General features: G+C 44.9%; 1 protein-coding gene across 1 annotated transcript; it reads left to right on the top strand.

Moving 5' to 3' along the window:
• The first annotated feature begins 12,619 nt into the window (after window positions 1–12,619).
• On the top strand, window positions 12,620–25,010 carry FAM110C (family with sequence similarity 110 member C). The gene is made up of 2 exons (XM_082215622.1): window positions 12,620–14,066; window positions 23,343–25,010. Exon 1 carries the CDS (start codon window positions 12,957–12,959, stop codon window positions 14,040–14,042), a length of 1,086 nt encoding a protein of 361 aa, XP_082071748.1. The 5' UTR covers window positions 12,620–12,956; the 3' UTR covers window positions 14,043–14,066; window positions 23,343–25,010.
• Window positions 25,011–62,149: the final 37,139 nt, after the last annotated feature.

Consider the following 62,149-nt stretch of genomic DNA (forward strand, 5'->3'; position numbering starts at 1 on the left):
AAATGTGTGTTCAACATCTTCGGTGTTCCTTTAATTCGGTTAAGTGATAGAGTGAATTAACCTGACTGACGTCTTTTTAAATGAAAACATATCCTTAACCTACAGCAAAGTTTTCTCCTTTTTTCGCTCTGATCTTGTTCCAAACCACATCCCCTGAAGGATTAATGCTACAGAAACTTGTCACTTCAGTTGGATCTGAGAGATATGTTGAGTACATTATTATCTCAGTAGGTCATCCAAGAAAATCTGCTCTTCTTCTTCTTCTTCTTCTTCTTCTTCCTCTTCTTCTTCTTCTTCTTCTTCTTTTGCATATTGATGGAAGATCCTTTGAATCCTTTGACTTGCATAAGCTGGAGGAAAAAAATGGATTAGGGAAATGATCCACAATGTCTTATTTTCTTACGGTATGGCCAGCTGTATTTACTCAGGATACATCAAGAAATGTGGGGGAACAAAAATAAAATAGAGCTAATTTGTTCTGCGATGAGTGGCCACCACAACATGAAGCATGAAGCATTTGTTTTGAATATCTTTGTACTGTATTTCCAGGGGAGGAAATGAAGCAAAGGTGGCAATGGGACCGAGGGCAATTTTAGGCTCGTCACCTCTTGGAGTGACTTCACAGCTAAAAGCCTTATTCTGTGCATGTCTGCTCAGAAGTAAGTATAGGCAACAGTCAATTGACATGCGGTTGTGTACAGCTGCATCACGCTGAACCCAGAGGTGACTATAACAATGGCAAAAACAGCTCTAAAAGAGCCCAAAAGGGCAAAAAAGTTGCCAAAACAGCATCTAGCAATCCCAGGAGTCCTTGCACTGACTCTTGAGACCTGTGGAGATCTGGGAGTTTGAGCAAGAAGATTTGGAGGGAGCAATTGTGGCGGAGTTTGGCCTCTGGTAAGTGCTGCTGGTTGTTGTTTTTTATAGGGGTTTTCAAGGGGTCACAGAGGTTCAGAAGGCGTTCGCAGGCTTTTTCAATGGTGTTTCAAATATACACAATTCAAATATACACACAATTCAGATATACGTGTGGTGCCTTGGAAGTAACCCTCGCATCAATGGGGAGTTGCACATGTAAGAGAAGTTGATGTCCATCAGATCAATATGGGCTACGAAATATGGGACCTTGGGTTTTGAGAGGGGAAAGCTAGCTTTTACTCTCTACCCAGCCATGAAGCTCACTTGCTTGACCTTGGACAAGTCAACATCCCTCCTCTTTAGCCTGTTTGTTGCTATTTGAATAAATGAGAAACAGTTGCAAAAGTGCTTTGTGTATTGCAATGGTCCTCTGTGGGCACATTCTTAGCCTCCTAGTCTCCAGAATGCACATTTGTTATATGTTTTTATTGTTGCACTCTTTTAAAAAACAAAACAGGACACATCAATGGTTCTTGTCTGTTTAATGTATTCCCAGCTCCATACATTTTTAAAAAACACCCCTCTAGATATACCTTGCTTTTTCACCAACTACTAACATTAAAATAAGCTTAAATCATTTTTCTTTTGGGAGAAAATATCTCTCCCCTTCATGATGGCAAGGTTCTCAGTTAAAATGCTCCGTGTTTATACAGCCAGAGTGCAGTGCAAGGTCTCCCAACAGGAGGTGAATTATTTTGGAAGTTCATTATCAAATGGGACCGTATTTTGCTGCTGTGACAGCTGCCAGCTGTTCTCAGTGGGTGTGCGCACCTCGGCCATCTGCTTCCCTTATAAATGTATGAACAGCCCTGAGTGTGCCAGAATCCCACCTGGAAGGAATTAAGCAGATGACTGTAGGATATCGGGTCTACTAGTTCTCATTGGACCATGATCTGCGCAGCCACTGTTACAAAAGGGAAATTTCAGTGCAATCCTACGCAAGCGTATCTGTGGCATAGAAAGATGGGGATAGAAATAAGATCTAAGAATAAAAGGAAACCATGTTTACTCTGAAGGAAGTCCCACTGTATTGGGCTTGCTCCCAAGTAAGTGTGCGTAGGATTGTGCCCCTAGTCTATCACAGATGCTAATGAAGGATGGGTGGGAAAGGTGCAGAAGTACAAGTAATAATAATAATATTTATACCCCACCTATCTGGTGGCTTACGGCATATCTAAAAACATAATAAAAACATTAAGCATTAAAAACCTCCCAATACTGGGTGGAAAGGTGCAGAAGTACAAGTAATAATAATAATATTTATACCCCACCTATCTGGTGGCTTACGGCATATCTAAAAACATAATAAAAACATTAAGCATTAAAAACCTCCCAATACTGGGCTGCCTTCAGGTGTCTTCTAAAAGTTGTGTCATTCTTTATCTCCTTGACATTTGAAAGGAGGGCGTTTCACAGGGAGGGTGCCACTACCGAGAAGACCCTCTACCTGGTTCCCTGTAACTTCACCTCTCACAGTGAGGGAACCATCAGAAGACCCTCGGAGGAGGACCTCAGCATCCAAGCTAAGCGATGGGGGTGGAGACGCTCCTTCACGTATACTGAAGGGGTGGAAGAAAAATGCAATGGAAAAATCTCACCTTCCTCAGGTGAAGTGTTTGAAATATATTTGCATTTCACTCAGTTTGCAACATTCAAGTGAAAAGCACCCATTAAAATCTAGCAGCTATACGTGGCACCATTTTCATCAGGTAGCCGTGTTCTAGCAGTGTTTTACCACGGCAAATGTTTTGGCAGATGTGTATATTGCTAGTGGTTGATATGTTAAAATGTGCTTCTCACGCCACCCTGTTAACAGCCTTGTGGTAGATCTATCTGCCTTCACAACCCTTTCTAAGTGATGACAACGAGGAAACATGACAGAGACTGACCCCGAGCCACAAAGTCTTGGTAGTAATGTTCTGAAGTTCTCACATTTCACTTGTGGTTTACCACAAGATACGTGTGGACATCTGGCGTGAAGGATCTGCTTGTTTCAATGCAAGACCAACACACCACAAATGTGTGAAAGTGAAGCAAGGCAGGCAGGACTTGCAGCCTTGGTATGCTGTTGTGTCTCCTTTCAAAGTCAAAACAATATGCCAAGCTGATAACTCCCATGCTGCATTCACAAAGGAGAGGAGAGGTCACTTAAGCTCCTGGAAGATGATAAGCAAATGCATGCTAACATTCCTTCCATGCTCTAAGATCTAGTTAATTCTGCACCACTGTGGAGACGGATGCAAAGAATTGCTAACCTTGATTTTTTGTATTTGTACTGCTTTTCCATTGCACTGCCAGGAGCACTCAAGAAGCAACCTGAGAAGGACTCATTCTGTCGATTTCATCATGTAAGGGCTTTGCTGAAAGAGTACAGTGGTACCTCAGGTTACATACGCTTCAGCTTACAGACTCCGCTAACCCAGAAATAGTGCTTCAGGTTAAGAACTTTGCTTCAGGGTGAGAACAGAAATCATGCTCCGGCGGTGCGGAAGCAGCGAGAGGCGCCATTAGCTAAAGTGGTGCTTCAGGTTAAGAACAGTTTCAGGTTAAGTACGGGCCTTCAGAACGAATTAAGTACTTAACCCGAGGTACCACTGTATTTCCCCAGCCTCAAGCATGAACGGACACACCACGATACTTTTAGCCCCAGCAGAGTGTTTTTAACCAATTGCTCTCTGTGTGATAATGTGTGCTGAACTTCAGGGCCCCCACCAACAACTGACAACTGAGAAGGAAGGAAATCTGGGTGTTACCTGGTGCATGGTCATAAATTTTGCCAACAATCGGGGTGTAGAAAGAAATCAAATTCTGTTCTGACCCATGTTTGCAACACACAGTGCTCTTTCCATACTGCCGCAGTCTGACTTACAAAAAATAAATCAATTATGTCATTCGTCTTGCTGCCCACTGTTGATAGAATCATACATAGGTAATTATGTAATTATAGTATGTTATTCCACATCACCCATATTAATGCAAAAGCCTCACGTCAATGCAAAGGAAATGCAGTGCAAATGATGGAGGCCTCTATTATCTATTGTTTGTGGGCTGAAAACCAAGGCAGTGAATACTAATCCTATTCACTGCCAGATCAATTTCCATTCTGGACATGCTATGAATAAGCCAATGTTGTCAATTTCCTTTGCATGGACAGGTCTGGCAGACTTGAGGTTATATTATGAAGCGTCATGTCTTTGTTGGTTGAAAGAATGGATGAAGTTAGAAAATAATGAATTATTGGATTTAGAAAGTTATGATAATAGATTCGGTTGGCACGCGTATTTATGGTATGATAAAAAAAGAATACATAAAGGGTTTGAGAACCACATCTTTAGAGGATCTTTGATTGGAGTTTGGAATACTTTGCTTTAGCTTCACTTCCTTCCCCCACCTGGCCTGATCTCCTTGGCAACGCTTCCCCCAGGTGGGATTGGACAGCTGACTGAGGTAGGCGAAGACCTCCAGGTATTTGGTACTTGGCAAAGCCAAGCCTATGCTGATGGAGCCGCTCCAGATCCAGGGGCTGTGCGCGTCCATGCAAAGGGTCCTCTTCTTTCAGTTGTTCTGTCATGGCACGCTCCTGTTTTGGTTCCTGAGTGGGCTCCATATAGTTTCCCACTACCTGTTCAAAGGTTCTGGCCGCATTAGTCATAAAATCCGTCTTCTGATTTAACTGATCCAATAGGGCATTTATTTTACAGAAAGCACCCAACAGTGCTTCTGAAGGCATTGTCCTACAAGGTCACAAATCCTTTTCCACTGTTGTAATCAGTAACAGCTGCAAGTTCCCAGGATTTAGTTACAATTTCACAGTTCCCCTCTAGGGGGAAAAACTTCTGGTTGTTCTTTTTCTTGAAAACAATAGCAACAAAGTTTCTTTTTAAAGATATTTTGTCCATATTTGTTCTTTTAAAAGACGAAAGGAAACAATGGAGTCACAATGTTTCTCTTCTTTTAACTATCTGTCAAAGACATTTGTTTCTGGTCAATGAGCTTCAAACATCAATTCTGACACCCCGCTCCAGGGTCAGGACGGTGGAAAATTACTTTGCTTTAGCTTCACTTCTACAGGTTTAAACTGCTCAGGAAAAAATCCCTCTTCTTCTCCTGCTACCGAAGGGGGGTTCAGCGATTTTAAATGATGAAAGTCGATCCTTTAAAAGTGATTTTTAAGGCTCCAATTTGCGTTGTCTTTGCTTTGTTCTGACTACAAGGAAACGGAAGAGTGAGTTCCTGTTTAAACCTTCCCGTTTCAGTACCAAATTAGGGTTAATTTTAAAGTCCAAATTCCTTTTTATTTCACCAGTTCTTATTTGAAGTCCAAATATTTAATGTTCCAGTACTCACGGTTTGTTATTTTAGATGCCAAATTGTCCCAGGAAAAAGGCAGCGCTCTCCGGCAACGGCTATGCGGCTTCGCTCCACAGAAAAAGCAATTAACTCACAGCACCACGCCACTTCCCCCTCTTCACTTCGGAGCCCGATTATGGGTTCCTTTGTGGGTTGGGGGGGCGCTAAGGGTGCCCGCCGAGTCCCACGGTCACAGGCTTCATCCGCCTGTGATTTCCAGAAGGGTCCCCGCTACGCCGCAGCGGAAAAGACCCGTTTCATGCGGAGCTGGTCCCTCCAGTTCAGAGGGAGTCCGCCATTGCCGGTGGCGCCACTGCAAGAGAATGGCAGCCATTTTGGTTGCTGTGATCTCAGCAACTCTGGTTCTCCAAAGTAAAGCGCAACAACTTTGGCACTCCCAAAATTTCCCATCCCAAAAAAGTGGGAGTTCCTGCGCCTCTTTTTCTATAAAAAGCACTGCTCACGCAGCACCTCAAAACACATGTTTTCAGGAGCCATGACTTTAAAAAGCTCTTGGGGGGGCATGAAAGTGCAGCATGAAAGCACACAACATCACAGCAACAAAATGGCTGCTGTGCTCTCATGATAAAAAATGGGAAGATGGAGTAAAGGAAGATGGCACCCCAGATTTTGGCTTCCTCGTGTTGCGAGGGTATGCAGACATTTCATCTTCACCACATAAACAAGAGTGCTTGCTCAGGAGTGATGGCTAGTGAGTGCTTGCACACTCACATATCAGGAAGAAGCATGTCAGAAGTGCAGTGTTTACCGAGGCTACTACGATTGATTTTATTGATTGGCAGTTTTCAAGCCTTCCACTAAACTACCATATTCTTCACTTATGCAATCACCATGCAGGGCAAATAAGAGAATCACAGAACTGTAGAGTCAGAAGGGACTTCAAGTGTCATCTAGTCCAATCTCAGCTAGATCATCCATGACAGATGACCATCCAACCTCTGCTTATAAACCCCCAAGGAAAGAGAGACTACTACCTCTGGTGGGAGTCTGCTCCACTGTCAAACAACAGAATCGTAGGATCATGGAGACAAACCCCCTCAGCTCTGAAGTCAATGCATTTTAACAGTGCAGTCCTATGCATGTTTACTCAGAGGTAAGTCCCGCTACATTTGATGGGGCTGGCTTATTCCCCGGTAAATGTTGTTTTGGATTACATTTTAAACCTGTAATATTTACATCGGGGTAATGAGGAAAAACACTTGTGCGGATGAAAGGCCTAAGACAGCTCCTTGTAATGTAACCCGTTCGGAAAGTCATTCATTCACTCTAGATTTGGAATGCTTTGGTCTTTGAGGTGACTTTGCTCCTGCTTGGCAAGTCTGGGCAAATGTCAAGTGAGTCACAGAAGGCTCAGCAAATGCCAGCATAACTGAAAATCAGAGGAGAAAAGAGGTTTTGGTGTCAGCACCTTAGGGGGAAATAGGCTTAATGATCTACTGTGAAATCACTGAACCTTACAAGAACTTAGCGAACAGAATCGGCACTTCTGGAGCTCATACGGCTTAGCAGCAGCTGTCCATAAAGCCCAGACCTGGCCTTACAGGACTCAAGAATCCATGCTTCACAAGATTGTTGTCAAAAGTGTACTCTTCCTTGATCCCTCATATCAGATAACTTAAGAGCAGCTACGCTTGCTACAAGGATGTTGCTGAATAGAACATTCTCGTGTTGAGTTTATTATTATTATTATTAATTGAGTTCATATACTTTCCTATACCCGGAGGTCTCAGGGCGATTCACAGAAAAGATCACAACAATAACACCCCTCCGGAAAAGAGCTACATTTTAAAAGGGTCTATAGGATGTCAAACAGATCAACCAAAGGCCTGGTTAAAAAGGAACGCTTTTGCCTGGCGCCAAAAGGTGTGTAAGGAAGGCGCCAGGTGAACTTCCCTGGGGAGAGCATTCCACAGACGGGGAGCCACTGCAGAGAAGGCCTGTTCTCGTGTTGCCACCCTCCGCACCTCTCGAGGAGAAGGCACACAAAGGAGAGCCTCAGAAGATGATCTCAGGCTCCAGGTAGGTTCATATGGAAAGAGGTGGTCCTTGAGGTATTTTGTCTCACACAAGGCATACTCCACTGGCTGCCACAAGTTGTGCTGGGGCAACACCATTCGTTGTGGTGAAGGGCTCCTCCCTCCAAATAATGGGGATTATTGATTATTTATCCTCCTCCACCTCCTCTCTACCTATTTTATCCTCACTACCATCTGGTGAGGTAGATTCGGTTCAAAGAGTGTGTCAAGGTGGCACGCGAGCTGGTGGGGTTCCTCTCTAGGTAAACCACCTCCAAGAGGAAGATGGTGAGAAGGGAAGAAAAGGAAAGGCCTTCTTTCCTGCCTTGCTATTTGCATGTCGAGGTCCCCAAGCCACCCCATATAAATTCACACTTCACACCATAATTTTTGTTTAAGGTTTCTGGCATAATTTCGGCCACAAGTTTATTAAAATACAAACAATGTGAGTGGTTGCTTAGGCATTGGTTACGACTATCTGTCCCCACCCAGGGACAGAACTGACATTCGCATGCCTGCAAAGTCAGTAAGGGAAAACATTTTATGGGGAGTAGATGGAGCTGGGTACCAGACCCTCACCTCTCCCCAAATGCTCCCAGGGGCTCTTGCGTGGCCCTATCCCCTTTGACAGGGGTGCGGACAAAAGCATGGTGAGTCCCTGGATTTCTTTAACGGAATACCCTTGCAGCAACAGCATTGGAGGGGCAGGCACAGCCAATCCATACCCCTCCACCAACCATTTTTTTCTAAAACCAATGCCTAACCGCAACCTTACAAGTTGTGACGATTTGCTACGCAGTAGGCAAAAACCAAATGGCACCAGCCAATCAGCCAAATGGACAAAATTCCTACCAGACCCCTGCCCCAAAAGCAGACGACCCCATGACAGGCATAGCAAGGTCAAACGCAACAAACACCCTAAAATTAGGGAGGGTGGATGGGTGGGTGATCCGATGCGCACAGCGAAAAGAGGAAGCTCAACGCTGCGCACAGGGAATATATTTAACCCAGGCTGTCACTCAAAATTCGCAACATCAAACTCTCCTCAGCAACCCGAGGAGTCCAATCACATTTTGGGCCAACCAACCAACTTGCCCAGCAACAGGGGGTGTCTGATTAACCCCACTGCAACCCGTGCTCTCCATGAAGGAGAACACGCTTTCTACCACACAACTGGTTAACTAAGGCAGACAGGAGAGTGTAAGGCTAGAGGGTGGGGAGGGAACAGGATCTAATTTAACATAAGGACTTTTTGAACTGGTCTGAAGAACTCAGCCCCACATCTGATACACAAGGAGGATGAAATGTCTTAAAAGGCCTGCCCGTCAAATGCAGCACGGCAGTTTAGTCACGATGCTGTGCTGGGCTATTTTTGTTCCTAGCTGCCCGTGGGCAATCGCTTTCAGTAATCAGGCATCCTTATAGATCCATTGTCTGTGAAAGAGAGAGAGCGGGGTTAGATAATATCACAGTAGGCTGGACAGGATATAACAAGCAAAGGGGGAAGAATCCATTGCCTGCAAAAAACAGCAAGAGAGGGACTGGAAAGATAAGAATCAAAGGGAAGCTAACAGCGCATGAAATTTCCAAGGGTTGGGTTTTTAAAAAATAAATAAATAAACAAATAAGATTTTATTGAATACAAAATGTACAGGACAAACAAAAATATCTTTTTTAAGTTGCCTTATACAGTTCAGACTGTTTGTCTATTCCAGGATTGTCACCACACTGCACATTTAAAGCACATGGCTTTTCTAAAGGAATCCTGGGAGATATTGGTTTGTTAAGGGTCCTGAGAATTATAGTTCTGTGAGGGGAAAACTGCAATCCCCACTGCCCACCTGTCAAAATTGCCTGAGAGGCAGATCCTGATAAGGATCTGGCTCGGGAAGCCATAAAGGTCCCCCACCCCCCCACCCACGTCCTCGTCCATCGAAAGGGGGCAAAGTCCATTTCCAAAGATGCCAGGAAAGTCACCAGGAGGCCTGGACACCTCTTCCCTCTCCTCTTCCTGCTCTACCACCCTGAGCCAGGTGAACAGCTCCTGCTCTTTTAAATGACTATACAGTGGTACCTCTGGATGTGAACAGGATCCGTTTCGGAGCCCCGTTCGCATCCAGAAGTGAACACAACCCGTGTCTGCGCATGCGCGGGTCGCGATTCACCGCTTCCACGCATGCGCATGACGTCATTTTGAGCACATGCGGAGCGCAACCCAAAAGCATTCATCCCGAAGCTACTTCAACTCGAGGTATGACTGTACCAGTTCCCCCTTGTTAGTGCAAAATAAATTGCACCAATTCTCCCCTTGTTACAATTAGTATAAAATAGATAGCTCGGTCGGTAGAGCATGAGACTCTTAATCTCAAGGTCATGGGTTCGAGCAAAAGATTCCTGCATTGCAGGGGGTTGGACTAGATGACCCTTAGGGTCCCTTCCAGCTCTTAAATTCTATGATTCCATTATTCCCTGTCCATGGAATTAACCCCCTGAACATGGACATGGTGCTATCTCTCTTCCAAACCTGGTTTTCAGTGTGTCCTTTGCCTTAATCATCATTCTCCCTTGTAGTCAACCATATGATAGGGTTGCCATATTTTGACGCAAAAGTTGTTGACTTAAAGCGCATCCAATGTACATTTTATGCAAATGACTCCGTCTCACAGACCCAGCACCCTTAACAAACTATAGTTCCCAGTATTATTTAGGGGAAGTCACGGGCTTTAAATGTACGGTGCAGTGACGATACTAGGAGAGACAGACGTGTGTTGCAAGTATTATATGGATCTGCTCTTCCTTTCAACTCACTGTCAGGCTTTCTTCAGCAGATTCTCAGTCCTACCACCTGCGAGCTTTTCCCAGATAGCATCTCCAGGCCTCCCTCTCAGTCCCAACATCATTTCTCTCTCAGCCTTCCTTTTTCTGAAATGAGGTCATAAGCACTCACCTATCCCAAACCCTTTGAAGTCAATGGTAGGCCTTTCCTTGATCAAGACTGGCGTTAAGAAAGAGCAGAGGCCACCTTGGCTGGTTCACAAGCGTGTGATTAGGCGGAAGTTCACTGACAGAGGAATTCTGGAGACAAGCAAAGAGCAAACTGTTAACATTGCTCAGATTGGCAGCTCGGCCCTCCCCAGGCAGTTAGCAACTGGTGCCTCTTTCTCAATCAAGGAAATGAAAATTGTATGCCAAGCCTTACAGTTTAACTGTTTGACCAGGGATTATATGCAGACAGCTCCAAGCCTGTCTGGGTTGCACTTTGGGTGAACTTTGATAATCCTTTGCCGATTCTTTCCCCTCCCTCTCTAGTCCATGCTTCACAATGGGGGAGGCAGGCGGGCGGGGGGGGGGAGCAGCCCAGTTGGATTGCTTTGCGTATCAATTGACACAACTTAGAGCGGCCTCTTCTTATCCTTTTGTCGGTGGTCTGAACATCTCTCCAGTGACATCAGCTGTTTGCAAAAGCAGAAATATCCTAACAGATTCCTGATGCAGAAATGACCTCATAAGGACGGTGTGTGTATGTGTGTGTGTTTGAATGGAACTCAGACCATAAGTTTTATGAACATCACACTCTCTCCAGCAAGAAACACTGGGCTCTTGTCCGGAACATTTGCATGCACTGTAATCACTGATCGCATGTGTGATTCCGCTCCGTGCAAAGTAAACCTAATGAACCTTGAATGCTGGGATTTAAGCTCATTTGTTTCTTACAGCTTTGGAATTGATATAATTATAGTGAAGAGCTGAGCCATTTTACCCTTGTTATCCACAACATTACTTAATCTCGAGAGTTAATTCAATTAGGAGAAGCTTGTTATCACGTGCAGGTTGAAGCCTCTCAGTGCAGAAGAAGGCCCAAGAAGTGGGCTAGCAGAAACAGGGCGTCCTGCCTACATTCAGAGCTTGCCTTGTGTAAACGTGGATAATATCTGTCATGAAGCATCTGATCTACTGAAGACACCTGGGACTGGGGTTGGTGTGGCGGAAAATTGTGTCTGAACAGGATGTCACAGCCAAGATGGAGGTAATGAGCAGAAGTAAGAACTTAAGTTGCAACCAGTCATGCTGGGAAGACTGGAACAAAGTAATAAATAGAAAATACATATTTCATTTGAAAACTGAACAGAGGTGGGAAGCCTGTTATCTGAAGGGCCACAATCCCTCATAGTGTGGGGAGGACTTTCCAGGGACTGCATGGCAGCGGTGGGTGTGGTATCTGCTTCTAAAGAAGTGTTTGCCATACTTGGGTCTCCGACTGTTTTTGGACTACAATTCCCATCATCCCTGACCACTGGTCCTGATAGCTAGGGATGATGGGAGTTGTAGTCCAAAAGCAGCTAGAGACCCAAGTTTGGCTAACACTGATCTAAGGCCTGCTACAACAAAACAACAACATGGAGGCTGCACTTACCCAATATGTTTTTTTCTTGACTTCTTACAGATCTTGGCCATATTGGACTAAAGTCAAATGATAGGTGGCCCATTGACAGTATTTGACCAGTCAGTTTCCAAATGTCACAACTGTTTCTTCCAGTCAAATGCCTTAATAACTTGCGTAAGGATGAGTCCCTAAGCACCTGACATATATTAATGAACCAAGCTTGACAGCACCTCTGACTTCAAGGTAGGAAATCTCCAGATAGCAATCGCTTTACATATCCCCAGGGCAAGCCACAGCAGCTGTTGAGCTGCCTGGTGGCTTTTTAAAGCAAAGAATGAAGGGTATTCATTGGGTGAAGGAAGGACTGCAATTCAGTGATAGAGCAAATGATGTGCTTGCGAAAGGTCGCTGGGTTTTAAACTCTGGTTTAAAAAGAAAATGCACCCTTGGCTTCTTCTATCTCACTTTCCCTAATGGTTCTCTGATATTTCTAGCAGCTTTGAGTCAATGACTTATGAGCTCCTTGTTGTGTCTGTTGTTGCCCCAGAAGATATTTAAAAGGCTGGTTCTGGAGCTGCTGCAGGAAATTTCCAAAATAACAAAAGGGGTAACAGAAGCAATCCCATGCCCTTTTTAAACCTAGTTCCTCTCTAGGAGGAGGCAGCAGCGCATTTGCAAAGTTTCTCTCCCAGGCACCTCTGTCCCTCAGCCTTTTGCTGCAGGAGGACTCCTCCGGTATTTTCATTCACAGAGAGAGACTTCCCTGGCTGCTGTAGGAGGAGGCAGCTGAAAGCATATGCTAAACAAACACTTTCATTAGGGCTTGTCCTTGCTAGAGGCAAATGGAGTGTTGATGGTCTGAGCCACTCCTCTAACGTCAATGAGCCATCTCCTTCTCTGGGTGATGTCAGAGAGGCCTCGGCGCTCAGACAGGATTGGCTGTGTCTGGCTCGCAGGGGTTGGCTCAGCCGAAAGGTGAATGTGCAAGGAAGCAGCTGTGTGGAGGTGCGTGCAGTCAGAGTGTCTGCAGCAAGCGCAGACAGTTGGGCTGTTTCTAAGGCAGAGAGGAGTTTTCTTCTTTCAAAGATAGATAATAGTAATAAAAACAGAGCAAGCTAGCAGCAGGGGCTGGCTGTTTTGGGGAAGGATCCCTGAATTTGTTATCCATGAAGGCTTGGGACTTAAGGGAGGAGACAGGGATTGTGAAATCGGCTGTTCTTTTTCCTGAACTGTGAGTGAGCTCGTGGGACACCTGAGAACTGCCTGCTATGCCAACAGAAATCTCTCACGCGGTGAGAATGCATGCCATCTCTGGCTTCCATTCCTCGCTGACAGTGCGACTGCTCAACAAGGGCCCGGAATACCTTCGCAAGCAGATGGAGGCGGGCAACCCAGGCCGGAAAAGCGCTGTGGAAAGACTGGCAGCAGACAAGGCCAAGTATGTCAAAAGCCAGCAGGTAATCAACACTAAGCAGGAGCCGGTCACCGCACTCAGCTCAGCTTCCGAGAGCAGCAGCAGCGAGAGCACCTCTGTGGAGAGCAAGAAAGCCAACAATCACCTGGCTGAGGAGAAGCGAGCCCCATCCAACGTGAACAACACCATGGATCCCAGCACCCTTCCGCTTGAGCGTGGTGACCTTCCGATCGTGAGGCGCAGCAGTGCCAAGAGGCAGATCAGGCCGGACTCTTTGGTGATCTATCGCCAGAAGTGTGAGTTTGTGAGAGGTCAAAGCCACGAGAGCGCTCGTGGGAGTCTGGTCCGAAGGCTGTTCCCAAGTCCTTTCAAGGAAAAACCGTCGCCTTCTGAGGCAGCCAAGGCCATTCTGAAGGAAGATATCGCTGACCCTGAAACAGAACGGTCCATTTTGGTCAAAGGCGCAAGCCAAAACTCTGATCTGGCAGGACTCAATGCGCCCCCAAACACAGGCCCAGCAGCCATCCTCACCAGCAGATGTGAAAATGCCTCAAATTTGATGGTAGCCCCTCATGAAATCAAGGAGGTGAGGCGGAAAGGTCTGCACCGGTCCCAGTCGGACATTAGTTCTCGGTATTCGAAATCTTTCTCCGAGTTTGACACGTTCTTCAAGTACTGTGGCCTGGACACTGAGGTAATAGAGGACCTTGGCCAAGAGAACTTTTCGGTGGCTTCTGACAACTTCTCCTTCCGTATCCGCAGCATCAGTGTGGCAACGTCGGAAAGCGACTTCACGAGGCACAGCGGCGATGATGGGCTCCTGGAAGAAGAGCTCACAGAACAGGTCCCTACTGGCACGTCAGTAATTGAACGCAATGCTCGGATAATCAAATGGCTGTACACATGTAAGAAAGCCAAGGAGGCTAAGACCATGCTATAGTACCTCCGAAAACATCATTGCCAGGTAAGGGTAATGGGTATGCAAAAACTAACAATGCCCATCTTATATTATCTTATGTATCTTTGGCTGTACTGGAGTGTTTCTTTACACAGTGACCTCCTCCCTTCACCTCTTGCATGGGGGGAACCATACTAAGGGGCATAAAGAACGGAGGACCTAATCTACAAAGACAGGGAGGAAAGATGTAGATGATGTGCCAACTGGGCACAATGGCTGCATTTGGAGTTTCAAATTCTATGCAGATCAATGTCGTCAGTATGTACACCTGATCTGCTTTTCAGAAATGTTGTTGTTGTTTTTCTCTTCTTCGCATGACATAGAATCATAGGGCTTTTAAGGTGACTTTTATTTAAAAGTCGTGTTACTTTGCTAGAGTGGGATCAAACCCTCAGGAGGAAGTCGAAAGTCACACCTGCAGTCTGCTGCCTGGCAAATAGCTTGTTTACCAAAGTTCCTGCTATGTTAACAGGAAATCTAGAAATTCACCCAGGACTTAATTATATCTAATCAAGATAAGCAAACTGGACCCCTTGCTGTTTGGGAGCTGTCCGTTTTGGTCCCCTGCCTCATTTCCCTGACTCTGCTCTCTCTGCACATGCAACCAAACCATGCTAAATTAAATTTTTGCCAGTCTCCCTTCCTCTTCTTCATTTCACCTGGTTTGCTGAGTGACACGACTCCTCTCATATCCCCGTAATAGCTTGTACCACCTGTCTCCTGGCACCCCCATTTTCTGATGTGCTGAGAAGTGGAATTTGTCTTGCTGCTTGATTTCATTTAAATCATTTTGCTCAAAGTGATAGCAGCTTGGAAATATGGCTGCAGCTGCATAGAAAGGAAATTTTGAGCATTAGGCTTGCAATCCTCCGTACTACGATTTTATCCCACTAAACCTGGTGGGACTCACTTCCCACTAAACATGGATGGGATGGTGACGTTCGCTTGTGAATCTAGCCATGCTTTCTTGCAAGTAGATTCCTTTGCAAACAATGTGCTTATGGCGAGGGTATACTCACGGGAGAGATTAAAATAGAAACCCCTTTAACATGCAAAAGCCCTGTAGTTGTGGAAAGTTCCACACAGACTTGGGCCTTGCTTGTGTTGATTTTACAGAAGGCTGGATCGCACTAGACCTTTTCTTCTCTGTCTGTGCAAATGTGATCTATCCTTGTGAGAAAACATTTGTATGCACAGCTAATGACAGTGATTCCAGTAATCCCAGTGGCAAGTAAAATGCGGAATACTGTACAGAGAATACAGAAATTGTTGCCATCTCTATCTGTGTGTTGCACCACTGTTTCCATATGTGATTTTGGATGTGCTAATGGGACACTGAGCGTGAATACTGACCCTGTGTCTAGCAAGTGCTATATCAAGACAGGATGTCCCTGACTTATGACAGGCTGCTATGGCTCCATGTCCTTCCATAACAAGGGGCAAAGTCCAGTATCCAGGTAAGTATGCTACAAGTCCTGCTGGAATGAACAGAGATTAAGCACTCAGTGGTATCATATTACACCCCTTTGCTCCAGTTCATCCATTCTAGAGTGTTCACAGGGGCACCACTGCACAGGAGGAGCTTTGCAAGGACTAGCAACTGCTTTGCTCTCTTCTAAGCAGGAATGTGCTGGGAGCAAGCAGCGCTTCCTGTTTCCAGAAACAGCTGGCTGTGCAGAGTGCTCTTTGGTGTCCCACGTGACAACCACAAAACGACGTCCTTCCCTATCCGGAGCAAGGTTTCAAGTTAAACAAACAAACACTGGAAACCCGTTTGATAAATAAACCGGCCAGGTGTTCTTGTGCATAGGTATGTCTGCAAGCATCCTAAGGCTGGGACACAGCAGCCTTGAGTATGCTGGAATAGTCAATTGCTAAACAAAGCCACCACCGTCTGTCCAGAAGCTGACCATAATCTACAAACACTTCCTTGGTGCCTGTTGTGCTCAGCTGGCAGAATGCTTGCATGTTGTTGTTTTTAGGGACCTCTTGCACTTTTCCAGATTTAATGAGGCCCACGTGTCTGTGTTATGTTGCGGTCATTGTATGGAGGAATTCCCAGCTGAAGAATTTGCAATGTTTGGGGGGGGGGTTAAACTTATTTTTTAGTTGCTAAAAATACATATAACAAACAATCCCCATATACTTGGCTTTCAAGACATAGGTTGCATGCACGCCACACATTTGTAGCACATTTAAAGGACATTAAGAATCCTAGAAACTGTACTTTATCCCTCACAGAGCTACAGTTCCCAACAGCATTCACAAACTCGTTCTCAGGATTCTTTGGAGGAATTAATGTGCTTAAAGCACCCTCAACAAATTACAGTTCCCAAATTATTTTTCTGGAGACAGTCACATGCATCAAATACGTTTTTAAAACTATAGTGTGTGCACAGCCACAGAGAGAGACATAGGGGCAGCTCATATGGACCTGGCAGGGAAGGTATACAGTTGAAGTCTCCTTTTTCTATCATACCCACTGCACCTACACCTTGCGAATTACAGGGTTTCTCTACTTGTAGCATCTGGATTAAAAAGGTGCATTTAAAAGAACCACAGTCAAGCACAGAACCACGATTAAGTGTAGCGTCAATTGTTTAATTACAGCCTGATTCTCACAAAACAGAGTTCAGCACGTTTAGAAAAGCGCTGACCAGCCAGCACCTAGCAGCTCCCATTCAAATTAAGAACGTCCCAAGGGCCCAGTCCTTATCTGTTGGCATTTCCTTCCTTCCTTCCTTTCTTCCTTCCTTCCTGTCTTCTACTATCACAGACAGCTTTTGCAACTATCTATGTCTGCTGACGTTAATTTTCAAAATGTGCAATCTGCAATTGAAATGTGTGGATTTAATCCCCCTGAGGTAATTTGAATGGAAAGCAGTTGAGATCCATTCGGTCTTGAGGATCCAAATGCTAAGGAATTCCCCTGATCAGCAGAGGGGAAACTGAGTCTCTCTCCATATTCTTTCTCAACGCAGTCAGTTAAGGTTATGGCCATGACTGCACACTAGGATGTGACTCTTGATCAGGGCTGGATTTCGGTTTGATGAGGCCCTAAGCTACTGAAGGTAATGGGGCCCTGTATATGCCCAGCTGTCCTTTGTCAACAACAAATTGTCACTGTTTTTTGTGTTGAATATATGCTATATGATAATTTATGGACCTAATAGGTATCTAAAGCACATAACAAAATAAGTATTTTATCAAAGTAATTGTTGAACTGAAATACAATCAAGAAGAAGTATATTAATAGTGAAATACAATAAAGAAGAAGAATATGGGGGGGGGCAAGAGAGTGGGGCCCTAAGCTATAGCTTGTTTAGCTTATACATAAATCCGGCACTGCTACTGATATTCCAATGCAGAGGATTCCCACAGTGTTAACTTTGGGTAGGGTGGGGTTCCAAGCAGAAAACACTTGATAGCTTCTGTACAGAATGCTAAACAGTTAAACATTGGTTGGATTTTTTTTTTCTTTAAGGTAGCAGAACCGAAATGCCTGAGGTCAGATTCCCATTAAGGTTTTATTTTAAGCATAGCAAAAACAACAAATCTCTTTATCTCCATTCCTGGGGAAAATGAATAACTGTAATAATAGCTTTTTCTCTCATAAATCTAATACAAGTTTTTACGAGAGGTGGGGAAGCCTCACCACAAATGCCTCACATGTATATCCTAATCATTTCTGCACGCAGCTGAAGATTTCTCCATGATTAACTACGGTCAACTAAGGTCATTTTAAAACACAACACCTGGCCCCCTCCTGTATCTATACTGATGCAATACCAGACCACTACCAGGTGCAAAATAGGTGTGATTTACTATGAATTAATTTTTCTCCTACGAAATTATGTTAAGTAATTTGTCCCTCCACTGTCAGAGGCAATATACCAGTGGCCCAGAATCACAAGTGGGGAGAACGTGCTTGCTCTCAAATCCTGCCTGTGAGTTTTCCATAGGCTGCTAGATGTGCCTTTGACCTGACCCAGAAGGGGGTTTTCCATGTGCTCTTATGAAAGCCCTTCTTCATGTCAATAAACAGAAAGTTCTGTAATTACATACTGGTCTTGTCTGTGTTGCAGAAAATATCATGGTCCAGTCCTGATCCTTAGCATTGCTGCCCAAAAGTAAGTCCCACTGAATTTAGTTGGACTTAACTTGCAAGTGAGACAGATAAAGATGCCTAAGGAGGGTAGATAGAACAGATACCTTGAGAATTTGGGTTGGCCCAGCCATGCACCAGGGAGAAGCAGCCTAATTCAAGTATCAATGAAGGCAGGAATCAGTGCGTGAATGATGGAGTAAGAGTTGTTTAAAATAAACAGAGGATGTGGGTTCTACTTCAGATGGCAAAATGTCTTCCACTGGTACTGTAGATCCCTGTGGGGCAAGCAAGCAGAATGGGATTGGCTATTCACCCGAGAATGCTACAGTACATAACAGAGTCTATGCTTCTTAAATTCCCCTTAGTCTAGAACATATGACCATCCTGCTTCTGTCCTGGTATTCTCTACAGTTCCTTGTTATTTGGTACATGACGGCTGTTCTGGTATCATCCATTTAAACTGCTGGTACTTGCTACTTCAGAAATTTGGGACACCAGTTTGCATAAAATGCGTGCATACTAATATATAACTATAGATGCAAATTTAGGCAGGATTTCAGAGGGTGGGGGTGGAGGGGAAACCAAACTCTGGCTCTTGTTGTCATGGCTTACTCAGAGCCGTGAGCCACCAACAGGATTTTCAGGATCCAGTACAATGAATGTAGATTGGGGCCTCCATCCCACCCGCAATCTGTTGGCACGAATTGCTGCTTATGTGCATATTAAGACATATAACTCGACCTCTCTCTCTCTCTCTCTCTCTCTCTCTCTCTCACACACACACACACACAAACACCCCTATTTCATACCCTTACAAGTCACCTGTCGCTCATCAATACCATCCACCTGTGGTATCCAGAAATCACAGATAAAAAACAATTTGTGCCGCAACTGGGAAGCAGCCAACTGTGCAGAGCAGACTCTTCAAAATATTTAATCAGGCATCATATGCGCCACATCATCAAGGCACTGAGCCTGTAGAAGACTTTTGAGACAACATGTTCCCATCTCTAAAATGGGTGGACAATCCAAAAACTTGCTTTTTTTTGTTTAAAAAAAAGCCTAAGAGATTATAACACAAACAGCCTTCTCCCTTCCTGCATCTGAAATGGTGGGGACAAGCTCCAGGGCAATGCTGTTATCCCAATGTCCCACTTGTAAACTTCCAAGAGACATCAATTTTATTAGCATTTTTATATCCTGCCCACTCCTCAAAGTGTTCAGGGCAGTGTTTGTGCTTTCCCCATTTTATTCGCCTCACAAGGATCCTCTGAGGTGGACTGACCAGGTTTGTGGTCACCCAATGAGCTGCTTCAACACCCACTGTAATGGGCACCACTAATTACTAATTTTCAAGCACTTATAAAGGCTCTGAAGGGGGATCATAGTAAAGACCATCTGAGAGCCAGGACGTACAATGTTCAAATAAGGCTCTCTGCTGGACATTCTTGGCAACTAATTGCACATTTTGTGCTCGCATAAATGTGGTAAAATATACGGTCATGTGCCTGCAAGAGGCTTGTTTTTCTGTGATACTCGCTAACACAGACAAGCTTTCATTAAACTAAAAGCATTCAAGTGTTGCATTTTAAGAGCACGCAGGCAACACACACGCTGCCTTTTAGACCAGGTAATCTCTGTTAATCTAAACTACAAAATGCCCAGATATAATTCATCATCACGTTATTTACACAATTGATTAGCCAGAGGATGAGCCGTTTGAGAGTCGTACACCTGCGGCTCTGTAATCCAGGCCTAGTTTTGCAAGGCTGGGAACTTCCTGCCATGAAACAACACATCCTTGACTTCCTGCAAATATTGGCCCTTGTCCAGAGAGCAAACAGAGATGCCTGTACCTGTGAGCAGTTTTATCAGGCCCTGCACTTCTAAAGAAAGGCAGCTAGCAGACAGGATCGTAACTGTGGAACAGAGTTCATATTTTTTAAAAACACCCTGGGGCAGAAGGATACCCTACTTACAGTCTAGATGGCAAAGCCTGCACGTTGAGTTTGTCCTTGTGCCTTCATGCCCAGTAATGTCTGTGGAACTGCTTAAGGCTTGTAGAGTTAAGCACCCGTGGCTCTTTGCAAACTTTGTGCTGGATGTGCACTGTAATTAGTTTGCTAAGATTTCCAGCAGCCCAACTGGTAGGAGCCATATAATTTATTTTTTTTAATTAACAGATCAAAGCCCTAAAATGAGGTGATTGCTTTTAAGTGCTCTGATAAACCAGGCACACCTTTATATAGAGAATGAGGAGAGCACCACCCTCTGAAGCACAGGCAAAATGCACAGTGGGTGGCAGAGGAGAAAAAGCCATAGGTCAGTGGCAGAGCTGGTAGTCTACCTGCAGGAGCTTCTAGGTTTGATACCAGATATCCGCAGGTAGGGCTAGGAATGGCCCCTGACTGAAATCCTGCAGAACTTTAGCTTTCAACCAGAGTTGGAACTGGCTTGCAATACAGCTAATGCCAGTCCCTAGTTACTGTTATCCACAGTTAGTGCTGTTCCACGAATGCTAAGGTAAAAAGGCAAAGGACCCCTGGACAGTTAAGTCCAGTAAAAGATGACTATGGGGTTGCGGTGCTCATCTTGCTTTCAGACCGAGGGAGCCGGCGTTTGTCCACAGACAGCTTTCTGGGTCATGTGGCCAGCATGACTAAACCGTTTCTGGCACAACGGAACACCATGACGGAAAACAGAGCAGCACACGGAAACATTGTTTACCTTCCCACCGCAGCAGTACCTACTTATCTACTTGCACTATGTGCTTTTGAACCGCTAGGTTGGCAGGAGCTGGGACAGAGCAACAGGAGCTCACCCTGTCACACAGATTCGAACCGCCAACCTTCTGATCGACAAGCCCAAATGGCTCAGTGGTTTAGACCACAGCGCCACACGCTCTCCCCAAGCTCCTCCACTCCATGGCGACCACACTATCAGTAATGCTGCCAAAGGAAGAGAGGGAGGGAGTTGCTGCCTGCTACCAATCTTTTAACCACGTTTAAGATCTCTCTAACATGATGTCTGCACAAACAGTCTTTGAAGCTGCCCTGTACAAAAATACAACCAGTGTTTTTTTCTTTCCCTGGGGGTACTCAAGAGTACGCAGTTCCAGCACCTTTTTTTTTCTAGAAGAAAGGGCAGTGGTTAAAAGTTTGGCACTTGCACATAATTTCACCAGGTGGTGAGGAGAATTTTACTGTCCTGCTTCCCATAATTTCTGATTCAGTTCCTGATATATGAAAAATAGTTTCCACTTGAAAAATACATCTCACAGCTTACCATGTAAATATATCCGCATCACAGTAAAATACCACTGGGTGAAGTAGTTATCCAGTAAATCTCGCTGGATTTGCCACCTTTCCCCCTCTACACAGCCTGTTAAATTCTTGCCCATTCTCTTAACTGCCCAGGAGTCTTGCCAGGCAGGAATAGGAAGAATGATTTTCACAACAAAATCAGAATCGTTCTAGTAACCTGAGAAACACAGCACATATTGGCATGAGTTTAACGTTAACGATAAAACATTCAGGTCTTCGAGCGAAGTGCTGGTGATTTAAACCAAGGGAGGTTGCCTTGCTGCACCTGCTGAGAATGCAACCCATAATTGCTGAAAATCCAGGCACATCCCACCCACGCGGATGCTAAGCCTCTATTTGCAAGAGAACAAATAGCTAGCAGTTAGGGGAGCTTTTCTATCAGGGCCTATAAGGCTGAGTTCTGGCTGACAGCAATTATCCCCAGACGATTGCTAGGAAGTGCCTACGGAGTTTTACTTGGTTCCTGCTGCTTTGTCAGAGCTGTGCTTAACCGGGCTTTGCCGCGTTTGTCGTCTAAACGTTTGCTTTAAAAAAATAAAGATAAAACTGAGGGCTAACGCAGGGGCAAAAGGAGGCAAAGCAAATGGGCCCCTCTTCAGCTTTGGGGGCAGGAGTGTTTTGTAGGCCGTGAAGCTCAGTGGCCAAGAGTCAGGAAGCGTTGACTGGTGAGCTGCTTACATGGCCACCAACAAATGTCACTGTCCCTCAGCGGACAAAGAAAAGAGAGGAGCAATTGAACAGGGCATGCATGTAGTTACTCGACTGTATGCTAAGGTGCCCCAAGAGAACTGCTTTTGCACAAAGCTCTGAGCTTTTAATGGGTCAGGAGCGTAAGCCATGAATCTTTTATATCCCCAGCTTAATTTTTCATGGGGTTCTAGTATGACTTGTAAAACACGGCATGAATAAATAAAGCAGACCTGTGTGCAGTGCAGGAAATCTAATTTAGCTTGAGTTGCTAGTTAAGGAGCCATTTCTATCATTTAAGCCTTTAGGTATGTGCCGTCGTTTTTAAAGGAGGCATGTTTTGTTACAACAGGCAGTGCCATCCAGTGAAATAATGCAGGAGTGGGGAGTCTAGAGCCCGAGGAGCCAAATGCGGCCATCCAGGCCTCTATCTGGCCCTTGGCACTCCACTCGCCAGCCTCGCTTCATGCCCTCAAGCAGTTTTTTGCCTTCAGTATCAGTGGCAGTATGTGCCTGAATAACAATTGCTTGGAATTACCGGTACAAGTGAGGAGACTGCTGTTGCACTCAGAACCTATGTGGGGGTTTTTCCATAGGCATCTGGTGAGGTAAGAATGCTAGACAAGAGAAGCTCTTGGTATGATCCAGCAGAGATCTTTTTATATAGTAAACCACCAATGCAGTCAAGCTTTAAAATACTACTCCAGTACAGTGGCGTAGCGTGGGTTCTCAGCACCCGGGGCAAGGCAAGTAATTTGCGCCCCCTAACCCGTGGATTTTAGCACTCGAGTCTCTTCCGCGTGCCCCCCAGATGTTGCGCCAGGTGTGGCAGGCCCCCTGCACCCCCCACGCTACGCCACTGCTCCCACCGCAAGTCTTCAGGACAGCCATCCGAAGGCTGGCGCGGGGAGAAGGTCTCTCCGCCCCACCACCAGCCTTCGGAGGAGGTCCGAGGACAGTGGGGTTCCTGCTTCCTCGAGGAGGGCCGGCCAAACGTGCCCCCCCAAATGTTGCGCCCGGTGCGGCCGGCACCCCTGGCACCCCCCACGCTACGCCACTGCTCCAGTACTCATTATACAGCTGGATTTAAAAAAATGTATTAGCTCAATGGCAGCGTGAAGTGTTTCATAGTATTTCAATAACACTTTCCCCTTCTTTTCTTAGAACGGAGGAATTCCCCTGAGATGGAGGCTGGGAACATGGACTTGTAGCAAAATGGTGGAATACGGACTTGTGGCAACCATTTCTATCATGGTTCCTCACCTGCACAAGTGAGTCCCATGAGACGACTGAACCGCAAATTAAAATGGGAATCAATACCAGCGCCTAGAAAAGAAGGAACAGCCATAGCTAAATGGTGAAGAATCAGAAGTCGTTGCCCCATAATACCAACTTACTGTAGGGGAGCAGAGATGCTGGTCTGAACACAGAATTTATCTGAAGGCTCAATCTTCTAGCGAAGCAGAAACCGAGAGTTGGTAACCTCTGAGTGTCTTCTCACAGAAGGCAATGTCCTAGATGAGTATCACTTCTGTTACAGCAAATTGCATGTGTGCTGTTAGGTGTGAGGAACATAATGCCATGTGTGTCATGTGTTCATGCTGTGGGAAACTGCACTGAACGGTGGTTTCCTAACGAATAAACACATCATGCGCACATCTGGCAAAATAGGCATATGTGCAGCTGCCCAATGTTCCTGTTGATTTTCTACATGGGAATGACCTTTGGCGTGAAATTTCCCTGAAGTTGGGATTCTGGTGACAAAACCTCCACCTTCATTTGTAACAGGAAACTGCTTTCCTAAACAATGTCTCTCAAGTGTATATGCTTTATCCATTCTTTCTTCACATGAGGGATCTCCCACATACTGCTTGTTTTTCATGCAACACCTGGAATCCAGTGCTCATAGGTGTGTGTGTGTGTTTTAAGAGTTTTCTCCAGGAAAACTTAATCTGGGTACCAGAAAAATGCAGTGGACAGGGTTGCATTAGAAGTTGCCTTACACTGAGTCAAACCACTGGTCCCCTTAGCTCAACAGCTTCTCAAGGTTTCAGGCAAGAACCATTCCCAACTCTGCCTAGAGATAATGTGGTCTGAAGGAGACCTTCTGCAGAGAAAGTTTGTGCTTTCCCTACTGACCCTACAAGCCAGGTTCTCTCTTTTCCCAGCCTCTCTTTTAACTATGGTTTGCTCACGTCCCCTGTCCCAATGTAGCCAGACAAACAAATCAACAGCTCCACCACCACTACCCACCCTTCCTTGTGTGTATGGTAGCACTTTCCACTTGTGTACAGTATCGAGCCATATTACGGTATGTTACCAAACAGTACATGGAACTGTGCTCCTTGCTAGGGAATGACATTGCTTTTTTTATTTAAAAAAAAACAAACTTGGCTAGACTGCAAGGTAAAATGGATGATCTAGACAGGCCTGGAGGCACATCACTGTCTAAGGTGCTTGCCACATCTGTGAGAAGATCACTTTTGAGTGGTTTTCCAAACAGGGTTTGCTCCTTTGCCACTTGGGAATGGCTGTCGTTTCTGCAATAACAAGCAGGTGCAAACATGCCTTCCCCTTTTACCGTATTTTTCTGTCTATAAAACGCGCCCATGTATAAGACGCCCCCTATTTTGGGGGACTCCAATTTAAGAAAATGAGGGGAGATGTATCCATGTATAAGACGCCCCCAAATTTTTGACATTATTTTTAGGGGGGAAAACCTAGTCTTATACATGGAAAAATATGGTATTTCACTCATTCTCTCTCTCTCTCTCTCTCTCTCTCTCTCTCTCTCTCTCTCACACACACACACACACACACACACACACACTCTGATGTGCCATAAAGTTTCAGGTTAGCTTTATTAACAAATAAAGGAGGAAATGTTTGAACATTCCTCAGATTGTGCCCACCAGTCATTCCAAGGCTGGCATGGTCAAACTAGAAGTACAGAGAGCAGTTCCTGTTATGAGATCGATATACATTGTTATGCCTGGATAACTTTACCCATAATTCTACCATTTTAGTAAAAGGGTGCGGCTGCAATTCTCTACTCGAGAACTTGAGAGCAAGTACTGTTGTTTCTCAGTATACTTAGCCTGAGAAAGTAGGAGTGGGCTCGCCGTTGGCCTTGGGGTTTCTAATTCTTGTCAGCGAGGTACACTATTGAGGCCACTTAGGAATAGGGTTCTGAGATCCAACCATCATTTTATTTAGGAACTGGGGTGGCAAACCTATAGTCCTCCATATGTTGTTGGGACTCCAAACTCCCAGCAGCCCCAACCTGCATGGCCAATGGTCACAGGTGGTCACAATGGGAGCTGTAGTTCTACAGCCCTGATTTAGATGCCTAAATATCACGGATGCCCAAATATCTCAGCTTCATAAAATATGACGGTGTCCCTTGTTCCCAAGAGGCCCTAAATGGTGATGGCTATATGCTACCTCCAGGATCAGAGGTAACAAGGAACTAGTTGCTAGGGGGAACAACAGGAGGAGAGGACTATTGCTTTCAGGTCGTTCTTTGGGGCTTCCCGGAGAGGTATTTGGTTGTCCACTCTGGGGAACAGATGTGCAAGGTAGGCCTTTGGTTTGACCCTATAGGGCTCGTCCTCTGTTTAAAAATTAATTATTATTGGGGATTATTTTAAAACATATATATTATTCCAGCACCTGTGCTTCTGCATGCTTCAGTCACTTTTCTTTAATCAGAGATTCCCTTGTGAATTCTTCACCTAATGAAGAAACATCTGATTGGCGAGATTCAATGAAGTTGTCCCTAGCTCAGCTGAACTGTCCTGCCCCCTCCATTGCGTAGCCCCTAAATCTGCTCTGGAGGGTTGAGAGGAAACACAGAAACAAGTTTAGTGGGTGCATAGGGAGAGGAAAGCGAGGGGAGTCCGGTTGCAGAAGTAAGCTTCATCTGCATACATATTCCCAAATTAGTTCAATGCTGAATTCCACCCAGTATTGCTCCCAATAATGAGGCAGCCCAGTGTCACATGTCCCTGTGACATCACACGCACGGTGTGCAATTTGTTGGGAGGAGGCTGAGCCCAGAGCCCAGGACCGTGCGGCTTCAATAGCTGGTGGCTCCTCCTCTCTTGCGCTCAGGAGGAGCCAGCCACTGATGCTTCACTGTGCTCATCTCCATGCTTGGCCTCCTCTGCTCCCTCAACATTGGGGGGGACGGGGACTCAGCTCGCCGCCAACAAATATTGAGGGGGGCGAGGACAACCTGCCCCTAGGAATTGGCACCTATGATTCCACCCTGCTTTCTCTTGTTGTTGTTGTTGTTTAGTCGTTTAGTCATGTCCGACTCTTCGTGACCCCATGGACCAGAGCGCGCCAAGCACTCCTGTCTTCCACTGCCTCCCACAGTTTGGTCAAACTCATGTTGGTAGCTTCGAGAACAACCATCTCATCCTCTGCTGTCCCCTTCTCCTTGTGCCCTCCATCTTTCCCAACATCAGGGTCTTTTCCAGGGAGTCTTCTCATGAGGTGTTATTGGAGCCTCAGCTTCAGGATCTGTCCTTCCAGTGAGCACTCAGAGCTGATTTCCTTAAGAATGGATAGGTCTGATCTTCTTGCAGTCCATGGGACTCTCAAGAGTCTCCTCCAGCACCATAATTCAAAAGCATCAATTCTCTTACATCCATGTTAATATGCAGTGTTTGGTATAATGGAGGGTAGGGCCCTTGTTGAAAGCTGAAAAACTTAGTCACGTGTTGTTGTTTGTTGTTGTTGTCATCGTCTTTGTTTTGTTCTGGTTTTTATAGCACTAGTTCTCGGGCAGGTACTCCAAGAAATGGAGTAAAGTGAAATTTCTTTTGCTTCTCTACTTGAGTCCATCAAGCAAATAAGCTCTTCCAAATGCTTGCCATATTGCACCAAAGAAAAGCTAACCTTGTTACAGAAAGTGAAATAAGCACCTAGTGAGCAATTTTGTGTGTCTTCTGTCGTTAGTCCTTGAAAATGCAGGCACTTCAGAGAGAAGGGTCATCAGAGGCACTGGGCAAGGGGCTTTCTTTTAATGATTCACCCCACTGCCTCAAGTCTTTGATCTGGTCTTAATGCAGAAGTTCCTATCTGGTCCACATACATTTCAATGGAGGGAACTGCTCTGTACATAAATTAGTTTATGTACACAGATCCTCTCCTGCCATTGAAATGATTGGGAATCTTGTTAAATAGGAAGTCTGTATGTGTAAATATGTCTGCATGGGGGCAAGGATGAAATGTATCTTGCTGTAATTTATTCCAGTGCTGGGAAACTAAGCTAGCACTTTAATTTCTAATTTAAAAATGTATGTAAGTAATAGTATGTATCTAAGGAAAATGTACTTATGAGTCACTATGTAGAGATATTCTGACTTCAATATCTGAAGTCTTCCCCCCATCCTTTAGATGTTCTGATAATATCATCTGTCTCATTGGGCTGTTTTGTTTGTTGTGGTTGTATATAATGTATATAATGAATTTGGAAAATATGCATTTCTTTCAAATCTCCTCAGTGCTTAGGGGAAACCTTAAAAGGTGTGTGTTGTTGTTTTACTTTTTGCTTAGTGCCTAAAGGTCTTTGTGAAACAAATATATTTTTCCATTATAAAAAGTTGCATCGTCACTTCATTGACATCAGGATTGGTTCCTGACCCACACAAAAGGCTGCTAACATGGCAAGAGGTCATTAAACAAGGATAAAAGCTATACTGATAAGGCTGCTAATCCACAAATGTAATCCACTTCACAGTGTGTTGTGCAGTTCTTTACAGTGGTGCCTCCCAAGATGAAAAGAATCCGTTCTGTGATTCTCTTCGTCTAGCGGTTTTTTCGTCTTGCGAAGCAAGCCCATTGACGGATTAGCGGATTAACGCTATTAGCGCTACTAGCGGCTTTTAGTGGCTTATCTGCTGATCGGATCAGCTGATAAGTGGCTTAGCGGCTTAGAAAAGGGGGGGGGAGGAAAAAACCCAGCAGGAACTCGCAAGACATTGTAGTCCTGCGAGGCAAGCCCATAGCACTTCCAAAACGGAAAACTCTTTCGTCTAGCGAGTTTTCCGTCTTGCGAGGCATTCGTCTTGCGGGGCACCACTGTATTTATGTGACAAGCTAATGATGGAGTGGGCTTCCTTCCTCTTTAAACTCTATGAGAATATGGGCAGCCTTACACAGTATGTTTTTTCTGCCTACATGCATGGGAGACGTTTTCTGTGTACATGTAAAAATGTAAGTAGGCAATTTGACACAAAATCCATGTATGGAGAACACAAATATCATCCAGGCATATTCACTGGGGAGATGTAATTGATCACAGCTTCCTACGTAGCTCATACTCCACGATAAACTCCATTTAATTCCTTAAACCACATTGCACAGCCATTCGCCAAAATAGTTTGCAGAATAAATGTATGGGGTGGAACCATAGGTCTGTGGGGCACGTGCCTGGCATGCACAAGGTCTCAATTCAACACCTGTTATCTCCAGGTAGGTATGGAATGATTTCTATCTGAAGCTTGGAGAACTGCAGCCAATCAGCATAGACAATACTGAGTAAGACAGACCAATGACCTAATGCTATATAATGCCGCTTCCTATGTCCCAAGCCCCTGCTCCCAACTAGGTGCATTGAACAGACTTGGTGATTTTTAACAGATCATAAGTGCATGCAGTGCTTTTTTTCAGCCAGGGTGTACCAGAGCGCAGTTCCGGCACCTCTCAGGTGGGTGCTATTGCGGGCTGGCGCTCCCCCTGCCTGATTCTTGCCTTTACATACTTCCTAGAAGCCCAAAACGAACATTTCAAGTCAAAATGGAAGCTGGTCAGCATGTGCGAATCTACACTTGTCTTCAGATCGATGACTCCACCTAGCTCCTGGCTGCGATTGGTCACACTACATGGCAAGGCCAATTCGTATATTCTTTTTTTCAGTCCCTCTCCCTTGTAGTGAGAGCCAGTGTGGTGTAGTGGTTAAGAGTGGTAGTCTCGTAATCTGAGGAACCGGGTTTGCGTCTCCGCTCCTCCACATGCAGCTGCTGGGTGACCTTGGGCCAGTCACACTTCTCTGAAGTCTCTCAGCCCCACTCACCTCACAGTGTTTGCTGTGGGGGAGGAAGGGAAAGGAGAATGTTAGCCACTTTGAGACTCCTTAAAGGGAGTGAAAGGCGGGATATCAAATCCAAACTCTTCTTCTTCTTCTAGTGGCCACGGACTTTAAGCTTTCCAACCTGGCTCCGACTGTTGCACACACAAACACACACACGTTGTGCAAGGGCCCTTCCGAGCTGTTCTAGCAATCCACCTGAATCTTAAGAGAATGAGGGAGCCAAGGGTGCATTTATTTGGCCTGCACCAGAACCCCAAACCAGCTAGGGACCTTGCCATAGTTTTTAGCACCTCCACAGGCAGTGAACACAGCTGTCGTCAAAGAAGAAGAAGAAGAAGAAGAAGAGTTTGGATTTGATATCCCGCCTTTCACTCCCCTTCAGGAGTCTCAAAGCGGCTAACATTCTCCTTTCCCTTCCTCCCCCACAACAAACACTCTGTGAGGTGAGTGGGGCTGAGAGACTTCACAGAAGTGTGACTGGCCCAAGGTCACCCAGCAGCTGCATGTGGAGGAGCGGAGACACGAACCCGGTTTCCCAGATTACGTGACTACCGCTCTTAACCACTACACCAAACCGGCCTCTGTTCAGGGCTGCCCTGAGTCGCCCGGCAACTTACCGTAACAACCTCATGGTGAGTTCCAGCATGTATACTCCTGACAGCGCATGCCTTCAAGATCCACTGCATGAAGCAAAGAGACAACATTTCTATCTGCACTCGTAATCTCCTAAGCAGCTTTGATAGCAAACAAGGATGAGTAAGGGATAAAAAGGTGTCAGGAGAAGCTACAAGTTGGTAGAGAATAGTAAATTTCATGGAGGATTACAAAGGAGCTGGGAGAGTGTGCAGACAAGGTTTGCAGAGGGATGTCAGTGGGAAGGTTTGAGATAAGAGCAAACAGACTAATTGGCAAAGCTCCTTCGCTAACATTTATCATGTAAACTGTAGCCCTGAACTGTTGACTCACCTCCCTTCTCATGGCATCCTCATTTGTTGTGAAGCTTATTCCTCATTTTGGTTAGTTAGTGCAGAGGTGACAAATCCACAGTGCATGCATTTTGCAAGTAATTCCCTCCTATTTATGCTCTAGGGGATAAGAAGATGAGAAGAGGTCAGAGTATGAAGTCCCTGTTTTCTTATGGGGATTTTGCTTGGTATAGTTTGACTGGTGTAGTGGTTAGAACATTGAACTAGGACCTCGGTGAATCTCAACTCAGCCATGACGTTCGCTGGGCAGCCTTGGGCCAGTCACCATGTCTGGGTCGGCTCTACTGTATGGGAAGGACACGGGTGGCGCTGTAGTCAAAACCACTGAGCCTCTTGGGCTTGCTGATCAGAAGGTCGGTGGTTCAAATCCCCACGACAGGGTGAGCTCCTGTTGCTCTGTTCCAGCTCCTGCCAGCCTAGCAGTTTGAAAGCACACCAGTCCAAGTAGATAAATAGGTACCACTACGACAGGAAGGTAAACGGCATTTCTGTGCACTCTGGTTTTAAGTCACGATGTTCTCTTGCACCAGAAGCGGTTTAGTCATGCTGGCCACATGACCCAGAAAGCTGTCTATGGACAAACACCAGCTCCCTCGACCTGAAGCGAGATGAGGGTTGTTGTAAGGATAAAATGGGGAAAGGGACAGCCATGTACATCACCTTGATGAAAGATGGGATAAAAATGTAATACTAAAAATGTAATACTAACATTTATCTGTAGGGCACAGGTCTTCTCAAAGGCTTGAAAACTAAAAAATGAAAGATGAGGCTGCAAGGTCACAAACTTTCCTCTTACTTTTTACTGAATGGAATAATGGAAGACAATCAGCTTAGATTCATGACAGTTGCACACATTTTTATTATAGCTGCCATATATTTATCCACAACTAGTTCCTTCACTGTGAAAAAGGTTGAGTGCACATGGATGTAATTTTATCAGGGAGTAAGTACAAAGTCCAGCTTTATGACTACATGCTGGCATTTGCCATGAAAGTGCTGGGTGAAAATTAATGACCCATACAGTATAATGCAAACAGGCATTACAGGAACCCAGATGTGAAGATGTGAATATTGGCTACTAAAGGCTTGTACAAATTTCTCTGGGAAGAAAAAGGAATATGGTTCTGACTGGTATTTATGTTCATATGTTGTTGTGTTGTTATTATTTTAAAATTCTGCATATATTATTTGTAAGCTTTATGCATACACACACACACACACACACACAGAACCAAATTTGGGTTTTTTTTGGGGGGCAGGAACTGTGTTTATACTGTCGCTATGAGTGGGTGCGTGCTCATGTGTACATTTGTGTGTACATTGTCATTAGGGTTGCGAGATTAACATGAACGACCTGAAGTCTCCTCGTTAGCCTGCACCCAACCCAGGCAGCAGGGAGAGGGATTAAATCTCCAGGTGGGCAAGAGTGCATTAAAAAAAATAAATTGAGAAAACCATGCACACAACTTGCAAGCTTCCGCCCAGCAGGAGCTGGCTGCAGATTATTGCATAGACTCTCACGGGGTGTTTGCTCCAGGTGAAGCCATGTCTTCCTTCATTATGCAGATCCTATGAAGGGCTTAGGGTTTGAAACAAAGGAGGAGTCCTATTGGATTAGACCAAAATTAAACGTGGTCTAGTATCCCACTTCAAAGAATGGTCATCCAGATGTTTCTCAGAAACCCACAAGCAGAGCATGAAGGCAACAGCTGTTGCATCCAATAGTTTCTGTTTGACAGAACAGAAGCAGCTTCCATTTGTAATAACAAGCCACATAATGCATTTCAGTCTTTATTCTGTCGGCAATGTGAAACGGGTCGTCGTTATCTGTCTGGGGTTGACCTGGGACCAAGATCAAAAGCACCGGCGTTTATCAATTGCATATTTCCTGAAGGTCAGTCCTTGGTGTTACATGGACTGGTAAGGTCAACTAAAATGACTTCAAGCTAATGCATCTCAAGTTAAAAATGAAGGAAGGTCAGTGTAAATGTTAGGGAATAAAATACTCTGTTAGTACTATATTCTGTTATGAACCTATGGCTGCTGCTGGAGACCGAATGCAGGACTTGGTGAATGATTAATCCATTCCATTGAAGTTGTTTTAATGCTCTGACATGGAGTTATTAATCTGGAAGTAAACGTCAGGGAGTGGCTGGTAGTTTAAACAGTGAGTTAACTATATACCCATGCGGTGAGATACTTGGGAGGCTGAGGGAAATGGTGCCACCTAATTTTGTCCATTCAGCCTCATTTTATTCTGTGATTATTTGTTGCCAACCTATTGGGTTACAGACATGCATCACCTTCTCCTTGCCATCACCCACCATATCAGAGTTACTCATAAGTTTTCATTACGCAACAGTGCTTACAAGCTAATTCAAGCAAAGCAGTTACTCATTTCAAGTCACATGTACGTGGCTGAAATGTTTGTGAATGTCATTCTTCGAAAGGTTAATAATAATAATAATTTATTATTTATATCCCGCCCATCTAGCTGGGTTTCCCCAGCCACTCTGGGCGGCTCCCAACAGAATATTAAAAACACGATAAAACATCAAACATTTAAAACTTCCCTAAACAGGGCTGCCTTCAGATGTCTTCTAAAAGTCAGATAGTTGTTTATTTCCTTGACATCTGATGGGAGGGCGTTCCACAGGGTGGGCGCCACTACCGAGAAGGGCCTCTGTCTGGTTCCCTGTACCCTCACTTCTCTTAGTGAGGGAACCACCAGAAGGCCCTCGGAGCTGGACCTAAGTGTCTGGGCTGAACAGTGGGGTGGAGACGCTCCTTCAGGTATACTGGGCCAAGGCCATTTAGGGCTTTAAAGGTCAGCACCAACACTTTGAATTGCGCTCAGAAATGCACTGGTTCATAAACATCTATTCCTTAATCTCAAGGATCCAGTCGGGTTGTGATTGTAATGTTTTAAGCTGGTTTTAATGCTGTGTTTTATATTGCTGTAACCCACACTGGGACTTTCCAGTAAAGGACAGGTAATAAATATAACCACCACTAACACCTGGACTTATCACTGAGTGTACACTTTCCCAGAGAGCTGCAGCAGCCAATCTGATGAATGAACACAAATATATCATCTTTACAATACATTTTAAGGTGTACTCTAAAAACTATAAAGTGTGATGTAGCCTTTCAGAGTGTTCCAACCTATGAAATTAAAACTAAAATTGCACTGCGGCTAACCAGGTATATCAACAAGGAGGGTGATCTAACATAGTGTGTCAGGCCATTGGATCCACCCGCCCATCAACATTCTCCACTCATCGATGTCATCAACGTTGACTGGCAGTGACTCCACCTGGTGATACCCCTCGGCTATCTTTAGTATGCCAAGAGGAATAACGGTTGAGGGAGCACGTTGGTGGTTGAGTCATTGCATGCACCTTGTCTGTTTCATCAGGCCAAATCAACTGAAACTGATCCCACAATTTTGCAACAGACAATGTGCTGGAAAACCTGCTGGAATGTGGAAGTGGCATTAAGGGTGCTATGGAGGCAATGAAGAAAATGTTAACTGACCTCAGACAATCATGGAATGAGTATACATGCTATAAGCAACAATGGCTTGCGACCATCAGCTCTTAAAAGAACTTAAAAGAATCTGTTTCTCTTCTCTGCCCGACCTTCTTCTGGAAGGCTTTAGGATTTAAATTGCTCTTGTTCAGTGTAGCCAACCCATCGAATAGCCATTGGTATTCTTGGTCCCTGTGTAATTGTCTGAGGCATTTGACTGAATCCAGCTTTTATTTTTTAAAGTTTAAATGCTGCTGCAGAGAACATTATTCATTCCTCCACCAATGTCTCAGCTCAAGCCTGAGACTTTCTTTATAATGAATTTATGAACAGAATGGAGGGGAAATCGTTCTTTTGAACTCATTTCATCCTCTTTCCATCAGAGAAGAAGAAAAAGAGGTTAATCATTTCCCACTGAGCAGGATACACACAGGGGCTGCACGCACTGTCCAAATTACTCAGAAGTAATTACAAAAGGACTTGAAACATAATCCAGATCTGTCATCCAGAGGAAAACAAATGTAGTTCCCACTGGGAATTGCAGCCACTTATTGCAGGACTAAATATGGCTGTTTCTTAAAATAACACATTGTTTCTTTTACTGGGCTGGCTTATCCCATCTGGCGTGCAATCATGGCTCGTGAATAAAAGGAACGCATTTCGGGACCCAAAATTCTTGTATTTTGCATACTAATTGCATACCCCAGGATATCGCAGAGGAAAATAGCTACACTCGTGACATTTTTACAAGTTATGCAAACTAAATCCATTTTTGTATTACAGTACATCTGTAAACTGAATTTTTAAAAGCTATTAAAAATACATGTGTGTGTGTGTGTGTGTGTGTGTGTGTGTGTGTGTCTTTATCTACACTGGATTTCTCATTAGTAACTTTCACAAAAGATGCACGTCCCCGTATGGTTTTGCCTTTCCCAAACATACCTTGGTCAGTGATGGGGTGGCCAAGATAGTTCCATAGTGGTACTAAAGTATTGCATTTTAGATTCCAGTTGCTGCTGCAAGCCTTCAAATAGCTAAGGCTGTCAGGAACCATGGGGACTACTTTCCCCATGGTTCCCAGTATTCTAGAGAATGCCCATGGCAGCATCAGTTCCAAATAAGCTGAAAAGCATGTGGGATATAGTTCCCATAGCTTTTACTGTGCCTGGATGCTGCGCACGTGCTTGGGGCTGCATGTAGGAAGCTGTGCTGTGGGTTCTACCACAAACTCTCGCCACTCCTACTGTGCCCCAATAGGTAAGGGGAAAGGGGGCAGAGATAAGGGCCCTCATTGGGGGCACCATTATAAGAGCTCAATCCATTCCTTCCTAAATGGAAAACCTTCCTCTGTACCTTTCTGTGTTGTGAATTTCTATTTTAAAATGTGTTCGATGTGCATTTTGCGCCAGGCATAGACAAACTCGGCCTTCCAGATGTTTTGAGACTACAATTCCCATCATCCCTGACCACTGGTCCTGTTAGCTAGGCATGGTGGGAGTTGTAGTCCTAAAACATCTGGAGGGCTGAGTTTGCCCATCAGTTGGCAAATTCCTCTGTTAATTTAGCACACATTTTTCTTTAATGCTACTTCTCTAAAAGCTATGAAAGGAAGCAGAAGGTGCAGCTCTTGATAATTTTGCTTGCTCATAGGATGTTCCACTGCAACCATGGCCAATGGGGTGATTTCTTTCCCCATTCTATTATTCTTGTTATTCTTATTACTATCTACTCCTTATCCCCCCCACAACCTTTTAACAATTAACTGTCTTTTTACCGCACACTGCAACACCTCCGCCCGCCCTCAGTTCAGTCATGATACCTATTGGAGCCGACATATTTACAAAACAGCACTTGAGGAATTGTAATATTATTGTCAGATCTCTCTGTTTGGGAGGTCTGGAGTCTTCACATCAATACCCATCTTCTGACTAAAAAAATGTTTCATTCTCTTATCCAAATCTCTGTGCTATTTTCCTAACACTTAAAATTATTGATACTGAACACGGCTCACCCTTTGGAAATGTAAGCATACACAGAAAGAAAATATATGATTGTACACAATTATTTGTCTTATTTATTAGGATAATTTATATTTGACATTGCCACAAACTCCCAATTTGAGCAATTAACAGCCTAACCCAGACACTGAGGATATTTGGATTTACGGTAAATCATCAAAATTTCTGGAGTACCACAATTTCCCAGAAAGTATGGTCCCACCCCAGAACCTTGACTGATGGAGCAAATAGGAGCACAGAATGCTGGGAGGCAGTATTAACTGGGATTTCCTACCTTTGTAGGAAGGATAACTGTCCAAAGTTTGGGGAATAGATTGAAAGCATACATAGTATTGAGCCTGGAGTGTTAAACTGTATGACAGGCACCTCTAATCCCTGGACCAGCAAGTGTGAAAATCTAATCAAGCCTTCTATTCCCGGAAATAGCCAAACTGGCTTCCTGGTGAGGTGATGGGGGATTAACGGGTATGGCAAATGGGCCCCTCCCTCAACAGACAAAGCCAGAGTTTGGAGTAGAGTTTTGCAGTGATGTGACCTAGAAGTTAAAGCAGTGAGCTGGAGAGTCAGAACAATGTTTGACAGCTACAGTGGTGCCCCGCAAGACGAATGCCTCGCAAGACGGAAAACCCGCTAGACGAAAGGGTTTTCCGTTTTTGAGCTGCTTCGCAAGACGATTTTCCCTACGGGGTTGCTTTGCAAGACGAAAATGTCTTGCGAGTGTTCTGATTTTTCCCCGCTCCCCCCCCTTTTCTAAGCCGCTAATAGCCTTTTAGCCACTAATCCGCTAAGCCTTTAATAGCCGCTAAGCCTTTAACAGCCGCTAAACCGCTAATAGCGCTAATCCGCTAAGCCGCTAATAGGGTTGCTTCGCAAGACGAAAAAACCGCTAGACGAAGAGACTCGCAGAACAGATTAATTTCATCTTGCAAGGCACCACTGTATGTTTGAGTTGTGTTTGAATACAAGGCTTTGGCTATGGGAGAAGCAAGACCATTTTAGGGTGCTAAGACTGTGAACCCTACCATGATAGGCTCAGGTTGCATCTATGTGTTAATAAGCCATAACCTTCACTGTCCCTCATTCCAAGGAAACCAAACCCAGGGTGAGAAAATCCTGGAATCTCTCACAGCCCAGATACTGGGGTGGTGTGCAACAATATATATTTTTCTGAGCATAGGTGTAAAAGATGCATTCAATTGAAGCTATAATCTCAGTGGAGCAGGAGGTCATTTTAGACTTAACATTCTCTTGGAGGGGTGTCTTTAAATGGTAATCAGTATTATTTTGCTGACATCAAATGATCTTACATGCCCCCATCTCTTGAGATGGTAATATGTATTACTTCAGTTCCTTCAAAATGTGGCAATCCAACTAGGTTGTATATACAGTGGTGCCCCGCAAGACGAATGCCTCGCAAGACAAAAAACTCGCTAGACGAAAGGGTTTTGTGTTTTTTGAGCTGCTTCGAAAGACAAATTTCCCTATGGGCTTGCTTTGCAAGACGAAAACATCTTGCAAGTTTGTTTCCTTTTTCTTAACACCGTTAATACAGTTGCGACTTGACTTCGAAGAGCAACTCATAGAGCGCGGTGTGGTAGCCTTTTTTGAGTTTTTTGAAGACTTTGGTGATTTTTGAAGCTTTTCCAAAACTTTCCCGACACCGTGCTTCGCAAGACGAAAAATTCAAATTAATTTCGTCTTGCGAGGCACCACTGTAGTAGTAATAATAATAATAATAAAATTTTATTTATACCCCGCTCTTCCCGGTTCAGAAAACCGGGCTCAGGGCAGCTAACAACAAATTTAAAACACTTAATTGATGCAACAAAAACAGCATAAAATACAGTATAAAACGTGAATAACAATAAATTCAGAATTCAAAAATCAATTTAGGGGGAAATCCATCCAATAAACATTAGATGATCACCAGGGCTAGCTGGCTAAATTACTCCTATTTGGGCCAGCGAGGAGACCAGGGGAGAATTAGCTGTGGGATCCCAGAGCGGGTAATCTTCATAAAAAGCGGAGGGGGAGGGAAGGAAGGGGAATAAAAGATCAGGCTAAGTTCAATTTGAAAGCCAGGTGGAATAGCTCTGTCTTACAGGCCCTGCGGAAGGAAGTTAAATCCTGCAGGGCCCTGGTGTCATGGGACAGAGCATTCCACCAGGACGGAGCCATCACTGAGAAGGCCCTGGCCCTGGTGGAGGATAATCTAATATCATGGGCTTCTGTTCATTCTGATGAAAAATAACCTGGACTTTGGCTCCAACATCCCACTTGCATAACACCGCTGCACTGTGTACTTTAGTTACTGTAAGTTTGGTAAAGATGAATTTAGAGGTTTCGCTGAAAACAGATGAGTTGCCATATTGCATTTTAAAATGCTTCTGTTTGCTGTGAGTAGCACAGAGGACATTGCAAAGCGGACGGGAATTTATGAGCATTTATTGAGTCAGATTTACTAATAGTGAGATCATAAAAAGAGACAAATAACAGTCCCTGAGTTTCATCAGGGAAGGAAGTCAAAAGACAGAGTGGAATGTAATCTCCCGAGACAACGCTGCAGAGAGTCTGATAAATAGAAACAGGACATCTTCAAAGGCATATGAATGGATCCCAAGGGTGAGGTCTGTGCAACACAGCAACAAATCTTTCAGGAGGGGGGAAAAAGGACTATGGCAGCATAAAATGGAGGAAGTGGGAAATCTAATTACATCAAGACATTTAAAAAAATACACACCAAAAGAATGAGAACAAGATTAATCTGCATTTTTTTAAAAAAATTAACGTCTAATTATTTATAGCATTTTTGTCCTACTCTTCAGCAAAAAAAAAAAAAAAAAAAGGCCTCCCAGAGCAGGTTACAAAGATCTGTAGCAAGACATCCCCTTTGCTTAGTTTTAGGAATATGCATTGGCATAAAGGTAAAGGTAAAGGGACCCCTGACTATTAGGTCCAGTTGTGTCCGACTCTGGGGTTGCGGCGCTCATCTCGCTTTATTGGCTGAGAGAGCCGGCGTACAGCTTCCGGGTCATGTGGCCAGCATGACTAAGCCACTTCTGGCGAACCAGAGCAGCGCACGGAAATGCCATTTACCTTCCCACCGGAGCGATACCTATTTATCTACTTGCACTTTGACGTGCTTTTGAACTGCTAGGTTGGCAGGAGCAGGGACCGAGCAATGGGAGCTCACCCCGTCGCGGGGATTCGAACTGCCGACCTTCTGATCGACAAGTCCTAGGCTCTGTGGTTTAACCCACAGCGCCACCCGCGTCCCATGCATTGGCACACCCTCCAACATTTCTCCGATGAAAACAGGGACATCCTAAAGAAAAGCGGGACATTCTGGGACTTCCCACTAAAGCACAGCCTGGTAGAAATAAACTGAGCTATGGAATATTAATCACCCTCTGAAGAATGTAGTTTCCTGGAATATCTCTTTCTTCTCTTATGAGCAGTGACTTTTTGAGGCCAAGCATTGTAAGCAGTATATTCAGTTTTTGAATACCGCTTTCTTGAGGCATGCTGGCGGCTCCATCCTTACAAGGAAACATCAGATAAGACGCGTTCTGCATAAAGTTTTAAAAAGCTGTAGATGAGCTGACTTAATGAAACAAATGCTTTGATGATTTAATGACTCAAAAACCTCCTTCATTTGAGGTTTTTAAGCAGGGATGGAATAGCCACCAGTCAAGGATGTTTTAGTTAAGATTCCTGTATGCAGGGGGTTGGACTAGATGACTCCCAAGGTTTGGTCCAACTCTGCAAATCTATGATTGTATGAAAGCATCAAAAGAAAGAGGGAGGCTTTCCCCCAACAAACTCAGCGGGGGAATCCAAAGAGTTTCTTCATGGCTGCGAGTTAACTCATCATGACTTCCTTGCAAGCCCTGATGAAGGCCTTTGGCAAAGACAGCATCCTGGTGTCACTAGCAGAAATGTTTATAAATGCTTCAGGCTCTGGTCAAGAGATTCAATAAGCCATTTAGCAAGAACTCTTTCCAACATTTTGCAGGAGCAAATCTGGTTTTGCTAAAAGAGAGCTGCAGCTCTTTATATTTCTGTGATACAGGCGTATTCTCATAAACATCTGTTTTTCACAAATGTGCTTCAGAATGTTTGCTGTAGATGCCCAGGCACCACAATATTGGTAAGCTGGGACGTGTGCAGAGGAGGGTAGCCAAGATGACCAAGGGTCTGGAAACCAAGTGTGGCGTTTGCCCTCCTAGGTGTGTGACATCATACTGGGTTCATAAGGAAAGGGTTAACTAATTGTAAAATGACTAACCAATGGGAACCCAAGGGGAGTAGTTAGAGTTAGGGTGGTTGAGAAGTCAGTCTGGAGTTAGAGAAGAGACAGAGAGGATAAGTCTGTGGGTTGGGCTAGATATGAAAGAGTGAGAGAATCTGTTAAGAGGAGTCATCAAACAGTTGATATAATCAGTCAGAAGGTATAGGCCGGTAAAGAAACTAAAGTTAAGAAACTGACAGGAATATTATCTGAGAAACCATAAACTTGTTAATGCTTATAAAATAAACTTGTTTATTTGGTTCAATTTTAACAACTGTCTGGACTCAGTGTTTTACCCGAGAGTAACGGGTTGGTGGCAGCGGGGAAGCAAGCACAGTGGTGGCACAGGGATCAATAGACCATTAAACATCCAGGGACCCTGTGTGATCGCCACACCAAGCCTTATGAGGAATGGTTGAGGGAATTGGCTATGTTTAGCCTGATAAAGAGGAGAGTGAGAGGAGATATGATAGCCATCTTCAAATATCTCAAGGGCTGTCACATGGAGGATGGAGCAAGGTTGTTTTCTCCTGCTCCAGAGGGTAGGACCCATACCAATGGCCTCAAGTTACAAGAAAGGAAATTCTGATGAAACATCAGAAAGAACTTTCTGACAGTAAGAACAGTTTGACAGTGGAACAGTGTCCCTCAGGAGATTGTGGACTCTCCTTCCTTGGAGGTTTTTAAGCAGAAGTTGGATGGTCATCTATCATGTATGATCTAGTTGAGGTTCCTGTCCTGCAGCAGATTGGACAAGATAATCATTAAATAATATTTATTGATTATCTCGTCCAATGTGCTGCAGGAGATAATCTTCCCATGCTGCAATGCTGTCACTCTATGATTCTATGTAAAATACTTTAAGCTTATGCTAATAATAATAATAATAATAATAAACTATTTATACCCCACCCTCCCCAGCCAAGACCAGGCTCAGGGCAGCTAACACTGAATAGAAATACAGTAAAAACATTTAAAAAAAACCAAAACCAAACAAACAGTTGATTAAAATATGTTAGAATACAGCTTAAAATGCAGCTTAAAATGCAGCCTCATTTTAGTGGTAGCCCATAAATCAAAGCCACAAGGGGAGAAAATGTCTAATATTCACTGGGGCCAACTATCCATGCTGGGCCAGCAAAAAGAGCCGAAGAAAAATTTATATACAAAATCCCATATAAGGGGATGCAATGTGTGAAGTGGCCATAAAACAGTCCTGTTAGTTCATCAGATGAGGCAAACCCTATTCTAGGATGAGCACTGTCTTCTGCTTAGAAGACTTCTTCTTTGTCTTCTGCAAAGGCCTGTCTGGTCCAAGTCGAGTTTAAAAATAAAGAACCATCAGAAGGAAGATCAAGAGTCTTGAAGTTGCCCGCCAACAGTTAGCTGCACCTCAATAACTGAAATCTGAAATCAAACCTTTATTAGGCATTGTACAGATAAAACCATAAAAGAAAAAGTAACATATAAGTGACTTGAAGTATATGTAAGAAGGCAGCGGTTGGCTACAAACATATATATATATACACATATAGAGTCAGTGATTTTCCTTGTTAACCTGCTCCTTGGAGGGCTGCTACCAAAAACTCAGCTACCCCCGCCGTTACCCTTTGGTCAACGTCGGCTAGGCAGAATCCCACACATTCACCTTGTTGGGGTTCCAGGCCACCCAGAAGAGGGGACAGCACGCGTTGACGGAGCGTACTGTACAATGGACAATGAAAGAGAATATGCTCTACAGTGTCCGGGACATTCATAGAGCATCTGCAGAGTCTCTTGTTTCTAGGGATGTTTTGATATCTTCCCCTGACAAAAGCTGAGGGAAAAACATTCAACCGGGCCAGCATAAAAGCCCTACGTTGGGCTGGGATTGTTAATTTAGTGACGTAGTTGGCTCTGCTATCTAAGATATTTAAATCATAGAATACGGGGGAGCAAATTTTGTTTACTGCTGCCATAATATTTTGTCTCTCAACATCCTTTAATCTAGTTAGGATATTATGGAAAATGTATTGCTCATTAGAATTGTATAGGGGCTCCAGCTCGATGCCTAAAGATTCAATCTTTTTTTCAAGGTACTGGTACCATCTTGATTTATAAGAGTCTTGAAGCAAATCAGCGAGCAATGTGTGAAACAATGTGTGCAGAAATAGGCACCTCAATAACAGACCAAGCAGGCACAGTCTCTGGACAAATACACTGTCTTTCTGTTTAAAGTATAGCAGTAATTTCTAGATTTGCATCAACACATATAAATCAGTGCATGCAAATCTTATGCCAATATGCCCCCTCTTTTTGGATGGTGCACAAATCGTAACCTTACAAATGAGGCAGTTATGCTAGAGATATGGACAATCAAGTCTCCAGCAAAGCACACACATAAGATCTAGCCAAAAAGGACTCAAATTTGTGTGAATTGCAAATAGAGGAATCAGCAATCATCCACCAAGACTCCTGGGAGAGAATTTTCTTGGCCATCTAATGCAAAAGTCTCCTGCCACCTCAAATGTCTTTAATTGTTTCAAACACTGAGGCCCAGAGGAAGTGAGCAGATTGAGAAAGTGACCTATAAATAGTTTAAAATGATGACTGGGTTATCGCAAGACCAAAGCACAACTGCTTATTTAATTTCTGGAGCCAAGGTGATGACATGTAAAATATAAGCAAGAAATATAAATTAGCCCAAGGCTATAATTTTAATGAAACCAGTGCTCTTTTGCTGACATTTCCAAAACCCACATGCACATTACAATTGGGAAAAGGATGAAAATTTTGCCCCTGAAGTGCTAAACTGTATTTTTGACATAAGATAGCTATCTGCTGTGACTATCAAATAGTCCAATTCCTGTTGCATGAAACAAACACAGTCATGTGGCATAGGTTGGCACTAAAGTAAGTATACCAGTGATCTTGCCAAGTTCTATGATTCTACTATCAGTTAAATCTGTAGTGTCAGTGCCTTCACTTAAATTCAACGTACATTTCAGATTATTCAGTGTGTTATTTCAGCACTTTTTCCAATAGCAAAGTGGATTGATTCTTTGTGATAAAATAAAAACGTACAAAATGTGCCACAAGTTAAAATAAGATGCGTGTGAATTGGTAATCACGACTCCTCCTATTCATCTCGACTCACCAAAAGTCTAGAAATGCTGATATTCTCTGCTAGACAGCTCCATCCCGCAAGTGCAAAGCATTATTTAGGAAGCACATCTATGTCTAATCTACTTGCTTGTGTATGCATACAATAAAGAACAGCAAGTGGTATAACTTCCCAGTCATTAAAAAAATAATAATCACATATTCTACCAGTGGTTTAGCTTGTACAGACTAGACTCTTCCAGTCAATAGGAGGCATTTTGTATTAAGTAATTCAAAATAATTGGCAGAACATTTCAAAAGAATTACGGTGTGCCTCGGGTCGCGTTGCTGTGGGTTGCTTATTCTTTCTCTCTCAACCCACCTGAAAAGTGCAATCACATTTCAGAAATGTCTTCCTAGGTTGCCAGCAGCTGTGGAGACATTAAAACGGTAGCCTTGCTTATGCCTTGAGCAACTGATAAAAAGATATAAACTCACAAAGCCAAGTTCCTTGTTTGAAACTCATAACAAGATGCCTTCTTTGAGATATCTAAGTTTCCTTAGGTGCACCTGCCTGGGACATTGGCAGGTCTGGAAACCTCCCTCACACTATATCAAATGCCCACGAGTCGTATGTTGTCTTCTGTTGTTTCTCGGAAGCCCTGCCCAAGCCCTGCACCTGGGAGGTGGTGTGGTAGCTCCAGTCTACACACAGAGTTCACCTGCGTTGATGAGAAAGCTTGATGTTCCTATTTGGGGCAGGGCTGGCCGTAGCTCAAGGGTGAAGAATCTGCTGTGCCTGCAGATTGTCCCAAATCCTATCTCAAGTATCTCTAGATCATTCTGGGAAAGATCTCCTTCTGAAACCTAACTGCAAATTAGCGTGGACAATTTAGGGGGGACTGCAGCAGATTGTTTACCTTTAAACAGAAATCCTCTCTACGTAGACTTGCACGGAAGGAGGGATATTCTGCAACTCCTAGACTGGCTGATGGGGGAAGGAAAGGCCCAAAGGGTACCTGTTGAGGGTTGGCATTCTCTTCCCCACAACTGCCTCCTTCAACTTGAATAGAAGGTAAACAAAAACATGTGAGCACAACAGGGAAGATTTTAAGTCAGTAGTTTTCTACCAGTGTGCCATGGCACTGTGGGGTACCTTGAATGATGGTCAGGGGTGCCATGGGCAACACTGGTCACTGCCCCTCTTTCCTTCCCTCTCTCCTCTGATGCCCTCTCATGTCTCTGCCTCCCAAAGATGTGTACAGCTGTTTGTTGCAGCAGCCCTGGCTACATGCTCCCCAGGTGAATTGTATGTCTGGGGCTAGTCAGGGAATACAGTGGTACCTCAGGTTAAGAACAGTTTCAGGTTAAGAACGGACCTTCAGAATGAATTAAGTTCTTAACCAGAGGTACCACTGTACTGGTTGCCAGGAGCTGAGGCAGTCTTGGAGTAAGCAAACCAACCAACCAGTCTACCAGCCCTTGCTGTTGAGGGTGGACAGACAAGTCCTAGGCCCGTGTGGGGCAGTGTGAGGAGGCACCTCTCTTTGAGGCGGGGGAGGCAGCTTAGAGACCAGGGGCAGCAGCAGCCACTGCCCAGAGGACTCCCAAGGAGAGGGGAGAGGAGAGGAAGCTGAGAGTGTACACCACAAGAGAGGGTGTTCAAAAAGGATGAGAGACTGTCAGCTCTGCAAGCAAGGGGTGACATAACTGGGCTCCTGAGCCCCACAGGGGTGCCGCAGAAAGAATGTAGTTGGTCAAGGGAGCCGTGGACTAAAAAAGGTTGAAAACCTCTGCTTTAAGTGGTTTTTCAAATGCCCCATTAGCATCCCAAATCAATACTGATCGTGTGACCCAGGGAAGGCTTTGAATGAGTGGCTGGAGATATCTGTGAAGTGAAAGACTGCAGGCCTGATACCAGGGACAAAACAATCTGGGGCAGGGAAGAAAGCCTCGCCACCCAAGACCCCCTACATTGCAAGGGGTTGGGCTGGATGACCCTCAGGGTAAAGTTACCAGATGTCCCCGTTTCCTGGGGACAGTCCCCGGATTTACAAATCAGTCCCCTGACAAAATCCGTTGAAGTTGAAAAGTGTTCCCAGATTCGTTGAAAAAAAATTGGTAACCTTACCTCAGGATCCCTTCCAAGACTACAACTACCTTATATGAGTCAATGAAACAGGAAGCCCACAGTGCCACCATCGCCAAAGACCCTTGTTGGGGTGGGCATTTCCCTTCACCCACCCAGTTTCAAGGCTGCAGACTTTTTTTCTTTCCTATGCACATCAACGGACACAGGCCCTTATTTCACTTGCAGAGAGGTCAACAGCTGCTACTCTCGAAATGAATGCTATTCATAAGGCATTATTCAAAATCCTCGCTATACTGTAACTGGTGAGGTTTTGGATGCCATTTAAAGCGTAATAAAAAGGTAAAGGAACCCCTGACCATTAGGTCTAGTTGTGACCAACTCTGGGGTTGCGGCGCTCATCTCGCTTTATTGGCCGAGGGAGCCAGCGTACAGCTTCCGGCTCATGTGGCCAGCATGACGAAGCTGCTTCTGGCAAACCAGAGCAGCGCACGGAAATGCCGTTTACCTTCCCACCAGAGTGGTACCTATTTATCTACTTACACTTTGATGTGCTTTCGAACTGCTAGGTTGGCAGGAGTTGGGACCGAGCAACGGGAGCTCACCCCGTCACGGGGATTCGAACCACCGACCTTCTGATCGGCAAGTCCTAGGCTCTGTGGTTTAGCCCACAGTGCCACCCGCGTCCCTTTAAAGCATAATACGTGTTGGCTATCTCCTCACCTCTGCTCTCTTCTCCCAATATGCTTCAGTTATAACCCTTAGTGTGTTTAGTGTTTTCAACGTGCTTGCTGATAAGCAGAGTATTTGCGGGGGGGGGGCAGGCCTTTCCCCTGCTGTTTCAATTAAATAAAAAAGGACTGTAGCACCTTTACTCATTCACTCCCCCCCCCCCGCTTTTTAATACATTGTGAAGGTCAAAACATTAAAGCGTTGTTCTGTCAGTGGTTTGATAGTGCTAAGTTTCTCCTTTAAATCCTCATCACTGCCAAAGTTTGATCAAACATTGCTGGAATTAGCATGTTCCTTGCGCTTCTTTTAGAAGTCAAAAACTTGGGGAGATAAAAAGGAAAGCACCCTCATCCATTTTAATGCTGCAATTTAAATAGGTCATTGCTACACCTGAGGCGGCCCGGTGGGTCTCTTGGTGGAGCGAGGAGATTGGTGCACAAAATGTATTGTGTCACACACACACACACACACACACACACACACACACACACACTATCGGAAGCCAGTCTATCCTGTCAAGAAAAAAGATTTCATACAGTTTGTGTTTTCCATCCTGCCAGAACCAATCCGGATCATAAAGTAGGATTCACACCAACACTGTAATGCTTTCTTGCTGGATTTCTTTCTACTTAGATGACTCTATGTCATGGATAGGCAAACTAAGGCCTGGGAGCCAGATCCGGCCCAATCGCCTTCTCAATCTGGCCCACGGATGGTCCAGGAATCAGCGTGTTTTTACTTGAGTAGAATGTGTCCTTTATTTTAACATGCATCTCTGGGTTATTTGTGGGGCAAAGGAATTGGTTCATTTTTTCCCCTTCAAAATATAGTCTGGCCCCCCACAAGGTCTGAGGGACAGTGGACTGGCCCCCTGCTGAAAAGGTTTGCTGACCCCTGCTCTATGTCCTCTTCTGCCTCACACAACCAATAGCAGAGTAGAGGGGTGAGACAGGCATGGCAACCATGAGCAAAACCAAAGGGGAAGCCACAAGGGAAGGAAATTGCAAATTTCTGTGCCTGGTATTCAATTATCTTCAACTTTCAGACAGATTGCTCTCATTCCCTTCATTTTGACTTAGTCCATCAAGTGAATACCCAGGCAGACAATTAGGGGTGTCATAAAAGTGCAGCAAATTCTTAATTATTGTGGTGGTGGTGGTATCACTGCCAGAGAGGTATAGCATTTCCTTTCTCAGGTGCCAGAAGAACTTCACTGACTTTGGGTACTACACACCTTGACTTGGAACCGCCTACCAGACAAATATGTGTCACGTCCCCCACTGTGTGTATGAGTGTATATAATCTCCCATAAAATGCCCCAAATCTGTCCATTTAACCCTTCCGCCCCATCTGTCCTTTTTTAAAAAAAGACACAATAGTTTGTAATATATAAAACAGAATATATGCCTAGGACCCTCATACCTACGGGACTGCCTCTCCTGGTATGCCCCACAGAGGACCTTACGGTCCACAAATAATAACATTTTGGAGGTCCTGAGCCTCAAGGAGATTAGACTCGCCTCAACCAGGGCCAGGGCCTCTTCGGCCATGGCCCCAGCCTGGTGGAGCACTGTCTCAAAAGAGACCAGGGCCCTGTGGAATCTGACATCTTTCCGCAGGGCCTGCAAGACGGAGCTGTTCCGCCAGGCCTTTGGTTGGGATTCAGTCTGACTCCCTCTCCCCTTTCATAAGAACTTGCATGAAAGTGGCCTCCCAATTTTTCTCGCAGGCTCATTTAAGTTCAGCACAAACAGTTGGGCTTGGTGAGCATTTAAGGTCCCCAGCCCTAATCTGCGGGTTGCCATCTGATTGGATTTTATTCTGATCCTGATCTGATTTTAGGATGTATTTTAATTGATTGCCAGATTTTATGTTAATGTGTTATACATTTGATGTTAGCCGCTCTGAGCCTGGTTTTGGCCGGGGAGGGCGGGGTATTAATAATAATAATAATAATAATAAGAAGAAGAAGAAGAAGAAGAATAAGAAGAAGAAGAAGAAGAAGAAGAAGAAGAAGAAGAAGAAGAAGAAGAAAGATACAAACACACTGGCAGATGCATTGGTTTGTCTCCACTGGTGCATTGGTATAGTGCTGAATTCCTGCTGCCTTTTGCATTGGGGAAAGGACTGCAGAGTGATTTCATTTCACAAGAAATGATACAGCCTTATAAGGGTATTATATGGTGGAGAAAGGTTATTCCCTTCTCTCTCTCTCTCTCTCTCTCTCTCTCTCTCTGCTTAAATGAAGGTCATGTGTGTAGGTTTCCAAACTCCCTTCCCAGACTGGGAACTGGGAACATAGCCTGGCTTAACCACTTTTGTTCCAGACGTATTTTAATCCACACTGTCAGCCTGGAGATAAGTGCCACGCGCTTGTAGGCTAGTCCTGTGCAATGGGGCTGCAGGAAACGGATTGTGAGGTTGCAGTAGTAAGGAGTTCTTATCTAGGCAGAAGGAGGGCTAGCTCCCTCAATAATAGGCAATGCCCCAGAGTAGAAATATTCAACGGTACAAAAGTCAATGGCATCTCCTGTTTGGTTAATGGGTGGCAATCCTCAATGCAAAGTTTCCTAAAAGGAAATGGCAATGTGCCATGCATGCTTATTACACAGCTACTTAGTTCAGCTCCCCACAGTTCACTGATAAACAGCGCATCTTGGGTAGCTGCAGGCATTAGTGCCATTTAGGGAGGGCGAAAAAGCATTTACCAGCCTCACACAGTGTTTCAAACTACCTGCTTATTCCTGAGGAGTATTTGCATTACTGGCCAACAATGTGAGTCACTATTGTTCTAAACAATTAAATGGAACTATTGTTTTAAACTAGTTAAATAGAACACTGGCTGCCGGGCAGTCATGCTTAAGGTTTTAGTGAAGGTCTATAAATCTCTTAGAAACTCAGGGCAAGAGTACCTGAGAATTGTCTTATTCCTCCCACTCCATATAGGTAAAATGTAAGGTAAAGGACCCCTGGACGGTTAAGACCAGTCGAAGGTGACTATAGGGTGCGGCGCTCACCTCACTTTCAGGCCGAGGGAGCCGACGCTTGACCACAGACAGCTTTCTGGGTCATGTGGCCAGCATGACTAAACCGCTTCTGGCACAACAGGACACAGAGATGAGTGTCGGGGTGCACAGAAACGCCGTTTACCTTCCTGCCAAAGGATATGTCATATCCCAGTGCAGCAGTCACAGTGGTCTCTGAGGAAATGCATCTTGTAGTCGTCATCTTGTAGTCGCCCTTGAGGACCCTGGTAAAGCCTTTAATCTAAGAGAATCTCTCTCTCTCTCTCTCTCTCTCTCTCTCTCTCTCTCTCACACACACACACACACACACACACACACACACACACAATGGAGAGAGGATGGCATTCAATTTCTTGCTATGGCAAATGTTCCATGTGCACAAGCATTGCAGCTCGCCACATGGAACTACAGTGGTACCTTGGGTTACATACGCTTCAGGTTACAGACTCCGCTAACCAAGAACTATTGCTTCAGGTTAAGAACTTTGCTTCAGGACGACAACAGAAATTGTGCTCCAGTGACACAGCAGCAGCAGGAGGCCCCATTAGCTAAAATAGTTCTTCAGGTTAAGAACAGTTTCAGGTTAAGTACGGACCTCCGAAACGAATTAAGTATTTAACCCGAGGTACCACTGTACTTACCATTTCCTCTCCCTGTGTGCTGTTTGTGGGTTCTCTCTTAACTGCACCACAAGAGCCGGTTGTGGGGAGGGGGTAAAGCCCCATTGCCCAAGTGGAAGTCCTCACACAAGGCTTCTGCTGATGGGTCTCATTCGCTGAACCCCTCCCACAGCCCTAAACTGAGGTTAAGAATATGTGTCTGAAAGAAGATCACACCATCATGTTTATGAATCCCTTTTATGCATCAGTTAGATGGAGAGACTACATTTCAGTGGTGCGAGTGGAATTAAAGCAAATGACGGGCTGAGAAAACAAAAGTGCAAACCAGCAAAGCTCAGCAAGAAGCAAGGGACCTGTCAGTGTTATCACTCCCCACAAAGATAGAGAGGGAGAGGATTGGAATGTAAAGGATCACAGAGGTCCTTTTCTTGCCATGCCCCACAATACTGTGGGATCTCAAAGAGGTTACACTTTTAACTCCAGCTTCTGTAATCCTAAAACAAGCAAGGAAAACAAACGCAAAATAGCCACCATGTTGCAGCAAAATGAAACATGATAGTTGCAGAGTGTTCTAAGGTGAGTGAGGTTACCAAGTGTCAAAACTCCCCCCCCCCAAAAAAAATAATAATACACAACTCTCAAACAAGATGTCTTGAAGAAGAAGAATTTGGCCGAAAACAACTTGTGTGGCATTGCATCTTGAGTCTGAGAGGCTGCAATGACTTTGCTTTTAATTGCTGCACCCAAACTATACAATGACAGATATTTTATTAATAATTGCATTTTATCCACCGGCAGCCTAGACTCAGGGACACGCTTAAGGTACCTTTCTTGACAAGTTAAGCATTGAACCCCTGTTACAACCTTGAAACAAATGGTTTAAAGACATGCTGGGATAGACTCCTATGGACCGTACCTTTAAAAGAAGAATGCACAAACTGACATGCTGGATTTAGGTTGCAAATTCCTCAGATCAGAGAGGACCTGCCTTTATTTGCTTAGAGTAATCTGCAAACATATAAATATCTAATGTTTATAATCCTAATCAGGAGCAGGAGCTCTCTAAACAAATGTCCCTTCGCTTGAATGTGGAGAGTTAAGGCAAAGCTCCATTACTGTAATTGCAAACCTTGAGGTTTGCCACACAAAACTTTGGCACAGCTTTGGCGAGGATCTAACAAAGAACTCTAATTGAGTTCTAAGCATTAGCAGTCAGCAGGGTGAGGAGGGGCAGCACTCACATGACCATGTTGCTGCTTCTTACTAGGATGTAAAAAGGGGAGGTGTGGTGAAAATGCCCTGGCAGAGCCAACTTGGTGCCCATCCCTCTCCCCAGCAATATGTAGAAAATAATAATAATAATAATAATAATAATAATAATAATAATAATAATAATAAGAAGCAGGTGAACTTTGCACCCTACTATTCAGAAGCTACTTTTTAGATCTAGATAAGTATTGAAGGTTTAGCTTTTTCAAATGCTGCTTTTATAAATCTAGCATGGGCACACAGTCCCCCTGAAGTCATAATTGGGTTTCCAGGCTTCAAAGCCTAAAGAGGCCCCACACTCCACAGAATAAAGTATATAAGTGGTTGCAGCCCCAGGCTGGCGATGTGATAGGTGCCTTATTTATTTCATTCACATGGGAACTCACACCTTGCATTCTTCTACTACCAAAATTAAAATGAAAGGTGATCCAGGGTAAACAGTGACTAATTAAAGAATCTGACGGGTATTCTGGGATCTCCCACAGTTACAGGTTACACTCCCTCTCCTGCCTGCAAATGGGCATGCGAAGGCAGCGACACAAAATGGATTCTGGCTCTGTGCAATACTAAACTTATCCCTTGCTAAGTGTGAAACAGAATTGCAGTTGCCGCAATTGTTCGGCTCAGTGAAGGCAGACAATATGTTAGAAGTAGTTGCGGAGGATCCTTCCCTCAGAGGGATTCTGGCTTCATAACTCGCCATGCAGAAATGGGGACGGCATCACAAAACCAGTGTTTCTGACACGAAACTGCACAAAACTAGCATATTCTTTTTGTGTGTAAATTTGGAAGTGATATGATAATGTTGGATTCTGGGAGTTTGCTAGGGCCTCTTCGTGACCCCATGGACCAGGGCACGCCAGGCACTCCTGTCTTCCACCGCCTCCTGCAGTTTGGTCAGGCTCATGCTGGTAGCTTCAAGAACACTGTCCAGCCATCTTGTCCTCTGTCGTCTCCTTCTCCTTGTGCCCTCCATCTTGCACACCCTTGAGCTTGTGGCGCAGGACTCACACAATACTTTGGCACAGGTTTGGAGGGGTAAAATAAAGTTGGGAGAGTTGGACAGAGGGAGCCGAGAGCTAACCTTGATTTGATGCATCAGTAAACGTTTGTGGGTGGTGGCATAAAATGCAGAGTTTGTGATGCAAAACAACACAATACTTGAAGGGATGACAGATTTGGCTGAACGTAGCCAGTCAGATCACAGGTGGCTGGCAAGAAGGAGCCATGCATGGAGGGCCCCAATGTTCTGTTGCTTTGGGGAAATTAGTGTTATGTTAAACAATCACACTGTTCAGTCTGAGCATGTGTCTGTTTCCCTCCTGCTCAACTGTATACCTGCAAACAAATAGATATTGCAAAATTATTGTTAGCCTGTGAGAGGCTTCACTGAAACCACACACACTGCTGTTTAGGTTGTTTGGGGGATTTCAGATTATGTGCCGTGCACAGTGCTGTATACAATGGCTCAAGGTCTTTATGAATTCAAGGAGCTCAGGGTTGTTTTGTTGTTGTTGTTTAGTCATGTCCGACTCTTCGTGACCCCATGGACCAGGGCACGCCAGGCACTCCTGTCTTCCACCGCCTCCTGCAGTTTGGTCAGGCTCATGCTGGTAGCTTCAAGAACACTGTCCAGCCATCTTGTCCTCTGCCGTCCCCTTCTCCTTGTGCCCTCCATCTTCCCCAACATCAGGGTCTTTCCCAGGGAGTTTTTTCTTCTCATGAAGTGGCCAAAGTACTGGTGCCTCAGCTTCAGGACCTGTCCTCCCAGAGCTCAGGGTATTAAGCCCCAAATGCTAAAACTTTGGAATTACCAGTTCCAGGCGTGTAAGAATGCAGGAGCCCGGTGAATAAGGCCAATGTCCCATCTAGTCCAGCATCCTATTTTCCCAACAGTCAACCAGATGCCTGTGGAAAGCACACAAGCAGGACCTCAAACATGGATTTTTGTGCTGTGTAGCACTGGCATTAGTGGAGACAGACTAGGTAGCCAGTTTCTTTCACCCGCGTTGCCAGTTCTGTACAGTGTCTCTAATCACAGAACACACACTGCACGGCCCATATCAAGGGCGATTGCTCACTGCTCTATGGACACCCATTAGTTCTCCAAGGAGCAATGCATCCCATTTTTATAGTTTGGTAATGGTTTTCTGATTCTGTCAGGCACTGTCATATGCAACTCAGACCAAGAAACTGCAACAAATCACAAGTGGAAACGGTTACAGAAACCTCCGACCTTCCCTTTCTCATTTGATCCATTTGTAACTGCCAGGCATAAGCCTTGACTGAAAATCAATGCCAGGATGTGTCCATAAGGACCAGAGTTGTGGACATCATTGACTTTGGGATAAGACTTTCCTTCAGTCAGGTTGCAAGCAGCCAGTTGTTTAAGTCTTTGCATGAAAACTCACCGGTTCTTAAAACATGAATGGGTTTTTCAAAAGCCTCTGTGTCAACAAAAGAATACGCAGTACAGTGGTACCTCGGGTTACATACGCTTCAGGTTACATACGCTTCAGGTTACAGACTCTGCTAACCCAGAAATAGTACCTCGGGTTAAGAACTTTGCTTCAGGATGAGAACAGAAATCGCACGGCAGGAGGCCCCATTAGCTAAAGTGGTACCTCAGGTTAAGAACAGTTTCAGGTTAAGAACGAACCTCTGGAACAAATTAAGTTCTTAACCCAAGGTACCACTGTAGACTGCTTTTACTGCTTCACAGATCTTTTGGTTCCTTCACCCGACTCCTTTCCTCCTTGCTGTTGGAGAAAAATACACTACGGCTTACTATAGATGGCAGGAAGACAGATTGGTCAAAGGCGGCAAAGTGCAAGTAGATAAATACCGTATTTTTCGCTCTATAGGATGCACCTGAACATAGGATGCACCTTGTTTTAGAGGGGGAGAACAAGAAAAAAAAATCTCCCCCTCTCTGCACAGCGCCCTTTCATCGAAACGGCAGGAGAAACAGCGCCCCTTCCATTTCTCCTCCCGCTTAGCTGAAGGGGCACTGCGCCTTAGCTGAAGGGGCACCTACCCTTCTGCGAAAGGAACCTGAAGCCTCCGGAGCACAGCGGGAGCTCCCGCTGAGCTCCAGAGGCTTCAGGCAGCTATATTTGAAGCCTGGAGAGCGAGAGGGGTCGGTGCGCACTGACCCCTCTTGCTCTCCGGGCTTCAGCTGAGCTTCCCTCACCGCCAGCCGCGGGGAGCAGCGGGAAGGCTGCACCGCAGCCTTCCTACTGCTCCCAGAGCTTGTCGTGGCTGGCTAGGGAAGCCCGGGTTCCCCCCACCCAGCCCCAGGGACCACACATTCGCTCCATGAGACGCACAGACATTTCCGCTTAGATTTTAAGAGGGAAAAGGTGCGTCTTATGGAACAAAAAATACGGTAGGTACTGGTCCGGCGGGAAGGTAAACGGCCTTTCTGTGCACTGCTCTGGTTCGCCAGAAGCGGCTTATTCATGCTGGCCACATGACCCGGAAGCTGTATGCCGGCTCCCTCAGCCAATAAAGTGAGATGAGCGCCGCAACCCCAGAGTCGGATCTGGATCTAATGGTCAGGGGTCCCTTTACCTTTACCTTTATCACATTGTAAGAGGAAACTAGTGTTTGAGGGGAAAGGCTACTGAGCTCTCCCTGCCCCCCGCCTCCTGCTTGCAATCTGTTAGTTTGTTTTATATGTAAGGTTCAGGGCTGGGCCAAAGACATTTTGGCACCTGAGGCGAACCACAAAATGGTGCCCCTTCCCCTCCAGGGAAGAAGTGGGAAGCGAAGAGCGACACCAGGAACAAATGGGGAATAAAGATCTCCACCATGATCTGCAGCTCCTGAGTTCCTGCTGCCTGAGGCAATTGTCTCATTTTGTCTCATGGGTGCCTTAGTAAGGTTTTGCTTTTGTTTTGCTTTTGTATGGAGGAGAATTTACCTGCAGTCTGGAGTTGTATTGCCCACACGCTGGTTTATCACCTGAGGGGAGGCCTATGTGGCAAAAAGTTCTAGCACGTTCCAAAATGGCAGGCTGCCTCCTTTGCATGCCTCCATAATCTGAAGTAAACTAGCTCCGGGCTGTAATAAAAGACATATTGGGTTTTGGCTTCCCTTTAATTTAACATAATCACAAAGCTACAGTTGACTAATTTCAATGGCTTGACTCAACTGCCGCCCTTTTGCCATGCACTTAGGCTTTGCTATTGGAAAAAGAATAACCAGCTGCTGTAACTGCTTTATAAGCACACACACAAATGGCAGTCCTAGCAGCTTGTGCTGGCATGACCCACCAAAGTCGATTCATCTCCGTCAGCACAGGTGTGCTTTGGATCGAGGCAAATATATACTGTGAAAGGCAAAATCAAACAATTGAGCATTGTTCCTACTTGGCAATGGGATAGTGGATGTTTTTATAAGGAATGGAAGGGGACAATGCTTCCCCCCTTCTCTAAAGAGGTTAATTATGGGCCTGGGTACTTTCAACAGGCTCCCCTGTTAGACTATTTAAATTGCTCCATCTGGTAGCTCAAAACTAGTGCTCCTGACACAGAGAAAAACAAGAAAACTGCACCATAGTAGCCAACTAGGAAGGAGAAAGAGGACTCAGCAGCTTAACACAACAGTTAATTGTCATATTCCTCTGATTTGTGAACAACACAATACGATACAATGGTTCAAGGGCATTTCTCCAAGTGGATACAGCACTGCAGCTTAACATCTTCCTGATTTTCAGCCTTCTGAAGGGTAGTCAAGGCTTGGCAGCAAGGACATTTGAATGTGTGTGTGTGTGTGTGTGTGTGTGTGTGACTGTGTGTAGAGATCATCACAGGAAACAGTAGCTTACCTGACTGAAATCAACACCCCCTGAACTAGGAAAGTGATGTTAACTTACTGGAAACTGGGAAGGGGTTTTGTTGGTGTCACAACTGACTGTGGTTTGGGTTAGCAAACAAAAACAAAAAAGCCAACTGTTGAAGAAAATATTCCCCTTTTTAAAACTTTCAGGAGGAACCACATGTCCCTCTGTTACAATATTAACTGGCTTAGATTTAAGATGTATCCAGTTTAACATTCCCTACAAGACCCAAGTCTTAGAGAACCTTTTTCAGTTTGAGAGCCGGTGCTATTTTTCTAGAAAAAGGAGGTACCAGAATTCACCATGAAGGCCTCCCTTGTTCTCTTAGAATGGCAATGGTGCCCACCTGTGAGGTGCTGGAACTAAGTTCTGGTGAGTTCTGGCTGAAAAAAAAGCCATGCTCTTTTCTCGGCAACCTTCTGAGGACTACACACCAATGGTGGGTTGGGCCAGAGGCAAAAGTAGCCTGAGCAACAAATACGAATCTTACCTTTGTACAGTAGGTTACTTTCTTCACATTCACACCAAAAGCACGGTCAGCGCTCGGGGGACACATTCAAGCCAGGCAAAAAAGCACGAGGAGGATGCAATGCAGAGGTGGTAAGAGCTGTGGTTTGGGGTGCTGTGGCCTAGAGCAGGCACCCCCAAACTCGGCCCTCCAGATGTTTCGGGACTACAACTCCCATCATCCCTAGCTAACAGGACCAGTGGTCGGGGTGATGGGAGTGGTAGTCCCAAAACATCTGGAGGGCCGAGTTTGGGGATGCCTGGCCTAGAGAGAGTCCTAAGAGCCAGGTGGAGCAGCCCAGGTCTGAATCTACCCATCCCTGTTAGAGATGGTTTTAGGGTGGCACTGGGTGCACCACTGTAGGGGGTGCCATAACAATGCTGCAGAGGTGGGGCGGTCCTGAATTTTAGCGTTTCACAGGGCACCATTTAAATTTATGAGCCCAAATTCAACCACTGTCTCGCAGAGATATTATTTTGTTTTACTGTTTTTATATGTGGGGTTATTTTTAAACACTTCTATTGTTTTTTCATATATTTGTGGATACATTTCTAATGGTTTTATAAATGCAAATACGTTCAATTGCATTACACTTATTTTATGCTATTTGTTTCATAATTGTATATTTTAATGTTGTAACGCACCCTGGAGCCTTGTGGTGAAGGACGGGTAAGAAATCTCAATAATCATCATTTTAATAGTAATAATAATTTTATTATTTCTACCCCGCCCATCTGGCTGCATTTCCCCAGCCACTCTGTGTGGCTTGCAGCATATATAAAAACTTTGTAAAACATGTCATTGCATTATTAAAATAAATAAATGAACCTGTTCCTCACAGCTAAATACCATGAATGAATATTTCAGCACAAAGTGGATTTCTTCTGCACTTAAGCCAGCCTGTCGCTACCAATGAGCCCTGCTTTGTTTTCAAATTCTATTAATTCTTTACATCACCCAAATGGTGCATGGTAGCCACCGTTCTCCATTCATGGTTTTGACCTCAATATTGTATGCCAAAAATAAAAGGCTGGATCCAGACACTGCGAAGGCTCCTGTTGCTATAAGAGTTTCCTAAAAGGGAACATTTACCTGATTTATAAGTGTGAAAGGGCTTCAGTGACTGATAAACTGCATGTGGCAGAATGTTTACATCTATGCAATTCTCTGCACAGCGACCCTTGGAAATAATGTCATTGATTATAACCAATCTGATTTACCTGTTAACCGTCTACTTTTCAACTGTACAGAGATACTCAATTTGGCCAGATGATGGGAGTGCAAATCCAGCTATTTTAAGCATCTCACTTTCAAAGGAATCTTTTTTAAAAACTTGTTTGCAGTGTAAAAGCTAATTATGTGAATAACAGAAATGTTGCTGATGGCAATACTGTAGCAGGATATATTGATTCACCAAGTGCTAGCAGACAGACTGGAGGTGTCGTACCAGGCTCCTCTAGGGAGTTAATCCAATGATTCGTTCAGGAATTTCCAGATGTAATGCTATTTCTGGCTTTCTTCATGCAACCTCCGGGGTGATAGGAAGTGAGGGAGAAACAGCTTGTTATCAGAACCATTTAAGCCCTTGCTGCAGCCTGAGTGGGGAGCTGTATTTTGCTGAAGTCCAACAAACAGGGCAATTAATTCAGCAGATATTCCTATCGGGGGTGGGCAGGGAACTCTCTCCCTCTTGCTAGAATTCCTCTTTTCAGACGAAGGGCTTTTCTAAATGAGATAAGGGTATCAGTTCAATAGGCTTGTCTTCCTGTTGCGCTGCTGATATGCCTCCAACATAATGGCGCTGCTGGCCTTTTTAAAGCTACATTTTCTCACTTTCCTAGCGGACAAGGTATTCACTTGCAAAGGTCAGCCGGCCTCAAATTAAGCAGCATTGTCACTGAGTCATTGCCTTACTGATGTAAGGATTTTTTAAAAAGGATAGCGGGTTAAGGGGCACAAGATGAACTTTTTTTCCCTAGTAGAGGAGTATGCTAACAATTTGTCAGAAGGTTTCCCGGCTGCTTTGAAGGCTCAGCGTTTCTTTCTGCTAAACGTCGCTGCCGGTTTTGGCATGGAAAAGAGCTCCTGGCTTCTCAGGATAATTTCTTGGGAGGAAAGAAGCATTTCAGCAGAGGGAGCTTCTCCTATCACCGCAACTCCACACCTCCCGTGAAGGTGTTACAAAATTCAGGGGCGTCTCCAAGAGAAGGAAAGAAATTGGCAGGTTAATATACTGCCTAAGGCTATGATCCTAAACTCGCTTACCTAGGAACAAGTCCCTTTGAACCCGAAGGGACTCAGGCTTATGTCTGAATTGACTCATGCAGAAGAATATAAGAGCATACCGCCTCTGATATTGGAGGCAGTGTACATAAGCCATCATAGCTAGTAGAATCATAGAGTTGGAAGGGACCTTGAGAGCCATCTAGTCCAACCCCCTGCAATGCTATCTCATACAGGAATTGAACCTGCGACCTTGACATTATCAGCACCACACTCAAACCGACTGAGCTATCCAGGCTGAGTAGAGTTGCAGCTGAATCTTTCAAGTGGGAAACCCTTTCTCTGACTTCAGTCAGCCACCGATTTAAAAGCAGAGGAAACAGAAAGAGAATTTCCCCCCCCCCTCTCCCTTCCTCTCTTGTGATTCTAGAACCCAGGGACAGACATCCAAGGAAGATTCAGGTCAGGCGAAAGAAAGGACTCCCTTCACGCAGCACATAGTTAAACTACGCAACTTGCTCCAACAAGAGGTATAGTCATGGCCGCCAACTCCGGTGGAATGAAAAGAAGGTTAGAGACAAATTCATAGAGGAACAGCGGCTACTAGCCATGATGGCTATTGTTCCACTTCCACTGTTGCAAGGTTTTCCAAACTTGGGTCTCCAGCTGTTTTTTGGCCCTTCATCCCTGACACTGGTCCTGCAAGCTAGGGATGCTAGTAGTCCAACAACAGCTGGAGACCCATGTTTGGGAAACTCTGCACTGTTGGATACAGTATGTCTCTAAATACCATTTGCTAGGGCTCACCAGTTGGGAGAGGGCTGTTGCAGCCATGTCCTGCCTGTTTGCTTCCTGTGGACATCTGATTGGCCACTGTGAAAACAGAATGCTGGATTTGATGCAGCAATGCGATTCTTATGCTTTTAGCTCATCACCTCAGGATCTGAATCACTAGCAAAAGAGGGGAGAGGACAGATCCCCTATTATTGGTCTAAACCAGTTTTTCCTAAACTTTGGGTCTCCAGCTGTTTCAGGACTACAACTCCCACCATCCCTACCTAGGAAGACCAGTGGTGAGGGAGGATTTGGAACTGGAGACCCAGTTGGAGAGAGACCCAAGTTTGGGAAACACTGGTCTAAACAAACCACTCACTCTGCCTCACATATTCTCTCATTCCCTTTATCCCGCATTGCTTCTCTTTCTTGCCACTGAACCTTTAACCTGCCTTGACTCCCTAAGACTTGTGTTTTCATTCCTTTCTCCTCCTGCCCTGTTTTGCAGCGGCTCTCTGGGCACACATGTTATAACACTTTCCAGCTGCAGCTGTCATCACAGTTCAATGGACTTATTATGAGGCTTTAATTCACTGTAGCTAAACTGACTTCCTTGTGAGTCATTGCATTGCCTCGGGAGCTCCTTTTGTTTAAGTGCCTGGTAAATACAGAAAATGGAAGGGCGGTTGGTGCAAAGATCACTCCATCTAAGGATGCTAGGCTGGTAACCTGATATCTAAGGCATGTCTCCAGCAGCAGCATATGTGGAGCTGGGGATGGAGCTCTGGGACCCCAGAGCTGCCTGACTCTGGGGTCACTGCTGCATCTTCAACAGGCTGCAGCAGGGCAGTAGGAAGGTTGGAGCTGCATGGTACGTTTCCGAGCACATTTCAAAGTGTTGGTGCCGACCTTTAAAGCCCTAAACGGCCTCGGTCCAGTATACCTGAAGGAGCGTCTCCACCCCCATCGTTCTACCCGGACACTGAGGTCCAGCACCGAGGGCCTTCTGGCGGTTCCCTCACTGTGAGAAGCAAAGCTACAGGGAACCAGGCAGAGGGCCTTCTCGGTAGTGGCGCCCACCCTGTGGAACGCCCTCCCATCAGAGGTCAAAGAGATAAACAACTACCTGACATTTAGAAGACATCTGAAGGTTCAGTGAAGTTTTTAATGTGTGACATTTTAATGTATTTTTAATCTTTGTTGGAAGCTGCCCAGAGTGGCTGGAAAGACCCTGCCAGATGGGTGGGGTACAAATAATAAATTATTATTATTGTTATGGTTGAACCAGTGAGGTTGCCATTGCCAGAGTGCTGAAACAGCAACTACATGGCCCCAACTTTGCACCAAGCCCATCCTTGTTCATATGAGTAAATAGCGTTTCCATGGGCTCTGGTTTCCGTCACGGTGTTCCATTGTGCCAGAAGCGGTTTAGTCATGCTGGCCACATGCTGGCCCATATGACCCAAACACAGGCTCCCTCAGCCTGAAAGCGAAATGAGCGCCGCAGCCCCATAGTTGCCTTTGACTGGACTTAACCGTCCAGAGTTCTTTTACCCTTTACCATATGAGCAGCAGTAAAGCTGGTGTCAGGAGGGTGGACCCACTACACTTGGGTTTAACATACACCAAGGTACAACTCGGGGCTTTACTCAGCTGGAACTCACAGGAACTCAGTGCCGGCACCTCTCCGGTGGGTGCCATTGCCATTATAAGTGAACAAGGCACCTCTTTTTCTAGAAAAATAGCACACTGGTGCAACTTGACCTCTGGTTTATTTCATAAGGACAGAGGAGCACAAGAATGACTTTGCTGGAGCAAACCAATGAGTAATCTAATCTTTGTGTCAGCACTTTACCATCAGTTGTGACCAGAGATGACCACAGAGTAGGATGTTTTACCACATTAGCATGGAGTGGGGGCTCAAAGACATCTCCCAGCTTGATCTGGGAGGAAGCAAAGAATATTCCCCCTGTGTTGTACCTCAGACTAGGAAGGGAGAGGGTTGCTACCTCCTTCATTTGAGGATCAAGCAATGGGCAGGCTGGCTGGTCTCAGACATGCTATTGGAGGGCTACCACATCCAAGAGAACATGCGTGACACACTACTTTGCTCTTTTGGGAACAATACAGACTTGCACTGGAGAGACATATGTTCAAATACCAACTCAGACGGAGTTTGGTATGGCCAGGCATGATCCCAACAGATAAACCTATATTATACTGGCTGGCTGCCCAAGCCCTTTTCAAAATTTAAAGCCATTGATGGCCTGAGCCCCCCATATCCCTGAGACTACCTTGCATAGGTGCCAACTCCCTGGGGCCCTGGGTGCCCAAGCACCCACAAAATTCCCCATGAAAGGGCCGGACACCCGCAAATTTTGGTGCCAGGGCCATGCACACTGCATGGTACCCACGTTGCCTTATTCAAGCAGCAACACCAGTGATGGCACATTAGCTCCTGCTTGGTGTTGCCTGTATCCCATTTTACAGGGGACAGTCCTCTGTTTGAAGCCTATCCAGTCCACGTTCAGTTTAAGACCACTGCAAGAAGGGGCAGTGGAGCTTTGGCGTTGCCCAGCACCAGTTAGTGCCTCAATCACAGGCTGAGCAGGTCACGTGGCAACCGTCTTCCTCACTGCAGTGAGATGTACCACATTTCTATTTGAACTATCTACTACTGTGGGCAAGAAACCCATAAGAGAAATGGAGTGGCCCTCATAGTCAACAAAAGAGTGGCGAAAGCTGTACTGGGATGCAGTCTCAAAAATGATAGAATGATCTCGATACGAATCCAAGGCAGACCTTTTAACATCACAGTAATCCAAGTTTATGCACCAACTACTGGTGCTGAAGAAACTGAAATTGACCAGTTCTATGA

This window comes from Podarcis vaucheri (genome assembly GCF_965113315.1).
Source record: "Podarcis vaucheri genome assembly, chromosome: 3".
NCBI classification, from domain to species: domain Eukaryota; kingdom Metazoa; phylum Chordata; class Lepidosauria; order Squamata; family Lacertidae; genus Podarcis; species Podarcis vaucheri.

Bases quoted from the DNA above. Each gene is read 5' to 3' on its own strand.
- FAM110C (XM_082215622.1), top strand. From the start codon at position 12,957: ATGCCAACAGAAATCTCTCACGCGGTGAGAATGCATGCCATCTCTGGC.